We start from the raw sequence: 72,089 nt of genomic DNA on the forward strand, positions 1-72,089 counted from the left end.
TTGTCTGTTAGGTCAATTTTGTTTACTAGATGAATGTTAATAAAACTATATGAGCCTGAAAGAATTTTAATTGAATTTAGTCTTTTCTTTCATCTGGATTGAGTTAATTTCACAAGTGCAAAAATAGTTCAGTCTACAGTAGTTCTAGGAAATGAAGAATTTGCCTTAATAAAATTTTCACTCAACTGAAACTCTGAGTAGTCAAAATTTCCAGACTGTAAACTTCTCAAGAGAAGGGCCTCATCTTCTCCATGTCATGTAAACTTTCCAAGGTGCTTGGCAGCACTCTGTACCCTGTGGAGTACTCAGTACCTTTTTGTTTGATGTTACTGATGTTGAAGTTGCTCCCTTAAAATCTACTATTAAAATGTAGCAAAACTGATACATTGTTCTTTCTGTTTTTTCATAGACTATAAAACATGTATATCAAAGTGATAATTAAAAAAAAACAAACCTTTTTTTTGTTTGTAGATGGACACAGTACCTTTATATTTATATGTGGTGCTGAGGATCAAACCCAGTACCTCACATGCAACCCCAGCCCCTCAAAGTGATAATTTATATGAAGAAATATTTAGCATCCTTCACATAAGAATGCTTATTTTTTTAACCTCTATTTATTTATGTGATGCTTAGGATTAAACCCAGGGCCTTGCCTGTGCTAGGCAAGTACTCTACCACTGAGCCACAACCCCGGCTGCCACAAAAGAATGGGGTTATATAAAAAAAGAGGATGCTTTGTATGAATATCTTTCATCAGCATTAAACAAACTTAAATTGATCATTGTCATTATCTTAGCTTTAATTCAGACCTGAATGAACAAACCTCCCCCGCCAAAAAAGGTGGTTTTATCTTGAAGCAATTAACACAAAACAATCTGTATCTCACAAATTAGTTGTTTAAATTTACTTTCTAGTGTGGGAGGGGATGAGTCACTGGACAATAATTACAACTATAGCAGTAATACTTTCAGGTTGAAACACTACTGCTTCACAAATGAAATGATTTTAGTAACTAAACTCAAACACAATTTGCTGGAGAGGATTTCTAAAACTTTTGAGATACAAAAGTATAATTGAATCAAGGGACAGTATTCTCTCACAACCCGTATATGGGCAACTACCTTGGGCTTTGCTACAGAAGTGGTACAATCAGATGGATGTAAGGAGAGGCAACTATGGGTGGGTTCAGAACTGATCAGATAAACTACGTAGAACACATTATAGCTTACTACTATAATAAATACAAAAAAGGCTTTAGAGGGAAAACTACTGTTGCTTTGAATAAAAAAAAAATCTGCCTTTCCTTGAAAATCTATCTTCCTAGCTGACATCACCTTTATTTAAATGCTATTTTAAAATTAGAAGTTATAGTAACTTCAGCATTGCCTTGTGTCCTGTAGAGGTTGAAAGATACATTCAAAATTGGTGTTTGTGACTTAAATTTTATTTTACATGGTTAAAATGGCATAAGGTATTATATGGTTTTCCTCTTACACACAGCTGCTGCTTCTGATATTAAATGGAGGCTATGTAGATTGAATTCTTCCTAACGGACTCAAATCCATTTTGATTCTGAGTCATCTTCAGTAGTTTAGAGATTTTGTTTCACAGAGATTTTGTTTCACACTGAAGCTTTTGCCCCTATATTGAGAATACTTAGGGGACATAAAAAGAACAATGATATGTTCTAGGTTTCAACAATCTTATTACTTTCTAGAACTTTAAAGAATGGAAGAATATGGTCTAGCAGTAAACAAAAGTACCAGGCTTTTATAATTTTATTTAAATCTTAAACCTCTTAAAATGTACTGTTAAAATTGCTGTGATTAAAATTACAGCTCTGGAGAGCTAGCTCTTAGAAACATTGTTTTAAAGACAGTAGTTACAGATTCAGGACTTGCTTTAATTGATTTTTAAATAAAATATATTTGAGTATCTGTAAAAAAAAAGAATTTAATTCAGCCCATAGTTGCTGATTAAAGACATTATAAGCCTTAGAGTTTCATTCATTCTTTCTCAGAGGATTATACTTTTCTAATTTTTTTATCATATTCCTTGAAAATCAGTGGCAAGGTATGGGAAAGAGAAGAGTGTGTGTGTACATTTTTTTTAAAAGAAATTTCCTTATTTTTTATAGACACAACATACCACCCTATATTTTACTGTTATAATACAATAATGGCAAAAGCAGTAGAACTTCAGGTCAAACAACTCTTGCTACTAATGTAAACTCGTTCTCAGAAAACCATTCTCAAATGGACAGTGATTAGAAAAAAGTACATGAATGTGCTACAAAAATAGAGCCACAAGACTTTTCACAAGTAAAAGAAATTCCTCTGTATAAGTCCACAGTTGACCAAGGTCTGCCTCCTTAACAGTGAGCAACAGGAAATATGCTGCCAAGTCACCATCTTCAGTTCTGAGAGTGAGTTTACATGCTTCCCCAATGGCACAAAGTCTCATGACGATCCAATGAATCAACAGACACTCGGGAAATATTAATAAACAATTTTTACAAACTATTACAACAAAGAATTTCAGCAAGAAGGAAAATAAAGTTTATGATCTTTGCGTAAACATTTTTAGCGTAACAGTCTCTGCGACCAGATATTTAAAGAGAAAAATCAAGCTTATAAAACACCATTTCTCTGTTATGAACTGGAATACACTAAAAATAGGATAATGGAAATACATGTTCTTAAAGCATTTCCACAGGACATGTCCATAATTATGACATTCTAAATCATTTAGCAGTTGTATATGCTACATTAAGTAAAACAAAGGTTTTCCTTATTGCACATTTTAAAGTTGGAAGGATACTCTAGTTTAAGTGGGGGATATTTAGGGGGAAAATATTTTGGCTCCAAATGTATACTGCGCCAAGGCAGCTTCATTCTAAAAACATAAACCATTTAAAATAAACTTATATTTTGAAGCCAATAATCCTTCAACACAATGAATAGTTCATAGTCCACTTTCTGACTAAGTGTCAGAGGTTAATTTTATGGGCCCTGTTTTAAGGCCTGTAAACAGCCCTCACTACTCTGAGAATCGGGTGTAGGTGGAGGTTCATCTTTAAAGCCTGAAGACATTAAGTCTTTTGCAGCAGGTGGTGGCCCATAGTCTTGGGGACCATGAGTTTGAGGTGGTAATGGGGCACCAGGAATGAAGTACTCTCTTGGGCCAAATGAGCCTAAAGGTCTAAATGGTGCAGGTCCTGGAAAAAAATCATGATTGTCAAAAGGCAAATCCCGTTGTCCAGGTGGAACACCTGGTGCATATTCTCTGAAGCCTATTGGTGGATGCATACCAGGACCTGGAAAATAAAAAGGAAGTTATGTAAATACCCAGAAATTTCTGAACTTGGGTGATTTCAAGTATGTTAATATAGTCTTTAATTTCTCCCAAGCCTAGAACATCAACTGGTGAACATCCTGACTTGCCAGATGAGGCAAACTGAAATGGAACAAGTTTAGGTTATAGCCTGGCCAACCAGCCATGAAGCAACATATTAAGGATTTAAACATGGCTCTACCTAGCTCCAGGCTTATCTTTTTTCTTTCCCTACTATATAATTGCAGAATTATTTCTATCTCACAAGAGCTCCATTTATATTTGGAAGTACTATATTACCATGGCAAGATGATAGATTATGAAATAAGAACTTTACTACATCAAAGAAATTTTGATAAAAGGAAATCCCACTATTTATTACTGTATCCATTAAAAATTCATGAAGTATTTCAGCATGGACTTTACACATGCCATCAGAATCAAGGTGCATGCCCTCCTGGAAAAGGCGTTCCACAGCCACCTAATTAAATCAGCAACATTTATTTTATTAGGTCACTGTTAAATCCTCCTCTTTAACACTTCCCTCTGACTTTTCTCAAGGTAAGGAGGGTTTGACTTTTCCTTTTCTATATTCTATAACCTACTGCTTATGCTTCCATTATGGGTGATTACAAACTTTATGTTATAGGATTTTCATATCTGTGACAAAATTTTAAGTTATGGCATGTGTCTCATCCACCTTTCCATCTATTGCAGTGCATATCAACATACTTTCAACAAACATCTGCAGAAGTAATATTTCTGGCTTTTCTCTATATAGCCCCTTATCCATGTCAATGAGATAGCTATTGCCTATCTCAGTATAAAATTATGTAGTGTCCCATATATCCCAGAAAACTGGAGGAAAAATTAAAATGTACTCAGCTGTATCCTTTCATTGTTAAGACCTGATATAGCAACCAACTGTTTTAGCAAGCAATAGAAATGAAAGATGAATGTGATTTATAAGTCAATCACTACTGTTCAGATCATCATACCAAATGGTGGAGGAATTGGCCGAGGCCCAAAAGGCCCAACGAGCTGAAATCGCGGTCCATACCAAAAGGGAGGTGGTGGAGGCCGTCCCATCGGGGGTTCCATAGGGGGGCCCATGAAGGGTACCCCTGAGAAAGGAGGGGGCACTTTCATAGCCATATTAACCTGAAATTTAAGATTTGAAAGCAGTTAAAAGTTTTAAAATTCCTATGTATCAAGACAAAGTACCAACACCGATAAAAGCTAAAACCCAAAACAGGCACCTGTCCAGAGAACACCATCAGTGCAACAAAACTCTACCCACCCCTCCTGTGTATTCTCACTGACAGCTTACAGAAGTTAGAAGGATTCCACAAGAGGGAGCAGTTTGTTACTGATTATATCTGCACAGGAAAGGGAAAGTCAAAAAGATTGGCAGATGTTATTAACAGAGGTGATTTCTGACCAGTATGTCATGCTGTATTCACTACAACCTATTTCAAAGGGAGTCCCCCCCCTCCCCATCACTTCCCTTTCACCACAATAGCTCATTAATTCCATATTAAGAATGAACAGAATAAAATGAAAAATCCATTCTCTACCCATGTAATAATAGCTACTATTCAGAGTGTCTTCAGTAAGTCTTTCATATATTATTCAACCTCTGAGATCTTTAAGTAGACTGTCTTCTTTTAAATAAGAGGGAACAAAAGCAAATGGATTATCATAATTTGTTGAAGGCCACACTGCATATTAAAGGATCTCAATCTCAGGTTTGCCTCCAAGCAATGCTTTTCCCACCTCTACTCCTCTCTAACAATGGGTCTTTGCTCTCTTTTAAATCTTCTACTACAAAGGGGTTTGGGGGTCGTATCTAAGCTGCCCTTAGATTGCTCCAGAGATGTATATTCCTGGAATATGTATACACTGGAACTTGAGAAGTATTTTCCAACACAATGCTATATACACAAATTAGGAAGATAAGGCTTTAATATTTACTTTCATTTACTATACACCATTTGAGATATTGATTTATCATTTCCTATGAGTAGTGGGTTTGAAACTAAACAATTAAAATGTTATTTTATTATAGAGCTTCAGAAGACCTACCAGATATAATAGCAACACAGTTACAAGGGAATGCACTTATGTGAACAAATGAGACCATTGCTTGGGACTGGCTCAAGAGGTCATTTCAGATTATCATTGTTGCACTGAAACAGTATTTCATTTTCAGAAAACCTGATACCAATCTAATTCAAATCACTCAAAATAGGGCTTGCACAAATGGAGGAATTCTTAAATAGCATTCTTCCAAACAAAAATAAAAATGATGAATTATATAATTTTTAATGAATTTACTTTGCCTTAGAACATTCAACACAAAACACCATATAAAGTTAGAGTGATAACTTTTCACATTCTGTAGTTCATTATAGTTGTACACACTTAAGCCACATTTCCAAGTTAAGGAGAAAAGTAAGCTCAATATTGCATGCAGTTTAAAGCAAACAAGATCAGTGTCATGCTCTGAATATCCTTCCCAGAAATGCACAGAATAAAACCCAATTCAGTTCTCTACCTCTAAGTACTTACTCCAACTGGATGCTCAGTCAAAGAAGTAATGGTAGAAACTGTGGGGGTCTCAGGTTCTTGGGGAACAGTTTGCTTTTTAAAAAACAAATGGGATAGTACAACTAGAACACAAAGAAGGATAAAGCAAAGAGCAAGTACTGTAGGAAAACAACATGTTCCTGCATGACCACGTGATTCACAGTAACTACAGAACTTTACCTTGCCCTCATCCGTGACCTTAGCTGGAGAAGAACTTCTGGAGCTGCTGTTCATGTGAGCTGCACCACATCCTGGGTCTGTTAGAGATCAAAGAATGGATTCAGACTTATTCTAACATGAAAAAAATAAAAATCCTGCATCCACAATTACAGATTCTTTGAAATTACTTGGTCTCTTTACCAGAGGCAACAGATTTCCCAGATGCCTCAGAAGACCATTGAGTACGAGGTAAAGGTCCATCCATTGACCTTTGGGAAAGAAAGATCAGAGCCCTTGTATGTATTTTTCAGAAGAAATAAATCACTCGTGGACAGGTCAGGGTTCAACAATAACTAGAAAGCAACATTAAAAATGGGTTGCCCAGGGGTTGGGGTCGTAGCTCAGTTGTAGAGTGTTTGCCTAGCATGTGTGAGGCACTGGGTTTGATTCTCAGCACCACACCATCTACAATTAAAAATATTTTTAAAAAAATGGGTTGCCCAATACGTAAATCACAATTTATGAAGAGACTTAAGTAAAATAAAGAACTGCCTTGGGTTGATAGAACAGCAAATTAATACGTACTGGTCCTAAACTTTAAGCTATAGACTTGAAGTATGTGTAGGTTGGCTTTTCTTTAGTCTGTATAATCTGACTTCCAATCTTACCAAGACTACAGTCCTATTTAGAATTGGAAATAAGACTCAGTATTTCATATTGGAAATATGTATGCTACATAAAGTTTAAGGCTACCTTTATAATATTTGGGAAAGGAACACCATAGAGATTTAATTTAAAGATAAAAGTTTACACTTCACAGTGTAAAATTTAAAAGAAAAAAACAATACAGGGACCTCCAGGAAAAAAAAAATGTTTTCTATTCTAGAACAGATTTTACAGAAAACATTCACTAAGATAAAGTAAGAAATTATCTTCTATATATTGTACAGGCCCAAATTCTATGTTTTCATTAGAATATTCAAAAGGGAAAAAAACCAAAACCTTGAAGCAGTTTACTATAAAGCAACATGTGAATGCTCACCAAATCCATTTCTAGGCATATCTCTTTGATTAAGAGTAGCAGAAGGAGGTCTCCCAGCTGGCTCTGCTGTCAGTGGAGGGGAACAATCTCCACCACTCACGGGGGATGGACCAAAAGAGCCATTATGGCTCAGTGGACCTAAAGATAACAATGCCGTGTTACTACTTTAAGGCAGCCTTCTCCCTGACACCAACCCCCACACCTCCCGCTTTAGCAAATCATTCAGATTATTTCATAACCATTACACACAGAAATAAAAAGTAATTTACATACATTCTGCACCAAGAAATAAAATAGCTCCTTTTACAAAGTGCCCCCTACCTCTCCGAGGAGGATTTTGTAAATTTGGTCTCCCCGGCATTGGTTTTACAATCACAGGTTCATCTTGCCGCATTGCCATCTTTTGGGTTATTTCCAGTAGTCTTGAATATTGAGAAAGAATGGGCTGAATTATGAAACAGCAATCATAGATAATATCTACCATAATCTTAAAACACTATAAAACATACAGTAAGATACCAAAAATCACATACTTCTGTCTCAAATTAGCAGCTTCCCTTTTCTCTTTCTGCAGAACGAGCTTTGAGCTATTAAAGAGAAAATATTCAAATTCAGTTGCGGTAGGCTATGCAAAAAATAAAGAAAAGGGGGAAAAAATCTTACCCAATTATCATGAGCTTTCTTCTCATGCATAGCAATCTGAAAAAGACAACACATAAAAAAATGTTTTTAGGGACTCATTATAATAGTCTATAATTGTCTGTATTAGATATCAAAGAATTCTGCAACTACAGGACAGTATTAATTACTACCTGGTTTTTAAATGAGCGCTCAGTTTTCTGTAATTCTTCTTCCATCTCTTCAATTCTCCACCTAAGAATTACAACAATTGAATAAAATTTAAACATTCTGACCATTTTCCCTTTATTCCATCAGCTATACTTTTAAAGACTTTTATCATACATAAAAAAAACATTTCTATAGTTATATGGATCCAGTGTGATCAAAACTAATACTACAGGCCAGGTGCAATGCCACATGCAAGTAATCCCAATGATTGGGAAGCTGAGGCAGGAGGATCACAAGTTCGAGGTCAGTCTCAGCAATTAAGTGGGAACCTATGCAACTGAGACCCTGTCTCAAAGTAAAAAAAAAAAAAAAAAGGTCTAAGGATGTAGCTTAGTAGCAAAGCACCAAAAATAAATAAATAAATAAATAAATAAATAAATAAATAAATAAATAAAATAAAATAAAAACCTAATACTAATAACTTCTTCATCATTTAATTGCTAGAGATTCTGAATTGATAAATTATAATTTCCTTAACTGCTCATCAGTGTGTTCTCAAGTAATTCTGCTAGAAATATCTTCCTCCTTAAACCTTTTTTTCTTTTTTTTCAAATTATATTCATAGAAGATTTCCAAGGTCTATCAAATGCCACACTTTTGTGGGTCTTGATATAACACACAGCAAACTGATTTCTTAAAGAATTACTACAACATACAAAACCCCCAGAACTGTTTGCATTGACCAAATTCCCTATGGTCTTGCCCATTGGGTACAAGTAAATTTTTGTTAACATTTTTTATTTGTTAAGTTGAAATTTATTTTTTCTCCTGTGTGAATTGAATGTGTTCATATCCTCTCGTTATTTATACTTCCATGCTATTTTCTTCTATCTACATAATGTAAAAAAAAAAGATTAAAAAGAAAGCTAACACTAATTCATTAGACATTGACACCCTCCTTTAGAAACTGAACTCACTGGTAATTTTTAACTTCCTGTACAGCCGAAACCACCTTTTCATCTGCAGCTGACAGCTGCTGCTCTTTTTCTAGTCTCTCACATTCTTCTTGACTCAGTTTCCTAAAATAAAGCCAGTTATCAAATCAAAATTTTCTCTTTGTGAATATCACTTCCCACAATTCTATAAAATGCTTAGGCACATAAAACAGGAATTCAAACCTGCAATTTCATAAATCAAACTCTGGCAAATCACTTACATTTTCTAACTTCTCCTCTTAATTCTCTACTTACCAGTAAATAAAATAAATGTGAAAACAACATGTGCCCCAAGGGCAAGTCTCCTGTGTGTAAGATAATAAAAACTCACTTTACTTCAATGTGGAAGATCAGGACTGATCAACCTAACATAATTAAACATATTAGGATAAAGCAGGGGATAATTCTTTTCTCGTTTCTGCCATGGGTAGGACACTAAGTATATCTTTGTCATGGAGGAACTCTTTTCTCAATCCAAAACTGGTACCATAATAAAGATATAGTCAGTCAAAGAAAAAATCTTCTAGAATATGTCTTTTAGCTATGCAATTAACCCCAGAACATTTTTCACACTTTAGATATCTATTTCAAAAGAATTGTAAATTAAGCAAAAAGACAAATCTGAGTTTTGATAATGTCTATCAACCAGAAAAAGAAGCCAAACTGACCCACTATCAGAGTATTATCTACTGACAAGTTTTAACTCTGATCATGAAACTCAAGATGTTCATCTACTGACACAAAGGTAGCCACATTTAATGATTTAAAAAATACTATTTTCTGCTATCCTTGTACTACTTTAGCCATAGTTCCAATTCAAAAGATAATAACTTGAAACTTAATTTTCCATAAATCAGAAGAACTACAGTAAAAAAGGATTACTGATACCAAATAGAAAAAGGGGATTATATATTCTTATATAGCTTCTCATTTAATTCTTCAGCAAGTATTTTATGAGTGGCTATAATATACTAGTTACCTTGTAAGATGCTAAAGAATAAAAGAGCTCACTGTTTCAGGTATAAATGATGCCTAAAGGAATATAATAATTTTCCCCACTGGCTTAAGAAGGAATATGGAGAAAACTGAATCTTGAAGGACAGAGAGAATTTTGTTTCCAAGGAAAATGCTCGTAAGATGCAAGAACTGCCTTCTGATAGGTAAATATAAAATATACAATGTGATGCCATGTATTTTCTCACTCAGTGGTGAAAAATATGTGTTGATGACATCCAATGCTGACAAGAGATGTGGGAAAATAAACACTTGAAATTGCTAGTAGAAAGTGAAAAAGGAATAACAGAAGGTCTGCCTTGGGTTCCCATGTGGAATCGGGTTAGTGAGGATAAAATTGGCAGTAAGGATTTACATTGTAAATATCTTGTTAGAAAGAATTATGGTATTTTATGTTCAAATATAAAACATACAAACTTTTGACCCTCAAATCTTATTTTCTGGTACCTCTTAGATAATGTAAATGTAAAATATATTAAAATATAAGCATACACAAAAAAAATTATCAAAGAGTTAGTCTGAGAGCACTAAGAACAATCAAAATATCTTTATAAGAATATAAAATTATGTTTGAAGGGATCCAAGCTAAAAAGTCAGTGAAGATATATGTATGTGGCCAAAATCCATTAGAAAAAGGAATCTCAGAATTACAAGTAAGGCTGGCACTTTAAGGTACTTTTCTCCTATTAAAGATAACACAAAGATATGAGTCTGAACCAAGCCTTCATTAAATTCCTGGGCTTAGAGGAAAAAAGAGGCTACCAATAAAGGGACCCTTAATAAAAGCCCTAGTCTTTGAGTTTAGATTAGAAAGTACTGCACACTTAAGTGATGAACAGGCAAAAAATCCAAAAGGAACAATACTGAAACATTGAAAAGACAAGTCATTTTTGAATTATCTTAATTGCTGACTAAGTTTAAAGTGACAATCTTACTCAAGTAACCTCAACACTTTTCTATAAGAAGATAACTTCGTCTTAGTCCTCAAATTTCATCTATAATTATCACAACAATGTTGGCCAATCAAAACTGACCAGGCACTCCATAAGACAAAATTCTGTGAGAAAAAATCCCACAGAAAAGGAAACCACCGAATGGGGTTATCTGCACATGTTTTAAAATCACTGTGCTTTATATAGTCAAAAAAGTAAAGTCAAGATTATGAATCAGGGCTGGGAATATATTTTAGTTGGTAGAGTGCTGCCTTGCATGCACAAGGCTCTGGGTTCAAACCCCAGCACCACAAAAGAGGAAAAAAAAAGATTATGAATTTTGTCAAAGGATTAGGAACTATAAAACCAAGAAATAGTTGGGTGTGGTGACCTACCTAGAGTCGAAGATACTCAGGAGGCAGAGGCAGAATTATGAGATTAAAGATATCTTGGAAAGCAGTAAGACCCTAGTCCCTTATGAGAAAGAGCAAGGAGTCTGGGGAGGTAGCTCAATAGTAGAGCACATGGCTCAAGGTCCTGGGTTTGAGCTGTAGTACTAAAATAGGACTGGGGTTGTGGCTCAGTGGTGAAGCACGGGCCCCACATGTGTGGGGCACTGGGATCAGTCCTCAACACCACATAAAATAAATAAAATATTGTGTCGGGCTGGGGATGTGGCTCAAGCGGTAGCGTGCTCACCTGGTATGCGTGCGGCCTGGGTTCAATCCTCAGCACCCCATGCAAACAAAGATGTTGTGTCTGCCAAAAACTAAAAAATAAATATTAAAATTCTCTTTTTCTCTCTCTTAAAAAAATCCTATAAAAAATAAAATATTGTGTCCATCTACAACTAAAATAATATTTTAAACCCTGAATTTTTTAAAATCCTAAATTCAATGAATGATTTTAGCAGCAGATTTGGGAAGTAAAATAAATCCTAGCGCTTTTAAGACAGATCAGAAGAAAATATCCAGAAGAAGTAAATCCAGAATGTAGGAGGCAGGGGAAATCAAATTCTAATATGCATTATTATAATCAGAAGAGAGAATGAGGTAAAATCAACATTTAAAAAAAGACTCGAAAATTCAAGAAGTGTTTAATGGTCCCAAGCAACATAACTGCAAGAGGAAAAGTGGGTGGGGTGGGGAAAACTACACCTAGGCACTTCCCAATACAACTGTTAAAAAAACAGAGAAAGGACTACAGAAACTAGGGAAGGGATAAGACCAAACAACAATGATAATGGACTCCTTAAAGAAAAAATTTAAAACAGATGGTAATTAATTGGATATTTTTAAATTGCTAAAACTAAGTAACAGTCAAAATTCAGTAGCCAAAAGAAAGATCCTTTAAAAATGGAAACCGGTTTTAACTCTAATCATGAAGTTCATGTCAACCTAATACAGATTATAAAGGTAGCAATATTTAGTGGATAAAATACTATTCTCTGTTTATCCTTGTACTACCTTTGATAGACTAATCAAATCTATCATTAAAGGAGAATGTTCAAATAGAATGAAAATAATTTCAAATAAGAAACCAAAAGTGTAGAATGCAGAACTATAGAAACTTTAAATATGTGTATAAATTGAATGAATGTCTTGTGGAGTTCACAGTATATGAAGTACTAACATAATGCCACAACAGTTATCTGATTCAGGAGCTACTTTAAGCCCATAAAAAAATAAACCTATTAATCTATGTCAGGTTTTTATTAAATCCAGAATATATACCATGGCCTTTAAATTATGAGAAGATGAGTAAAATTATAATTATATAATTATAATTCCATTATAATTTATGATTACATCAAGCTTATACAGGGGATGAGGAAAATAATTAAAAATATTTAAACTATTAAAAAGATACAAAGAAGAAAAAAAGAACAGGTCATCAAATAGAAAGCAAATTCTTCATAAACCACAGGCACATATTGACATGGACAGACTTATATTTTAGAAAGTCCACTCAAGCGGCTATAGAGAAAACTACTAAGAATTTGAAATAAGTTATATACAAATATAAAAAATGGAGAATGAAGACAGATGATCTAGGTTAGAAACAGAAAAGATGACACTAACATAGTACCTGGGGATGAGTAAAAAGAGTACAAACCACAGATGATGACTGATTGAATTTTGGAGGAGTTGAGAAAAATAGTGCTACAATTTAATTGCATTACAAAGAAAATTAATAGCCATTTATGTCATTCAGATTACTAGTAGGGACAGAGAAAACAAGTGTTCTTTTTATAAAAAGTGATAAAATGAGAAATGTTTCTTTGAAACAGGCCAGGAATTTAGAACTGGCCTGAACAAAAATTTGAGATTCTAAAAAGGTCACTTGGAGATCACAGAATTTTAGAAAAGTTAATGGAAAGGTTTCAATATTTAATGCATTAATTAGGCAACAGAAGTCAAAATACCTAAAAACAGTTAGGTCTGTAAGAAGGTCTGTCTTTGCTTTACAAGATATATATATGCCGAAGAGTAAAATCAGCTGCAAACAAATAAAATCTGACACAACCTATTTTTTAGAGAATTCAAGTATTTTTGTGGATTAAAAACTTCAGGGGCTGGGGATGTGGCTCAAGTGGTAGCGCACTCGCCTGGCATGCGTGCGGCCCGGGTTCGATTCTCAGCACCACGTACAAACAAAGATGTTGTGTCCACCGAGAACTAAAAAATAAATATTAAAAAATTCTCTCTCTCTCTCTCTCTCTCCTCTCTCACTCTCTCTTAAAAAAAAAAAAAACTTCAAATGAACTTTCAAAAAATAACTAGCTCCACACTAAGAAGATTAATATATGAATATATACTACAAACAAGTACTTCTGTAATCATAACTCCTAAGGTCCTTGCCACAGTTCAATTTTGTGTGAACATCTGAGATATTCAAGTCCAAAACTTGTACCATCAATAAGTAAATATTATTCCTTTTTGAAGTTTTTATTCTACTAAAACATGTCATTCCAAATCACTCAGTATTTTTAAAGGTCCAGAGTTAGAGATACAAGTTCAAAACATTAGAATTACATAACTGATCACAATGAAAGGTAATTAAATAAAATAGGGGGATCATAGAAAGGGTCTAGAACTTTGAGAGGTATTTCCACATCAGTGACTGTTAATACCATTTTACCACTTCCTGACTTCATATGAATTTGACAATTGATTATGATGTCCTCACAGCCTTAGTTTATGGTTCCAAATACCTCAGGACTCTTAAGACTGACAATGGAAAGAAAAATGCAACTTATAGGAAACAAAACACAAAGGAAAAAAGACAAATCTCTACTTATTACAACTAGAAGAAATTGTAAATAATCTTAAGAAAAGATAAAATTATCTATTAGTTCACACAGTGATAACAATAACAAACAATGAAAATCTTACTTTTGTAGTGCCATCTCATTTTTCTGGTAGAGTTCATTTAAAATCTCCACTTTCTGCCTTAGAGTTTTGCGTTCCTCTTCCAGTCCAACTTTAGAAGACTGTAGTGAATTGCAGTCACCTTCTAATTTCTTTATTTGGTCTGTAAAGGATAAAACAGCTTATCTCTATATGTGTACAAGGACTTAAGAACTTGTTTGATTGAGTGGTGCCAAGAAAAGTAAGAAGCATGAAAGAAAGAAGCCATTCTTTATCTTTCCAATAAAATTTTAAGTCTTTCCAACATAGCAATTTCTTCTCAAGAAGAACCCACCTCCTAGATTACATTTTGTGGACATCGAGTCTCTTAGCTTAAGTTGTAAAAGTTTTAGATCCTCTTCAACTACTGATATTGTAGTTTGTGTCTAAAAATTGCAGAAAAGAGAGGTATTCTTAAAAGTGAGGCACAGGAAGGATTCACAGGCACTATGGGACTCTTACAAAGAACTATACCCGAGAGACATCCATTATCTGCTTAATTTGATCTTTGATCTTCTCATTCAAATCACCTAAAAATCAAAAGACTTTAGCTTTTTCTTTCCTTACTTTTAACTCTATATTCTCCTAACTTCCCCAAACTAAATAATGATTGTGTTCAAACACCAGAAGAAAAAAAAATCAATTAAATAACTAAACTGATTAGACTAATGACTTTTAAGAAAATTGCAAGCTTAGATTTAAAAAAAAGAGAGAGAGAGGTGAATTTCAGGCTGGGGTTGTGGCTCAGTGGTAGAGTGCTCACCTAGCATGTGTGAGGCACTGAGTTTGATCCTCAGCATAAAAATAAATAAAAGTACTGTGTCTGTCTTAAAAACAAAACAAAAAAAAGGTGAATTTCTAGTTTGCACAACTAAAATGTTATCTATATTCTTGTAAGATAAAAGCTTTTCTTCTCTCTCAGATCTATCTTCACCTGGGCAAGTAAATGTCTTATTTAGAAAGATTCAATCCTCTGTTTTCTCCCTGAATCTACTACCAGGTGTGGTTTGAAATACTTGCTATGTAAGCAATATCCAACTTGGGAGAAAACATCTGGAAATATTTTCCTCATCAGTAAACACTGTTACACTCCCTCTCTCTAGCTTTCTGATAGTCTCTAGCCTCTGTTTTCACAGCCTTAGTTTATGGTTCCAACTACCTCCGGACTCTTAAGACTGACTGTGGACCTTGAAACCACAGAGCCATAGAGATGATGAGTATCAAAATCAACTATCATCTGCATAAGTTAAGAAATAAATTTCTCTTACTGTACAATGTTCAATACTCTAAGTATTGTATAGGATGTGACTATTGTAGCTGCAGTGTACTTACTAGTTTTCAATGGGATAGAAAAAGTCATTGTTCTTCACATGCCTATTGCTACATTATACCCCAGCAACCCACCTCTGCCAATGCAACAGACATATCTATAGATCCAGTGATATGTGTCTACAGCTCTGAAGCTTAAGAAGAAAATCAGCCAGCTGAAAAGTGGCATCTGTATAAATACTTAATTAAAGACAGGAAAGCAAAAAAAGGATTCAACCTCCCTGAGACTGATCTTACCTGCTACCTCTCTGTTGGTTAATTCATCTGACTCATCATCTCTATTTTGATCCTCAGATTCAGATTCACATTGTAACCAATTCAACTGTGTGATATAATTAGTCAAAGCCTAGAAAAGAAGCAAAAGGTTGGAAGACTCTCGATGTTAATTCAGAAGATTTCAGGAGAATTCATGAGATGAAACATGTATTTGGAGTATAATAGTATCATCCTTGTGATTAAGAGCAACAAGTAAATCTTTCTGAGACTTCTCAAATGATTTTATTTGTTCACTGAGCTCAGCGTGTGATGTACTCCCGTCTTTGACTTCCTGCTGCAACTGAAAAGTCAAAACACATGAATTCCTGTGAGTTAGGGAGGGGTTTCTGCACTGGATACATCAGGACTACAAGACTTAGACAAAGAAATAGAGAACCATACTCCTCGGTGGCCTGCCTCAATCGAGGGGGTTGAGACCTTGGTTAAGGAAGAGGGCAGAGTGGCCCCCAACTCTCACAGCTGCAGTAAGAACATCAGAGCTCTCAGGAAGTTGACCCTGTTTATTACATTCCCCAGAAAATTGCTGCCAATTCAAATAATTTACCTTTAGCAGGAATGGTTGGGCACATATGACTGTCTCCTAAATTTAGACTCCTTATCATGCAATCTTCCCTTGGCCAGTGAATCAGTTAACTACTCAAAAGAGGATCATAAAATACTTAATTTTCTGGTTTAAAAAGTTTCTTTGAGGCTATGCAAGTTAATAACTGATTGACATTTGATAAGAAAAGCAATAATCCAAAAATCCAAAACAGATGGAGACCATATATATGCACTCAATTTAGGGAGCATGTTTAAAATTTGCATATCTAGAAAAGGTCCTACATGAATATTCCTTACCTCAGAAACAGATCCAAGAAAGATACAAGATAATGATATTCACTTCTCTAGTTTACATTATGTATGACATCAAATTTTCTTTAACTGCTCTTTCATCTTCTTAAGCATGGTATTTTCTTTCTGAAGCTGACAGCATTCCAACTTCATCTTCTCTTCACGAAGCTTAGCTTCATTAAGGACAATTTGAAGCTAATGAAAAACACTACAGTTAGTGAATTAATTCCAAAGAAAAAACAAAGTTATACTTTCCCAAACCAGACATCATATAGTTCTCATTTTTAATACATTTTAGCACACTTCAAATTTTTGGTCCGCAACAAAACTAAGATGTAGTATTAATATCCTGTTAGCAAGAGTTGCAGCTTTAACTCTGAAAGTTCAGAAGTATTCACTGAAATGACATCTTCAAGCTTCTCTATAGATTTCTTATTTTCCATTATCTGCCAGGTGAAAACAGAACACAAAATATGCATTAGGATTTCAGTAGAAATACTGATGTGTGTGTGTGTGTGTGTGTGTGTGTGTGTGTGTATGTGTGTGTGTGTACATACATATATATATACTAAAAAAGATAAACACAACAAAATATTTGTCAAGCCATCCCATTACATTTCAGGTAAATGCAGGGGATCCAGCTTTGGACTAAGCAAAAAATCAAGAACTGAAAGAGATGAGGGAAAATGAAGTCATAATTATTTCATGGCATCCACAACCTTACTGTTTAAGAGATAACCAGAAAAAAGTTCAAAGTATAGAAAATCATAATGTAATAATAAAATGTTTTAAAGCATAGAAAATTAATTAATTACTATTTCAAATAAACCAGTTCAAATTAGTAATTTTTTTTCTAGTGATAGAGAAAAAAATTTCCCAAGATCATTTTTAAATTTTTCTTATCTGAAGTAAAAAATGATAAAATTTAAGGGAGAATAGACTAATCTCACATACAGAAGAATTCCCCAAAATTTATAAAGATATTCGCTCCTTAAGGAAGTGGACATAACTCTGCAATCTTTGTTTGCAATGCCTGCGATTGAATCCTGGGCCTCATGCATGCTGGGCAAGTGCTCTATCATGAGCTGCATCCTGAGCTCGTAACTCTTCATACTTTAACTGTGGGCTGTGCATGGTAACTTCCAAAGAATATAATATGAAAAGGATTGGAAAGAATTTTTACAGTGGAGAAATCTGATAAATACTACCTCAGCTAGGTGATCAAGCTTACTTTGGGGTAGGATATTTCAGAACAGACTCTCTACTATCTTTTGCAACTTTTATGTAATTACAGAAACTTATAGAAATTGAAAATGAAATATGTAAGTAAATTTTTTTAAGTACAGAAAATTGATTAATTTATTACTCTTTCAAGTAAAAAGTAAAAAAATACTGTTCAATTGGACAATAGTTTTTTAGTTGATCTGCATGTTTCCAAGGGCAGAGCAAAGCAATATGAAAATTATCCAAGGTTGAGAATAAAAATATTTCCTAGGCCCATAAAAATAATTTGTTGTATCAGTACTTAAAAGTTCCACAAAATGGGCACAGAAGTGGGTTCAACTTCCTTGACTCCCAATCTTACTTTAGTTAACAGCTGGACTAAGTTCAACTTAACCAATTTTACAAAATATTTCAAAAGCCAAATTACAGCAACACTTAGCAGGAAAACTCTTACCCAGTCGTGATTCTTAGCTTTCTGTTCTCTTTCAGATTCTAACATAACATGAAAACTTTTAGCTCTCTCATCCAGAAATTCTTTAGCTTTTTCAAGAAGCTTTATTTTATCCTGGGAAAAAAGGTGTCAAGATTACTCACTCATTACATTTACTTTTGAGTTTAGAATGTAATTCCCCCCCAAAGAAGGGATTTTTTACCTTATATTTAGTTGTTTCATCAGAAAGAATCATATTTTGTTTCATGGTTTCTTGGACCTGTTTCTTTGATTCCTTCATCTATGTAAATAAAGCATTCAGAATTAAGATACACAAATTATAGTGCTACTATACAAGTTACTTCCAGACAAGTGACCCTTTCCAGATGAAAGCAGTACTTAATACATATGACTGCTTCGAATTTGGATGATTTGTAGGAAATAATGAAACAAAAATTCTAAAATACGATTTTTAAATTAAAACAGGTAGAAATGATTCAAGCTAGAACCAAGAGAGAAAGAAACAAAAAAAACAATTATACCTTCTCTTCATACTTTGAAAATTTGTGTATCAGTTCTTCATTTTCTTTCATGAAATTGATTATCTTTTGGGAAATTTGCTGTTCAGTGACTAAAAGGGGGAAATACACAAGATTATTACAATCACTAAATGAAATTCAATTACTCAATCTACTAAAAGCAAAGACATGTTATATGGTACTATGAGGAAATACTTCTTAGCATAACTATTATGCTTTTAAAAAGCAATCTATGCTTATTAGCAATAAGAGTATAAAATTATTAAAATTTAAGAAAAATATAAGAACAATGATATTTTGCTGGGCACGGTGGTGCACACCTGTAATCCCAGTGGCTCAGGAGGCTGAGCTAGAAGGATCCCAAGTTCAAAGCCAGCCTCAGCAAGAGTGAGACATTAAGCTACTAAGTGAGACTTGGTCTCTAAATATAGGGGGTTGGGGATGTGGCTCAGTAGAGTGCCCCAGAGTTCAATCCCAGGTACCCCTCCCATCCAAAATGATATTTCAATTTAAGCTTATTTCACAGATGGGAAATACAGTAAAGTGTTGTAGCTTGATATTCCTCCCTTCTCAAAACACTTTCTTTTCAGAAAATGGAATCATTTAATTCTTTGCAAAGAAAAACAGAAATGAAAGCATACTGATTCACATTACCATTCTTTAAATTATCTACTCAATTACTTAATCCATGATTAAATCATTATCATAGAAATACTCTTCAAATGTAATACATCTGCATTACATCAATATTCAAAGTTAGTCTGCCCCAAATTAAAACTTATCATCTCCCTATCCATAATTTGTTCCTCCTCTTTATCTCCTATCTCAGAGTTGGAACCATCATCATCTACTCTATTATCCATGTAAGCAACCTAGGAATAATAAAATTTTCAGGAGGTAAAAAAGTAATAGACATTAAAAGTCACTGTATCTACTTCTAACATACATAAAACACACATCAAACACCAATACAATACAAGTTTAAGAAACCTAAAAATTTACCTTGATATACTCTATCTTTTACCTAGAAGAGAGGCGGTATTTATACATTTTACACAGCTTATCTAATTAGCATAAAATAGATACAACAGTCAACCAATAAGGATTCTCCACACTTAATGGCTCGCTTTTGTTTCTTCACAAACCACTCCCTCTGGCATTTTGCCAGGCGCCATCCAGATTTGTTTACAGACTCTAACATTTCTCTGGCAAAATAACAGGTGCCAATCTGACTTGTTTACAGACCTTAACATTTCCCCCTTTTGTTAATTTAAATAACGACCATACTGTTTTTTACAGAAACACCATAAATAACCTGCTAGAAACAGAAAGGGAGGATACAAAATGTTACAATACCAAGCCAATTGATGGCTCCATGTAAGAAGCCCTTGGAAAAATTATACCAGTAATGACACCATTAGCAAAGATACCGAGTTACAACTTATTGTAGATTACAGTTTGTTGTCTCAGTCCAGATAAAGCAGTGTCTCAATACATTAACTCACAGTCCAGGTAAATCACAGTCTAGGTAAGTTCTGCAGGCAGTTAGCTTAAGTAGTAGCAGCAGAAACAGCAACAGCTCCGAAGTCTCCTTGGGTTCTCAGCAGAAGTTTCCTCCGGTTCTCAGCAACACTGTAAATTCTTTTACTTTTGTTTTCACCGGCACTGGGACAAAGGCAGGAACTCCGGATGGCTAAAGAAAATCCTGTAGCATTTCACTAAGAAAACAACCTTCTGAACAATTTAGTACATTATTTCAAGGTTTTTTTACATTTGAAATAAGCCTTAATAGTGCTCATTACTCATCAGCCTCCAGGTGTGGGAGACCCACTGTAGTCACTGGCCCTGGAAATGATCAAACTTCAGGGACACCAGTAGCATCTTTTGCCAGCTGTAGTATCCTGGGCAGCCCCAGATGGCCCTGGGGAGAGTCCTAGACTCAAACTGCTTCGGAGCACAGGGAGCAAGAGCCTGCGAGACTGTGTCTCCAGGTCAGGTCTAGATTTGGGCTCGCAGTGGCATTCCGCTCCCCCGGGGCAGGGGGGCGGGGAAGAGCCGGCAACTGCCGCTTGGAAAATTCTTGCTGCGCCATGATTGGCTTGGTCAGGTGGCAGCCGCCTTGTCCATTTATGTACCCTCCGGTAACGAAAAGTATTCAGTAATAGCCTTTTGCTGCAACTTTTTTCCTGATAATCCTTCTTCTGAACTTTCTTTTTCTTTCTGACTAGAGTTTCTGGGCTTTTATTAACACATGCCCTAACTATTCTTGGTTCCACTGGGGTGCCTTTTTCCCTTATCAATTTACTTTTCACCCCTTCCATATTTTTATCACAAAGACAATACAACATTTCAAGACAAAACAAGACACAAACATACTGTATCAATCTTCTCCATTTTCTCGAAATGGCCATTTTTCCTCTCGCCCTATCTGCCTAGCGACGAGCAGATTGTTCCCGTCCTATCTATGGATGAGCAGCTTTTTTTTGTCACTTACCCCCGAGTGTCCCGGGGCTCCCCGTAAATGGCCACCATCTGCTGCAGTCGGCTGCAGCAAAATAGCCGGGGGGTGACGAACAACTTGTGTACCTTGATACAGCAGGAGTGGAAGCCCTTTATTGTAGAATAAGAGCGGTATTTATACATTTTACACAGCTTATCTAATCAGCATAAAATAGATACAGCAGTCAACCAATAAGGATTCTCCACACTTAATGGCTCACTTTTGTTACTTCACAAACCACTCCCTCTGGCATTTTGCCAGGCGCCATCCAGATTTGTTTACAGACTCTAACATTTCTCTGGCAAAATAACAGGTGCCAATCTGACTTGTTTACAGACCTTAACACTTCTTGGCAATGAGAGCTACGGCACCATTATGCAGCAAGCAGCTCTGCTTGCCTGCTACCTTAAAATAATAATGTTTCATGGTGACAAATGGATATAGTTAACAATGAAAGTAAAATGCTTAGCAGGCAGGGGTGCGACCGTGTCAGATTTCTCTGCCTGGCAAAAAACAGAGAGCGGCCTGAGAATCTCTAAAGAAAGGAATATGCATGTGGGTAGCTGGCAATGTTTGCCAGGTGGACACTGCCACTCTTTTATTCTTAATTTAGCTTCTGGGGATCTTAGGCTAAGTTCTCAGAGGTAAACAATGGTCATTCTTAATTTACTAAGGCTTTGTCCTTGCCCTAGGAAACTTAAAAAGTAATGGCAGGTTTTAAAATCTGGCTTTTCCATTAGCTATTTTCTTTTGATAAAAATTTAAAAACAAACATAAAACCATTTGAATTAATTGAAAGAATAGAATCCTTTTCAGAGCCCTAGTGGCTGAAGCTTCTATATTGTGTTGGAAAAGGACCAATTGAAATTAAAAAGAAAATGAAAGAAAGAATGAAGGGAAAGGAAGAAAGAAAATGGGACTTTTAGCCTTCCTTTCCCTCCTCACTACTAAGAAGGAAAAGAAATCAGCACTGAAGAAATCTAACCGAATGCCGTCTGCGTGCACATGTGTGCATGTCTGTGTTTTGCACACTGCTGGTGTGCCCTCCTCCTGGGTGCAGATGGCTACTCCAGGGGCAGCACATGTGGGCTTCGGATGTCTGAAAGTCGGCTAGCTTGTGCACATGGAAAGAGGAAAACAAGCGAGTGAGGTAGAGACCGCACAAGCCTAAATCAAAAGCAACTGTTCCACCATGAGGAAAGCAGGCAGGCCTTGCTCTGTGGACACTCCACTCTTTCTTTGCCGCCCAGACTGATCTTTGAAATAAAATAAAGAAGCGTGGCAGATTAACTAAAACATAGGTAGAAATAATATATTTGGGTTTCAGAAAGAAAGAAAAACCTGGCATGGCTTAAAAGACACTCATTTCATAACAACACATGTGCAAAGAATTACAATAATTGCAGTGCACACATCGCTAACATCAGAGTGAACAATGAATATTAAAAACACATTCCTAGAGTGGCCCCGTGGCTTGGCAGCAGTGCACAGTCTGGAGACCTGTGAGGGAGTCAAAGGCTGCTTCTCTGCTTACAGAGCTGTCAGGGTTTGGCAGGAGGAGGTGGGGCCCCTTGGAGTAGGAACAGAGAGGAGGGAGGCAGGTGGTAGTGACTGTCACTGTGACTTCTCTCTTTTTCCCTGGCAGAGCTTAAGTGGCTTCAGGAGGGTTCACAGAGGAAGTCAGCCTCAGCCCTTTGGGGCTCCAGCTCATAGCTGAATCAGAGCCAGGCTGTGAAGGAGGAGGGATGGGGATAGAAAAAAAAATACCAGAGAACAAACATGCAGAAGGTAATGCTGGGAACACCCAGCCAGAGTCCTGGATGAAAATCCCAAATCCTCTCTCAAGGCTGGCCTCCAGCATGACCTAGCATGAGGACTTCACTGCTGCAGAAATATAAACTGGGAAAGTGTTAATGTTCCGTGGGTGAAACACATTGATCTGCCTTTTCCATTTCAATCTTTGTTATGCAGTTGGGGGATGAATTCTCCCAGTGGTGTGTTCCAGAACCTTCAAAGGCATATTAACCAAACATTACAGATACATAATGATCTTTTCACAGTGAATCTCTTTCATTGTCAGCAAAGACAAAGGCCCTTCTCTAAGTACAGCTTTGGCTCTGAATGTTCAGCTTTTGCCTCTTGTCATTGGCAAGAAATTGACTCTTCAAATCTTGCAACTTTGGCAATGAGAATGGACAGAGGGTGGGAATCTCTAACCAAAGAGAGTGTTTCACACACTGGGAATTGAGGTGTGAGGATTCTTAAGCTGCAGGCCATGAACATTCAAGGGTTGGTAAGGTAGAATTCAGGGAGCTCTATAAACTGAAATGGAAAAAAATGACCTCTTTAATTTTGCTCATGTCTGAAATTTAGCATTCCCTTAACTGAAAGTGTAGGAAACAAACCATATCATGCTAGTAATTCTTTTGACTTTGTCACCAGTATAAGTCATGGGTATTTTGATGTCACTTCACTGCTGTTTCAGATATTTCTGATGATTATACTCAACACTACTTTGAAGTTATAATAATTATTAGGCCTGATACAAGATCTTGTTATTTTGTGCATAACAAGAAGTATCATCAAAATAAAACACTTTGATGACTGTTTCAATACAATGGATTCCCTTTGACATCTTAGATACTGTATTTTATTCTAAAAAAAAAAAAGATTATTTTGAAGGAGGAGTGTGCAGACCACATGGCCATATTGCTGGTGGATTTAAGGCACATATGGCATTCTCCAGACCAGGGGGAAATCCAGACTCTAGAGCAGTCATGAGATGCTGAGTCCTACACAGAGAATTCCACAGTGGTCTGGCCCCATGTGTCTCTACACATGGGTGAGAGAACGCAAAGCAAACATGTGCCTCCAGACACAACTCCAAGGCCTTAATAAGCAACTTCTTACTACTCTACTCCTTAGATATATCCAGTAAATGTTAGCATTCACTAAAATGAACTTTGAATTTTCTCAGTCATTTGCAGCAGAACTTCAAAATGGTTTTATTTAAAAAAAAATAACAAGAAGAAGAACCCCTGCAACAACCAGTTTCTCCAGATGGCCAAGAATGTGTGCCACTAAATCACAGATGATAAGAATGGCTAAGGGCTGATGAATGGATTTGACAGTTGCTGCATCCAGTAGAAAGAAAAACATCTGTAAGAGGGATGATGAGAGAATCAAAATTATGGGGTGACATCTCTTAAATCAAGGAGTCAGTTATGAGAACTGACACCCATATCTCCACTTGCCCTAAGGATAAATGAGAGGAGTGGTTAAGATTTGGAAGCAATGATTTATTATATTAGCCAGAACCTGAAATTCTGCAGAAAATATAAAAAATATTAGCAATCTTCACGGGCAACCTCAAAATAAAAAGTTTGGAAAGAAACATTGAGTATTTTACTAGAGTTTCTAATATAGCTATGTAGGAAAGTCAGGAGAGAGGGAGAGGGAGAGGGAGAGAGGGAGAAAGAAATGTTTGGTAAGATCCAGATCAGTAATATAACAGATAGTACATTAGTTTTTTGTACATTTATTTATGTCATGTAATACTTTCAACATTTCTATAATGTATTATTAACCCAAATCTTTCAGATGGGGGCACCGAAGCTCAGAGAATGAAACAAGTTGACTAAGGTCACAGGATAGTCAGTGGGATTTAAACTCAAGTTTTTTGACCCCCTGGGTCACTATCCCATGATTTTAATCATAAAAAAATTATTAAAATCTCTGAATCATTAAAATTCAAGAAGTAGTTACAGGACTGAAGGATCAAATTTTAAGTTAAGAACATAAATAGCAGTGTGGTAACAGGTTACTACATATTGTTAAAAGTGATATTATGATTTCAAATAAAATTGTTTCTCATATGTATGTAGAAAGCAAATGAAGTTGTCCCTCATTTAATCATTAAACAAATATAAAAGCAGCACTTGGAGTCAAATAGCTCCTTGACAATCTACCCATTTGTCAACACAGTCCTCCCTATGCCTGTTGTCTAACATAGAACTTTCATTTCCATTCCCTGATTATAGGAAATAGGAGAATCCACCTGTACACAAGAATGACCAAATTTCACTGTGTTCAAATTGTGTTTCTGCATCAATGCTATCTCTTACCTACTGCATCTATAGGGAACCTAGGGTTAGGGTAGCTACTATCAAAAATTGTGAAGAAAGAAACAAAAGCAAATCTCATGTTCATGCCAATCTGCTCTTCACCATCCATGTGCCTCCTCTCATTTCAAGCAAAACCATAATGAGCCAGGGAACATATTTTAGGTCCTTCTCGAAAGCATTTCTCTCCCCCATATCACAAGATATTGTGGCCTGCAAGCTACAGACATCAGATGATACTTTGGGGTCATCTCGAAGGCCTTGTCCGGTCCTAACTTTCCATGATTCCAGAAGGTTTAACAACTGTAAAGACAGAAAAGCCTCCGAGGGTGTCTTTCATAATGTGCTGTAGCCATCAGAATGCAAAGGGTTCTTGATTTAAGTTTGGTTATGTGAGACTACCCCTGAGCATTTCATGCTGCAGGAGTTATTCATTCAGTATGAATAACTTGGGCAAGTTCTAGGATTTCAAAGACTAAGTAAATAACCTACGATCAGAAAATTCAATTTGTTCGTGAGGTGAAGAAAGGCATCCTGCCATTAAGCAGTCAGATGGAAAACATGCAAACCACAGTTTGTAGAACAGAAAAAGAACATTGAAAGCCCTTGCCCAGAAACACAGGCAGTGCAGGAAACATACTCAGCAGAGCCAGCATGTCTATTGTAAATGTAGGAAGCAGGAATCTCAATCCCAATAAAATTGCAAGCCAAATAACCAAGCACATCACTCCCAGACCACCCTCTCCAGTGGGGAGCACAGGGGAGCCTATGGGATTCACTCATGCAGAGAAGGGATTGGAAAAGATTCTGGTGGAGCCAAATGCTCTCGGGGTCAGCACAGCTATTGTGGCAAATAGCAGTGATAGGCAAATATGGTGTGTGATTTGATAAGGCCACTTCTTCATTCGGAGGAAAAAAGAAATAAATTTCTCTGAAAATAGAAGGAAAAGCTCATGATAAGCACAAATTAATTATTGTAAAGGATCTTGGAGAATTGCTGTGAATGGGGTGACAAAAATTACCTATATTTCCAAAATTGGATTATTAGTAGTACAAAATCTGACTCTCTTTTTGTTCAGGGGTGCCCTCTTTTCCACATCAAAGAAATTGTGATGTATAAAATCAGACCCCACAGTGCTTATATTGTCTTGGGATCTACTGCACTGTTGGAGTAGTATAACCAGGGTTATTGCTATCTAGCATATATGCCACTTTTGTGCAATTTTCAAAAAGATCTTCCCCTTTTTCTAGTGGATGCAGTCCACACCAGAACATGCATTTTGGTAAGCAGAACATGGGCTGGATTTCAGCCCCACTCTTGCCCTCAGCTGGGAAGACCTGGTGCAGTTCTGGGTGCAATATTCTCACTGTCACTAGGGGGTGGGTTTTGCTGGGTATTCAGATCCATCATACATCAAGGAGTATAACAGATGCTTCTAGTGCCTGGCTATATCCCCTCAGTCACTCCAGAGGTCACCTGAAGCTTCACCTTTATGTGTAAGCCAAGACTTCTCACCGCAAGCTTCTTTCCTCTCTGCTTGAGGACTTTTTTATCACTTCAGGAGAATACTGATGGACTCAGAGATTAATGCCCAGGAATAGTCTTCAACCAAAGAAGAGTAAGTAATCTCCAGTCTCTTTGCCTCTGGATGGGTCCATCTTAGTTGATATTAGTTGTCTGCCTAGTGTCCCATAGGGTCCTCAGCAGGATGGAGCCTCAGTTGCCCAGAGTGGCCAACTGCTCATTAACACACCCTCTGTTGATTTTCTTTTCTTCCCTTCCTTTGACTGAATTCACAACCCCAAACATGATGGTGTTAGGAGTGAGACTTTTGCAAGATGATAAGGTTCTGGAATGGGATTAGCACCTTTATCAAAATGACTAAAGAAAGCTCTCTTCCCCTCTTTTTCCCCATATAAGGACAAAGCAAGATATCAGCAGACTATAACTCAGAAGAGTCAAACTTGACCACGATGACATCTTAAGCCCAGAGATGAGACTCCAAAGCTGAGAGAAGTAAATTCCTGTTGTTCGTAAGCAACTTGGTCTATGGTATTTTGTTACAGCAGTCTGAACAGACTAAAATCCTTCCTTACTCCTTCTTCATATGTACTATGAAATCCTTACATACAAATTCTTGTCTCAGTGTCTGATTTTGAGGAAACAAAATGAAGACACTGGGCTTCCTTGCTGCTAGAATTCTAATACTTGGCTTGATGTACCCCACCCTCAGCATTTGGAGTTTTAAATCTAATTTGGTCAGGATGTGAATTTCTTCATGAGTCGAAGTGCTATTTCACAAGACAGATAACATCAAGAAAGGAGCAAATCACACCATACAAGGAGAAGTGGAGTGTTCACTCAGAGAACTTACAATGGGAAAAGAAAATTTCTATGACTGTATTAAAGAGAATGTACTTAAAGAAAAAGCAAACTGTAGTTCTGCAGTTAGCAGAGGGGAAGGGGAGGGATAAAACTGTGTCTGTGCTTGTTAACATCTATGCAGTATGTTCAGGTTTAGTGTGACCATCTTGGTTGTGAGGTAGGAGGATTGAATGAGGGATGGGAAAGAGATTATTTCTTTGACCCTCACTGCAGGAGCTTGCTGGATGCTGCCTAGAAAGAGAAGTAAATATTTATGAGCATAAACACAGCATGGCATAGTTGCTGTTCATCTGTCCATTGAGTTTCAAAGTTAGCCTCCAAATCTGGAAACCCAGTTCAGGCATCTATGGAGCTCTACATTGACATATGCTCTACATATGACATAACTCTGTGGGAACCAACAGAACACAAGCCCTGTTCTTAAGGAAATTGCAATCTGATAGAGGACACAAGACATGCCAAGACAGTTGGCACAAGTCAAACCTGCCTCCAAATTCAAGACTCTAAGCATTTTCAGAAGAGGATTGCATTTTTAACACATGTGTATGGCCTACAAGAAGTGCCATGAACACAGCTGGAGCTCATAGGTGGTGTTTGAATTACCCAAGGAAGAATTTTATTCTGTAACATAAAGTTCCTTGGAAAAAGAGAGAAGATACGAACTCATTGTGAATAGGGTAATAAGGAAAGGCTATATGGAAGAGGTGACTTTGAAGCTGATTGACAGTTTCACAGTAAAACATACCCAAGTAAAATGGGTTCTATGAAGTTCCCCTTTGCTTGTCAGTAGAGATCTGGGCTCCAGTGTGGAGAAATGTCCTTTCCCCCACTGGTGGTACTATCCCAGGGATGCATATTCAGTTCTGACTTATTAATATATTTTTTAATGGTTTACCCTTGAAATAAAGTCTCAGCCTTTCCTTCTCTTGACATCAATGGAGAGGTTTTATTTCACAGCTTTCTCTGCAGCGAAGGGACAAATGTTAGTTTATACTTTTTTGTTTTTCAGAGACATGCTCATAAACACAGCACATATTTGAAGACAGGAAAGAAAAAGATGAGAAAATGAATGCTATTTGGGAGAACCGAGCCTCCCAAAGAGAAAACAAGAGGCTGCCAAGTAGATTTGTGTTTTAACTTGTAATCCTTCTTGCTCCCAGCTTGTAGCCACCTCACTCCTTTACACCCTATCTTGATTTTTCTCTGTCAGGGATCATAACAATGCCCTCAGGGATGCCCATATATGTCAGGGGAACAGCAAGAGTTTATGTGGAAGACCTTTACTTAGGGAAACCCTTTGACAGGCAGGGTTCCCCCAGTGATCAGAAGGTACAGAAATTAGCTTTTCATTAACTGGTGAACCCTATGAAATTGCCATTTTTGTGGGTCAGCAAATGGTTGATTAGCAGCAATTTTACATGGTTCAAGCCAATAATTTAGTAGGACAACTGACCTGTCCCCTAGGAACATAAAATAAATCTTGAAGGTTTTCATTTATTTCCCCTTTCCTCTTCCCTGATTTTAATTGCAGCATGGAAAGCTGTCTCCATAGTAGATGTGCTGCATGCAAACTCTTAGTTATCTGCAGAGGTCACCACAGAAAGAGTAGACTGAATCTCAGTCCATGAGATGGATCATAGACCATGCATATTCTTGGATATGTCTCAGGGTCATACCTCTCTGAACCCTTCCCCATGGTGCTGCCAGAGAGTTCCAATTTCTGCTCCTCTGGGATCAGTCATCTTCTCCCTCTCTGGCCCTTTCCTCTAGATCAGGAAGATCCTTTGATTATGGTCTTTTCCTAAGCTTTTCCAAAACAACTCTGCGTCCGCCTATAAACTTCCCTTTCCTTTATTTCTCCAGCAAATTTACTGTGTTCTAAAACTTTGTGTCTTTGGAAAGCAAAAGCCAGATGTTCTTGGAGGTTTTCTACTTTCTGATTATAATAAAAACTTTCCCTGGGGCAAGGTAAAGCAGAGCCTACTTAAATGGGACAAGCACAGTGGGAGGGAAAAGTGGAGGAAAGACATAATTACCATCACAAAATATTTAGCCACAAGGAAAATATATGGTAAAGTGGTAGAGTTAGAAATGTGCAAGGACATCATATTCTTAATAATTTTGTCCAGGCTGGACTTTAATTCTTCTGATGTTGTAGAGTATTTAAGACCCAAAGAAGAATTCATGGCATCATTTTGCTCCAGACCTTCCTCCTCAGGGGAAGCAAATTAGCACAGCCCCCCTCCCTCGAAGGATACAGGGTTGATGTATGTTTGTGAGGTGGATTTGGGTTGATTCCTACCCTGTCTGAACTGGTTTAGTAAAATAATCCTAATAAAAGCACAGGAATCATTTCCAGACACTCAGGATGAGAGCAGGACAGGCCAAAGGAACTTCCTCTCTCAGCCCTAAGCTTATAGCTCCTCCTTGCATTTTTTTTCCTCCTGAAGCCATTCAAAATTTTTGTTTCAAGCCAGCTTCAGGCTCTTTGCCACCCATTCACATGTGGGTGGCACTGGTTTTTGTTTAAAAGAAAACTTTTTTTTTGCTTGATTTTCTGTTTGCTTAGTTACCCAGGTGATCCATTCGGCTATTTTGAAAGCTACTTTTCAGAAGCCTTACCTTTTCTATGCAACACTGACAGCAAATATTTTACGCCTGAGTCAGAGAGCCGCGGTCTTTGTGGAGGTCGCCATGTGCTGCCTTGACTCCATGGTGTCCTCAAGATGCTGCCAAGGAGGGCGTGCACCTGGCGAGCTGGAGGACATGTCACACTTTAGAAGAACACATCCGTTCAAGAGTGGCAGTGCCAGCTGGGACCTTAAGACACGCTGCACAAAGGCAGACTTGGAGATAATCTAGAGATGACAGTGAGAAACAAACACTAAAGGCCTGGCTGACACACACTGCCCCAGAGTTTTCTATTAAACCCTGTTGTTTTCTGACAACTTTGAAAAAGAGATGCAAGGGCCACCCAGGAGGAATATATCTCAATGAGAAAAAACATTGTGCCAGATAAGAAATGAAAATGAGATATAATACTAAAGATGGACTGAAGTATCCTGTGGTGTCAGCAAGTAATAAAATGTTTATGGATGAATTCTTATTTGGGGACAAGAGTCTGAATGCCAAGTGGAGGGAAACAAAACTGTTGTTTACTGAGTCAAGACCCATTCTCTCATTAGTTCCTCAGTGTGTAAAAGGAGATTCCTGACTTCTCGTGTGGAAAAAAATGGGGGAAGGCCTAGGCTTGTTGAGGGGGCTGAGATGTGAGCAGATGAAACCCAAACCAACAGTGGCAAGGATGAAAGGCTCCTAAATGGCCTCAGAAAGACGTGGGATGTGGCCCCATGTACTCTCTCTCACCATATAATCCAGCATGAATTTTCTTCTGCTCTGGGCAAAAAGTAGTACAGGTTGAAAGACAGCAGTGAATGACCACTTTGCTTCATGACTGTGGCCATGAAAGGTGCTGAAGAACCAAAGGAAAATCTTTTATTGATATTGATTCAGTTCCACAATTATATAATTGTCAAATTTGAGACCTTACAGTTAGCAAGTTTTTCCACTTATAGGAAAAAAAATGTTACTTGAAAGGAATTCAACTTTTTTTTTCCTCAAGAGCTATTTTTAAAATTATTATTATTATTATTATTATTATTATTATTATTATTATTATTATTGATACTGGGGATTGAATGCAAGGGCACTTAACCACTGAGCCACATCCCCAGCCCTTTTTATTTTTTATTTAGAGACAGGGTCTCACTAGGTTGCTTATAGCCTCATGCTAAGTTGCTGAGGTTGGCTTTAAACCTGTGATCTTCCTGCCTCAGCCTCCTGAGACACTGGAATTACACAGCACCAGGCTTCCAAGAGCTTTTAAGGAAATATTTTTTCATGACCTCAGATATTCTGGGCCCAGTGAATAGAGCTTACTTACTGTCCAAAGATGATGGAATGGTTTTCCAATCACACTATCCCAGGTAGGGCATAATTATTAACACTGCCTCACAGCACATAAACTGATCAGAAGGGTAGGAGGAACTTGTCTCTAGGCCTGGGAAAGGACAAGAAGGCTAGATGCCCACAACCAAGCACAGAGCACAGATCTGTGCTTCAGTCCTTCCCCGCCTCTTCTCACCTTGACATACCATTGGAATTTTGAACAAAGACTGACAGGTACTGAAACTGTCTTGGGGAAGATTAGCCTCAGACATTGATAAGGCATCGTAGGAATGAAGCTGCTTACTATGGAAAGAGCATGACCCTGCAAAGAAAGAAAATGAATAATTGTGAAAAGGATATTTTTATACACAAAATGAAACTAGAGACTTTTTCCTAAGTTCATTTCTTTCTTTCTTTTTTTGTGCAAAAATGACAGCTAGACATATGCATCAAAGTTCTGGCTGGACTAGAAGTATATACCTGCAAAATGGCCACTGACAGGTCAGCCTCCTCTCATGGCTTGTCCCCTTCCCACACAGATCAGTTCCCAACCCAGTGCTTTGGTAGCACAATGGAAGAGTGGAAAGAGTCCCGAGTTTGCAAGCTGTGCTTATAACCACAGTATGTTCTCTATCACTAAGGGACTTTGTGGCCTTGGAGAAATCGTTCAACCTTTTTTGCACCTTGGTGATCTTCTCAGTGAAAGGGGGTGCTCCTACTTTCCCAATGCCAATGGTTTGTTGTGAGGGTCAACAAGAATAGACAAAGGGAAGAATGTCCAGGGAGAATTGAAAAGTACTGTGCACACCTGTGAGTTCTGTAAAACCAAGCTGTAAGGTGGGTGTTCTTTAGAACATGGCTTCCCTGCACAAAGGATCCCACTAACCACAAATATAAAGCCACAAGTGATGACACGTTTAAGAACTACTGAAGAGTGCATGCATTTCTACTCTCTGAGGGGCCTCCTGGTGAACATTTGATTCCTTTCAGCTTTCTCGAGGAGGGACCACATTTTCCTGAATTCTGCAATTTTTTCTCATAAAAAGTCCCCTCCCCCTTTTTATGCAACACGTGGTGATATGAAGGACAGTGAGGGTTTGACTTTGCGGTCCCTCTGGATATATTCCCCAAATTAAGATTTTATAATTACTTTCATCAAAGGTATGTTGTCAGAGGAAAGCAAGACAAAGTACTGGATTTCCATCAAGAACTGGCAAAATTTCATAAATCCCAAGCCCTGAATTCTTCAGATTTCAGAGTCTCTAGATCAATTTCAGTAAAACAAAGAGGCTGAAGGAGGGGGAAAAACTGTATCACCTTGAAACTATTTTGTATTATGCTGAACTAATCCAGAGAACTTCCCCCTGTCCCACCACTTAAGACTTAACATTCTTTGCCCTTGTGCCAAATTTAGGGTTTGGGGCCAGGGGGTGTGGGTGGCAGGGAAATGTATATTTTATTTTATATTCACTCAAATCTCTACTTCAATTTTTATTACAGGCCCCTGAACTCCCTAGGCAGGAAGAAATTTTGAATGAACTCTGCTTTTAGTGACCAGGAGTAGAGACATAAAAAAAGCTTTTCAGCCTCTCTGGTTACAGAGATAAGTACAAAGGGTAACTGGCATTAAGTCTGTAGTAATAGCTGCTATAAGTACTGACCATGATTTGAATCTCTCAACTGATTCTGGGGAGGCTGGAATATTCATCAAGCCATTAGGAGAAGCTGTTTCTTGCTGACAAGATGCCTACAACTGATGAGGTCCACCTGAAGACAGGGACCAGGCTGGGCTGGATTTACAGCGATTTGCAGAGAGAGCAAAAAAAAAAGTGTTTTCCTTAAGTACAGCATGAGAGATTCATCAGCAAAATTATGCAATCTGTCGCCTGGGGCAAGCCTATGGAATCCTAATGAAGCAGAGTTGGAGGGCACCTTCACATAGAAGGTGATTGGATACCACACTCTGACTTGTCCACCAAGTCACAATTTCACTGATTTGGAGGCTGAGTGAGTAGGGAGGAGATAGGATGAATGAGATGGAAAAGCTATTAATCTGTGGATCTCACCTTTCAGAAAAATCTCACACTGAATAATAAGGTGACAGATGTGTGATTATCCTGGGCTTAAAGAACAACAACAAAAACAACGAAATCACCCATTTTATACAAACCGAGGGCCTTAGTTTGGGTTATTACTATAGCAGAAGAAGCTGTCATGCAGAAAACATTAAAGTTAAAGACAAACTGTAATAAAGCAGTTCTTACATTTTAGTTTCCCTCTTTGTGAAGTTTATATGTGGGTGTAACCTTGGTACGAGCTTTTATACTTCAGGGTTTTTTTTTTTTCTTTTTCTTTTTCCATTTACTTTTCTCTTTCTATATTTTGCTTTAAAAAAAATTAACTATCTCATACTTAAAATTATGCATTTAGTTGGCTTTAAAAATTGGAATTTGTTTTTCTAGATCGATTCTATTTTTAAAAATAAAACCTGGGCTGAGAGGAGGCTATGCTGACATACCTGCTGGGTGAACTCTCCTGCAAGCCTCTAGGCCATCGCCCTAAATGTTTTTAAAGAAACAATATCATTTTTACCTTCTCAGTTAGTTTTCAAAAGCATACAGGTTTGCTTTTAATGAGGTAGATAACTTTCCCCTCTTTCTAGGCTCAGACTGTTCATTGCCCAATATTTGCCTACAGTCTACTCATGAGACGTAAGTTTATGGAGGATTGCCTGGAAGATATGCAGTTAGTTTATTTGACTGAATATGCTAGATTTTTATCTCTGGATAAAACCAAGCCATCAGGGAAATGGTTATTTGCATCTTACTGGCTTTTGTTCCTCTCGAAGAAAAATCGTTTTTACTGAGTTTTTCAATTCACGTCTGGTGCTTGCAGTGTTTGGCTTTCGGTCGGCTCTGAAGACTTCCTTAGTAAATAGCTCTATGTAATTTGCTGCTGTCAGACTGGCAGTGGAAGGTGTCATCTCTTGCCTCTCCTCCCTGTTCCATGAAACCTCTGTTTTAGAAGGAGATGAACTCAGTTCTTCCCAGCTGGGTAAAGTGTGTGTGGTGTGTGTATATGTGTGGGTGTGCATGTGTGTGTGTGTGTGTGTGTGTGCGGGGTGGTGGTGGTTCCCTGCTTCCCTTTGGTTTCATCCACAAAGACCCATAGCCCCTCTGGTGGCACCTTGAGCCTGTGTGGTGACTAGTGCTTTCTCTCTCTGTTTTCATCTTCTTGGCCACACAGTAATAGCATGGTTATTAACAACACAGACTCTGGAGCCAGACATCTTGGGTCTAATGTTAGTATAGCAAACCATTGATCAAGTAAGTGAATGAATTTCTTAAGGATGGGCCACCTCTTGAGGCTGTACTGTTTGGGGCAAGTTTCTTAACCTCTCTATGCTTCAATTTTATAATCTCTCAAATAGAGATAATATTAATATCTGTGTCCTAGAATCAGGATGAGGAGTTTAAAAATGTAAAGTGCTTAGGAAAACACTTGGTACAGAATAAATTCTATATAAATGTTAGTTATTATTCTTATTAGCAGATTGGTTTCTTCAAAAAAAAATCTTTTATTACATGGATTGGAATCAGCCACCTCAAATTATTTTGGGAAAGGAAAGGAGAAAATAATTCTAGAATGTGAAAATTAAAATGTAGGATCAAAGGGACTTCAATTAAACTCAAATAATATGCTAACTTCTACTTTAATTATCTGAATGTTTTGGGTAAAACTGCTGCTTTATCCAGATTGTTCTGGATGACTATGGCCATCTCTCTACCTCTTGTATTTCTCTCTTAAACACTGAGCTCAGAGGTAAAGCAACTGAAGCCAAGTATGGCTTAAGTGAATGTTAGGACTAATTTTAAGAATAATTTAATCCTCAGTTGCCACTCCTAAAGCATTTTCCTTTCCATTTTATTTTAAATGTATGTAACCCAAGTGCTTTTGGCATCTTCAAAATGTCAGTGAGATCCACAACAAAACCATATTCTGATTTAAACTCCAGTTCTTGCTGTTCTGCCACTCTCCTGGTTGCCTACGAATAAAGGACCATTGGCAATGTACCAGGATCCCAGCTCTGAGCAGCAGCCTGGGAGGCCCTTCTCCTGTACCCCATCCAGGTGGCTGTGCCCCAGCAGAGAGCCCTGGCTCCCAGAGGGCTGGGCTTTGCTTCAGAAGCAGCAGAAGCCAAAGAGAAAATTGGTTCTGTTCCAATGTGCCTTGTCCCTGCACGGTTCAGTGCATTCCTCCAGCACAGAAATTTCAGGCACTAGATTCTCAGTGTGGGGCTTGCTTTAGAGCCTAGACCTTATGCTGGGGCTAAGCAGATAAAATATTAATCACCAGTGCACTCCTAGAATCATTAGCACTGGATTCACAGGTAATGAATTTGACCTGAGGCTATCTGGGGCCTGTTGCTTTTATTTCCCTCCCACAGCATACACCTATCAGTAATGAACTCTCACTGCACAAGTTGGGGGTACACATGCTGTGTCCTCAGAAGGCTTGGAAAGTCTCTTCTACCACACACTGCAGCCCTGGGGGCTCCAAACCCTCTTCCAGGAGCTGAGAGGAAGAAAAGACAATCACATTCCTGTCTTGTTTCACTGATGAGAAAACTCTACTTCTTAAGCCAAACTACTAATTTGAAACAATCTGGAGGTTTTTAAAAAATCTATGAAAATGGATTAAAGTTAAGTGGTACACCTTTCCCCTTTTCCATAATTATTTTAAATTGCTTCATTAATTGACCAACATCATCTTCTTCCATTGATCCTGGGAGGCTGGTAGCTTTGGTCTCTTCATCTCTGAGCACCCAATAGAGCAGTCAAGTCTTAGAGAGGAGAGAATCAAATCTCAAGCAAATAGAGACAGGTTTTGAAAGTGGTCTCAGATGCTGGGCCTGGTGTTGAAGCTTCCAAGTTTTTCTTGTTGTCTGAACTTGGTCTAAACTGATAAAGTGGGGAATGGCAATCCCCAGAATCCCTCCCCAGAAAGAAATGAAGTGGGGAGTGACAAATTTACTTTGCATAGGGGCTACCCAAATATTTTTTAAAAAAGGGAGAAGCACATTTCCAGTCTAGAGAAACTATCAGCTAGTTTGATAAGTTTTGTAGCCCAAAGTAGATTGTGGAGCTGCAAGACTTTGGAATGGAGCAAATTACATTCATTAAACTGTCAAAGAAACTTTGTTTCATGTATATTTGTGATCACAGGCCTGGAGGGGGGGCGGTTGTAATATCAGACTTTTGCTCATTGCATTTTGGAATATAAAAATTACACAGTTTAAATATAAGGTATTATTTGAAACTTGTTTTTCTGTACTGGACTCCTGAAGTCAGCTACGAGTTATTTCCTACCTGGCATTTATGAAGGCTCTTTTGGTCTTTTAATACAATGCTCTGAATCATAGTGAGGGATTGTAGAGATTGTGTTCAGGAAATTATCTTCAAATATGCAAAAGAGTAAGTTAGTGTGGGATAAGCTTGAGTATCTGATCTTTAAATCCAGAAGAACACTGCAAGAAAATAGAATAAGAGGTTAGTATGGGGAGAGAAAATAATTCTAATCTAATGTACTGCAATGATAAATCTATTCAAGGATGAATATGTTATGGCTAAATGCTGAGCTGTGGCTAATGTAGTATTGCAAATCATTGAACAAGTTAGTGAATGAATTTGTCTTCAGTGATTATTAGGCATAGGGACTGTTTCTATTGTATGGAAAACCCAACCCAAACTGATTCAAGAGGAAACTTATTTGCTGATGTAACTAAACATTCCAGGCATATCTGGTTTCAGGCAAAGCTTTACTTAGTAGGGATATCAGGACAAGCCTAGGTACTTGTTGACATGGCTCTGCTCTCTGTTATGTGTTGGATTAATCCTTAGGCTCCTCACAGGGTTTATAGGTGGTTAAAGCTGCTATTTACTTTTGTTATGTTCAAAGTAAGGTCCAAAAGTTTCATTAAGAGTTTCATGACATCACACTAGTTCTGATCCCTTTCCCTGAACCAATTGCAGTGGCCAGCAGATCCTTAAGTTCTGATTGGCTGGCTTTAGGTCATAGATCATGAATGGAGTTAAGGTTGGGGTCAGTTCTGCCATTATTACTATGGATGGAGAGTGTAGCTAAGTGGACACTCAAAGCAGAATGGGGAAATGATAAAGGAGGTATAGTGAATGGATTCTAGATAGCCAAAACCCCAGTATTTACTGTACCTAGCAAAGTCATTAATGGTAGCAATAAATAAAAATAATACATTAATACAAAACAATTTTTTTTTCTAATTTTATTTTTTGTGATGCTGGAATTCAAACCTAGAGGCAAGGGAATGCTAGGCAAGTGCTGTACCACTGAGCTGCATTCCTCAGCCCCTCAAAAAAATTTAAGGTAGAATTAAAAATGCAACAGTATTCCAATGAATGATGATTAGTCTTCTGTGTTAGAGATATTCATGCATATTTCTCTATCATGTACATATTTCAGAGAATGTATATTAGTTAAAGACCATCATGACATTAAGCTGTGATGAAAGACCTACCATGTTTCCAGAAGTTGTTACCAGCTGGTATAGAGACCATTACACATGCTTCTGCTTGGGTTCTTACCTTTCCTGTGTTGCACTGAGATAATTGAAGTGAAAAAAAAAATCCCAGGAGCTAAATTAGGAGAGTTTTTCAGTAGTGCATAGGCTGGAAGATGATCACCCTCCTCAGCTTTCAAAGGCAATTAGGAGAATTATGCAAGTAAGAACAAGGGAAAAGTAGGAAGAACAGCACAAACATATCTGAACTTTGAACACTGAGGCAGAGTTGAGCATTTTCAAACCAAGGGAAAAATGACAGTCAGGATTAGATTGCCATTTTTCTGGATTAGTTTTATGGTGACCAGAAAGTAGCTAACATGGACCAACAGCGGATTTCTGCAGTCTTGGTACATTTGCTTTTCCTCTGCCTGGAAAACACATCCCCAGCTTTCCCCACCCATGGCATACGTTCATCCTCAGAAAAAGATTTCACATTTCCTCTCTTAGTTCCTTTTTCTTAACGTTGGGTTTGTTTCTCTTACAGTACTTCTTGTAACTTGAAATTACTCTGATTATTTATTTTTTTTGCTTGTATCTCCCCACTAGACTTATGCTCATATATCACTTACTTCTTAATCTCTGGCATCTAGGACAGTGCCTGGCACACACAGAGGGTCAGCAAATGCTTGTTAGATAAATGGGACACAGAAAGAACAAAGTGTGTTGGAAATAAAATAGACAACTTTGCCAAATAAGAACAATTAAGAATCATCACCACATCTGGCAGGTGTTTCAAAAGTTTTTGTGTGACTGAATGTCTTGGAAGTTTGGGAATGATTATAGACCCCTTCTAAAAATATTTTTAAAATGCATCAAAATATTTATTATTAATTTTTCAATTAAAATCAATTATGTCAGAATGCAGTTATCAAAATATTTTAAAATTTGTGATATAATCTCATATGTGCTTCTTTTTAAATGTAGAAAATGAGATCTAGTGATGAATCTAATAATTAACATGATTTTAAAGTAATGATGAGGGTATATATAATGAACATTATATATATGTATATGTATATATATAATAACCATTAGGAAGTTGTATGTAGATCATCTATAGAGGTTGTTTAGTTCTTTTTTAAATAAAATGTTGTTGTCTTTATAGAAAATGGAGCTAAAGAGCTTCTTAAGTATTGCTAAGGAAAAAGAATCTGACCTGGTGACTCCACACATATGTAGTTACTATTCTACTTCTGTGATTGGATGGGTGAGGAACAAAAAATTATAGAACAGATGTTGTGTACCAGGATAAACTGTCTAGCTCAGGTGGATCAAAACCTTAACATATGTGAAGAAGTTGGACATCAAACAATTCTCTTTCACAACATGCTTATGTTTCATATCTTCCTTTTTCAGTTTATCTGAGTGAAAGGAAAATTGGTAGAGTAGAAGAAGGAGACTAGAGAGAGGGAGGAGGGGAGCAAATGGAGGAACATGAATGGGAACTGAAATGGGGTAAATCAAATTCTATGCATGTAAGATTTTGTCAAAATGAATTTAAATACTATGTATAACCATAATTCTCTAATTAAAAAATGGAAAAAATAATCAGTTTATTATGAGTTTTCTCTTTTCCAGAAAATAATAAAATATAAATAAATTCCAGTGACCGTGATGTGATGCATTTAACCTAACTGACATGACATTATCCTTTATGATAATTTATTTTTTTCTTTGTAATGTGTATTGAACTTTATGTGGAAAGAGATTCACTCAGTCACTGTTAGTTTAGAAAAATGTAAAGGGGGCAGGAATTGCAGATTTCATTTTTTCTCTCATTTTTAATCAGAAAAGACATGGTCTATGAGGAAAGGTCCAAAAGAGAAACAAAAACTCTTGGTCGACTGTCACTCTACAGCTCACCAGAATTGTATTTGTGCACCTCAGAAAACCATCCATGATGCTCCTCAAACTCAAAGATGAGGCTTTTCAATAAGGGTGAGTGAATGCATTTCAATAAGGGTTTCAAAGAGATGTTTAAGAATTTACTTTTCATTATGATCCCAGGACAAACTGTGATCCTCATACAAACTTTTTTTTTTTATTCTTCTGAGGTATCATTAAGAATTTAGAAACATGACTATCACTTTAAAATTTTTCAAACATTGTGAGGTACAGTTATTTTAAATGTGAAGTCCACTTTTTTGGGGTATTTTAAAAATATCTGTACTAGCAAGGGCAAAGTTTTCTCAAATTAAGTTTGACATGTGTATCAGTGAGTATTGAATAGGTTTTGTCTTGGAAACAAACAACCCCTAAATATATTTATTCCAAGAAAAGTTTATCTCATACATGTTTTCTTGTTGTCCAACATAGGGACTGCTATTGATTATAATCACCTGGGGACCAAGGCTGAGGGATACACTATCTTGACACATGCTTGCATCAACTTTATACAGATGGAAGGGAATATGGAAATCACAAACTGTCTCATAGTTCCACACATTCTTTCTTCTCACATTTTACTGTCTAAGTAGCATAACCTCCCCAAATTTTGAAGGGTGCAGAAGTACAAGTTGACTATGTGCCTGGGAGGAGGAGAGCTGGGAAAATCTGTGAAAGTACTTATGCCTCTCCACCCTCTGGTTATAATATACAATTGGCCCTCTAGGACTACAGGTTGCACATCCAAAAGTTCAACCAACCATACACTGAAAATATTTGAAAAAAATTGTGTCTGTATTGAACATGTAAATAAACATGTAAATAAAATGAACATGTAATAGAATGTAAAAACATGTAATAAAATGTAAACTTATAATAAAATGTAAATAAGTGAACATGTAAATAAAAGCAGACTTTCATTTTTTTTATTCACTATTCCCTAAACAATAAAGCATAATAACTAGCTACATTATATTAAGTATTGTAATCTAAAGATGACTTAAAGCACATGGGAGGATCTCAATAGGCAATATGAAAATACTAGACCATTTTATGTATGGGACCTGTTTGTCCATGACATGTGTGTCATTGTAGATCCTGGAGCCAATCTCCCACGAATGCCAATCGAAGACTGTATTTTGTTCACTACCTGTGCCCAAGAGAAATAACACCAGGATTCTACCCACTGATAGCATCAAGCTCAGAAGTCAGGATTTCTGAGGGATGTTTAATGGTCTTTAATTCAGGTCTAGATATAGCTCTTCTTAAGCCAGAGATTTGTGAATTAAAGATGTGATATATTCCCTCTATATGCCTAATATGTAAGGGTGGAATGCAAACTTAGAAACCTCAATTAATATTAACATTTAAAAAAAGAGAAGAATGAAATATACATAGGAATTTTGCCATCTCTCCGGGCAGGAGTAGAAAGGATTGAAATATTCCTCAATTTACCCGATTCTGCTCTTTGTTCCTCTGAGAGGCTTTCCTTTCCCTATCATGTCACTGGTCATGTGGGGAAAGAGCATTGGTGATTGTGCCCTCCATTGGCACTGCAGCTTGCTTACTCAGCTGGTGGAGGTAGCCCAAGGGTAATTTTAAGCCACAATCACAATCTGTTTAAATCAGGCTGGTGGGTCTATTGACAGCACAACCCACTCCCAAACTTGGTTAACTTCTTTTGTATTTGATTCTAAGCAGCCTCATATGCCAAGATCTCACTCACCATCTTTTTCCTGACATGGTTCCTAGATGTACTGCAATTCTTTGCTTTCTATCCTTCATGTTCCCTCCTTCTTCTCTACTTGATTGTGCGTTCCTTGGATTTATCAAGCATCAAAGGGAGAGTCACATTCTTAATCTCCTTCCTTTGAATGTTTTTGTCTAATTGAAAAGATTTATTGGGCCTCTTCTCATTGGAAACTGAGACATCTCAATTTGTTCAGAGGTTTTGCTTTGTTGTTGTTGTTTCAAATTTTGTGTGATTTACAGGTATTATTGTCTGTTATTATAACCATCTTGGTGTGTAGTTACATCTCATAGTTTTGATTTGTATTTTTCTGAGTAAGAACATTAACATCATTTCATGTCATTATTGATCATCTGCATATCTTTTTGGTGATATATCCATACAAATACTTTTTCCACTCTTTCATTGACTTTTCACCTTTTTTGTTTTTGTTGTTGTTGGGTTGTAGGAGTTCTATATATTCTAGATATGTCTCTTTTCAGATATATGATTTGTGCATATTTTTCCCCATTCTGTATGTTGTCTTTCACTTTCTTGTAGGTGTTCTTTAAAGCAAAAAGTGTTTAAATTTTGATGATTTCCAATTTATCCTTTTTTTCTCTGGTTTGTTTCCAATTTATCCAATGTGTTGTATATAAGAAACAGATATTATAAAGATTACAAAACCCAAAGCTATGAAGATTTATTCCTATATTTTCTTCTAAGAAGTTGTTTTTTTTTTAATTTTTAGCTCTTACATCCTTGTCTGTCTATAATCTACTTTGAATTAGTTTTTGTTTATGTGTGTGGTAGGGACCCAAATCCACTCTTTTGCATGTGGCTGTCCAGTTGTTCTAGAATAATTTTTTGAAAAGACTGTTCTTCCCATCATTGAATTGTCTCATCATCTTTGATGAAAGCTTCCTCCTTTATCTGCCCTTCTCTCTTCTTTTCCTCTCCTTTCTCTTCCTCTTTGTTGTTGTTAGTCATCCTCAGTTGTTGTTAGTCATCCATTAATCCTATTTTTCTGCACACCTGTTCTTTTGGTCTCTACAGATCTTTCTCTTATGTAAGTCTCTCTCTTTTTATTTGTTGGTTATTTTGGACTCAGTTCCCATTGCCTTAAGTAAAGGAATTCCTTAAGCAGGGGAAGATGGCATTGCTTCTCTAACTGACAGAGTAGTGAAGAAAAAAGCAGGCCGAACATCCCCTAATGATCTACCTGGAGTAAGGTCCAAGCTCTCTTTTTACACTCTTAGCTCAGGCTTAGAAAAGCAATGACCTGGAAGAGATTTCTGCACTTCCATGTTTATTGTGGCACTCTTCACACTAGCCAGGAAATGGAAATAACCCAAGTGTTCAACAACTGATGGATGGATAAAGAAAATGTGGTACATAGACACAATGGAATACTATTCACCAAAAGAGGATGAAATCCAGTCACTTGCAGCAACATGAATGGAGCTAGAGGTCATATGTTAAGTAAATTAAGACAAGTTCTGTGTGATCTCACTCACATGTTGACTCTCAAAACGTTACTCTCATAGACGTTGAGAGTAGAATGGTGGTTACCAGAGGCTAGGAAGAGTCAGGAGGAGAAAGGAACAGTGCAAGATTGATCAGTGGGTACTTAGTTATAGTTAGATGAGAGGAATAAATTTGATTCCATTGCATAGTAGATTAATTATAGATAATGATGATGTTATGTGGATTTCAAAACAATTCCAGAAGAAAATATTTTGACTATTTTTTGCCATAAAAATGCTTAAAAATTGAAGTGATACATGTTTACTTTGATCTGAGCATTACACAATGTACACATGTATTGAAACATCACATGGTATCCCATAAATATGTGTGGGTTTATGTGTTAATTAAAAATACAAACAAATAAAAATGCAGAAAAGAAAAGACACAGTTTATCTATTCAGCTCCCTTGGGTCTCTTAAATAAATGAAGAACCATACATTTATAGGAAACCACAGTTCGACTTCCTCTCTAGGGTCCTAATATGATTCTAAGTTCTTCCCAGAATCTACTACTTTGTGGTAAGCAGAAGAGTGTCTGCTTATCTTTACTTGCTCATGCTGCCCACAGCAAAAATTCTTTCTCCAACATTATCTCCACAAATATGGAGAGCTCTGTTGTCTGTGGTCTTCAGTAGCCTATTTCCTTAGCAGAAGAAATAAAGAAATGAAGTTGGTTATGAATTTTTATCAATATCTGAATAAATTTTAAAAAGCAATCTGAAAAGGCAGAATATAATTTCAATGATGGTTGTGTTTGTGGTGGTGAAAAATTGACAAGTTTCATGACTACCAAAACAATGTCGCCTTTAAAAAAATTCATATGAAACTGTGTTTTGGTATTGTTTTAGTCAGGGTTCTCAACAGAGACAGAATCAATGTGAGATATATAGATTAGATGGAGATATCTGAGGGGGGATTTATTTATTAGAGGAACTGGCTCATGTGATTATAGAGGCTGAGAAGTTCTAAGTCCAAAACCTGGAGAATCAGAGACCAGCAGCATGGCTCAGTCCAAATCTGAAGGCATCTGAAGGAGGGAGGCCAATGGTGTAACTCTCAGTGTGAGGCCAAAGGTCTGAAAATGTGAGGGACTGGTGGGGTAAGTTCCTGGACACAAATGCTAAAGAATATGAAGTTCTGATGACCAAGGGTAAGAGGAAAAAGCTGCTTGAGGTGGGGGAAGAAATCCAGTCTTCTTCCATCTTTTTGTTCCACATGGGCTGTGTCCACCATTGATGATGTCCATTCACATTGAGGGTGATCTTCCCCACCAGCTTTAGTCTACCAATTCATATATCTATCTGCCCTGAAAACATCCTCCCAGACTGCTGTGGTTTGAATGTTCCTCCCAAACTCATAGTGTAATTTAATCACCATTTTAACAGTATTGAGAGGTTGGATCCTTAGGAGGTAATTAGGTCATGAGGGCTCTGGCCTCATAAGAGGATTAATGCTGTTGGCATGGCAGTGAGTTAGTTACCATGAGAGATGGTTTCTCATAAAAAAATGGGTTTGCCTTGATTTCCTCTCTCTGTCTTACACATACTCACTTACCTTTCTGCATTGTTCTAATGTAGCACAGAAGCCCTTTGCCAGATGCTGGTGCCATGCTCTTGGACTTCCTAGCCTCCAGAACCATAAGCCAAATAAACATCTATTGTTTATAACTAACCCTGTCTATAGCATTATATTATAGAATAAGTAAATGGACTAAGACACAGACATATTCAGAAAAAAATGCTTGTTATCCTTCTAACCAGTCAAGCTGACACTTAAATTTAACTATCACAGGTGTTATCTTGTTCTGAAACTATGTACACAGATATTTTTTTTTTCAAATCTCAAATTAGGCAATAACATTAATTCTTGGCTTGGTAAGATTTCTTAATGGTATTTACTAATTATGAAAAGAGAATTCAGGTTGTTGCTAAAATATAGAAACTAGGTGGCAAGTGTTAGTTTTACTATGATTGAGTAATCAGAATGAAGCCTTTACACTCACATTATTTATAGTTATTATAGTTTTTTGAAATGCTTTTAGCTATTCTGAGTTAATGGTCATTGAACACAGATATCAATAAAATATCTTTCAATTTTAAAATTCATTGAGTAGTTGAAAACAGTGGAGAATTTCTCAATACACTTTAGTTTATGTATACTTATGGAATGGCATATCACTATACGCCAACAACTTTAAAACTTACCATGGAAAATAAAATTATAGCATACATTTATAAATTCAGATAAGTAGGAGTGGGTATAAGAAGAAAAGAAGCAATGGAATTTATCAAGTAATTTGAACTTCAAATTATTTTGAAATAATTTTTAAATATATAGTATCTTTGAGTGGAGGGAAACTTGGTATCTTGCTTTTTAATTTTTTTCAATTTTAATTTGTAAATAGTAGCATATATTTGTTAAGTAACAGGTTTAAATCCTTATTTTTTTAAAAAATATAACATTCTTTAAGAATCTTGGTTATCTCATGAACTTAATTTATTTTTATTTAAATCATAGATTACTTTTACACATATATACCTGCTCAAATTGAAACGGGAAGATACAGAAAACCTAAACAGGCCAAAATCAAGTAATGAAATTGACAGCAATTAAAAGTCTTCTAACAAAGAAAAGCCCAAGACCAGATAGATTCTCAGCTGAGTTCTATTGGTCTTTCTTTATAAAACAACACCAGTTTTTCTCAAATTATTCTAGAGGGAACACTCCTAAATACATTCTATGAAGTCAGTAAAACCCTGATACCAAAACCAGACAAAGACACATCAAGGAAAGAAAACTGCAGACTAATATCCCGAATGAACATAGATGCAAAAATCTTTAATAAAATATTATCAAACTTCACTCAAAAATACATGAAGAATATACTACATTATGATTAAGTGGGTTTCATCCGAGGGAGGCAAGATTGATCCAATATACACAAACTAATAAATATGTTTCACTTCTTCAGTAGAATTAAGAACAATAATCATATGATCATGTCATTAGATGCAGAAAAGACCTTTGATAAAAGGTAGCACCCATTCATGTAAAAAATGCTGGAGAAGCTAGGGATAGAAGGAACTTAGCTCAACATTATAAAGTCTCTATATGATAAATCCAAAGCTCACATTATATGAACAAAGAAAAACTGAAAACATTTTTCTCTAAAATCATGAACCAGACAAGGATGTCCCCTTTCACCACTTGTATTCAATATGATTCTCGAAACTTTGCTGATGACGTGATTCTATATTTAGAAGAAAAGATCAAAACAAAACATACACACACACACAAAACCCCCCAAAATAAAACAAACAACTCCACCAGAAGACTTCTAGAGCTGATTAAGAAAATCATCCCATTCACGATAACCTCAAAAACATAACCAACCAACCAACTGAACAATAAACCAAACAAAAAACCTTGGGAATTAGTCTAACCAAGCAGGTGAAAGATCTCTATAGTGAAAATTATAGAATACTGAAAAAAAGAAATTGAAGAAGACCTTAGAAGATGAAAAGACCTCCCACATTCTTGAATAGACAGAACTAATATTGTCAAAATGGCCACACTACCAAAAGCAACATATAGATTCAATGCAATCCCCATCAAAATACCAATGACACTCTTCACAAAATTAGAACAAAACAAAAAGAACAAACAGTCCTTAAATTCATCTGGAAGAAAAAGAGACCCAGAATAGCCAATCCCAAGCAAGAAGAGTGATGCTGGAGGCATCAAAATACCCGATTTCTAATTATACTACATAACTATAGTAACAAAAACAGCATGGTACTGGCATTAAAATAGGCCAGAAGACCAATGGAATAGAACACAAGACGTAGAGACAAACCTACATTTTCCAGCCATCTGACACTTGAAAAAGGTGGTAAAAATATACGTTAGAGAAAAGATAGCCTTTTAAACAAAGGATGCTTGGAAATTTGGATATTCATATGTAGAAGAATGAAACTAGATTCCTATCTCTTACCCTGCTTGACAGTCAAATAAAAGTGGATCAAAGACTTTGGGATTAGACTAGAAACTTCACAATTGCGAGTAAGGAAACATAGGGTCAACTTCATTGTATTGGTTCAGGCACTGACTTCTTTAACAAGATCCCTAAAGCTCAAGACATAAAACCAAAAATCAATGAAGGGGACATCATCAAATGAAAAAGCTTCTGCCCAGCAAAGGAAATGATTAATCCTCACCAGCTACTCTTCTGACAGGGAATTAACATCCAGAATATAAAAAGAACTCCAAAATCAAATAAGTGGACAAAAGAACCAAACAGTTCTATAAAGACACACACACACACACACACACACACACACACACACACACACACACAAGAAATACATAAAAAAAATGTTCAACAACTCCTGTAATCACTAGATTTCATCTCACTCCAGTCAGAATTATAATGTCAAGAAATACAAGTAATAATGATTGCTGTCAAGGATGTGGGGAAAAAATGTTCACCCATATATTGCTGGTGGGACTGCAAATTAGAATAACCATTTTGGAAAGCAACATAGAGATTCATCAAAAAATTAGGAATGGAACTACCATATGACCCAGCTATCCTACTCCTTGTTATTTATACAAAAGAACTAAAATCAGCATACTATAGTGATAACAGCCACATCAATGTAGAAGCACAATTCATAATAGCCAAAGTATGAAACCAGCACAGATGCCTGTCAATGGAGGAATGAATTAAGAAAATGTGATATGTATTCACGATGTAATTTTACTCAGTGATGAAGAAGAATGAAATTATGGCATTTGCTGGTGAATGTATGGAAATGGAGAACATCATGCTAAGTGAAGCCAGGCTAAAAAAATATCAAGGAATAAATGTTTTCTGCCATAGGCAGAAGCTAGAGCAAAAGAAGGGAAAGAAACCAGGGGTATCATATATCATAAAGATAAAGGGAAGATCAGTATAGTAGAAGGAGAAGATATGGAGGGAAGGAGGAGGGATCAGAAAGGGGAGAAAATATGGAAATATAACAAAATATGGAAATATAACAAAATCATGCTATGTGCATATGTAAATATACTACAGGGAATTTCACTTTTGTAGAAAGCACCAATAAAAATAGATAAATAAATAAAAGAGAGAAAAGAAGATCAGTAGAGGAAGGAGAATAGTGGGGAGGAGCAGAGGAGAGGAGGGAGCAGAAATGAATTGGAGTAAATCAAATTCCATGCCTATAGGGTTTTGTCAAAATGAACCCAACTTCCATTTATAACTATAATGCTCTAATAAACAAATTCATAGAATGTTACTGAGCTGACTCCAAGACAGCTTGTAAGTTTTGTACAACTCAACTCTATCTTATAATCACTAAAGAATATCTCTAAAGGAATTGGAAAGGGCCCTGATTCATGGATCTTTTGCAGAGCTCTTCAGAAATATAAAATATTTCTTGGCCACCTGTCCCCTTAGTTAACCTAATGTTTGAATGTCCAAGGGGAATCCTTGTGTGAAATTCCAATGTCATATTTATGGAAACAGAGTCAAGGTAATCAGTTTCTCAGACCAGAAAAACCACTTCATATTGTCTCTGTTGCAAGTTATCATAAATGCATAACAAAACCTGGACATACATGTATGAAATATTTAAAGTCATGCTGATTTGCTAGCTTTCTGTACACGGAGCATCTCTGTGTTTTCTTGTAGCCCATGTGAGTCTGATTGAATGACGTGACAATGCAGCTCTTGACTCTCTGTGGCTTAGTTTTGAGGACGCACAAGCCTAGAATGCAGAAGACTGAGTAAACAGGCTTGCTTCCTTCCCCCCTTCATGACTCTAGCAAGAACAGAAAGGATGAGGGTGACTGCAGCCAACCCTCTCTGAGCACCTTTTGTGTCCTTGGCCTTGCACTCTGAAGGAGCTTGCAGTCTAGTGAAGGGGATCAATACAGAAATCTTGGGAACTAGAAAGAAGGCCTATTCATTCGTGTTTTAGATGAATTCTAGAGTTGAATGTGGCTCCTGCTGAAGTTTAAGGATCACAACTTTAGAATGAACTTGAGCACTTCACAATAAAATTTCTTCACCAATAAAATTTCTGGGACAGGCCGCTGGTTTCAAGAGGATTTATTTTCTAGATGCTTGAGCTCCTTCATTCCCTTCCATTGAGCTAAATAAACACTTTAAGTTTTGAAGTGACTTGATACAATCTTTCCCACTTATAAGCACTTACTTCCTCAGGGTATAAAGTGGACTCACTGGGATTTTCACCAAGACAAAATGCTTAGAGCACTGGTTCCCATTGGTTTTATTTGGTCAGTTCTCAAGAAACAAAAGAGAGGTTGAATGGGCAGTTGGACCAGTTTGTTCATTCTTACAACCTGAGTTTTCATTATTATTTCAAAATCCTAAAGAATACACACAGCCCCAACAACTTGGGCAAAGTGCTCTGACAAAAATTATTACAGATAGTTCCTCTTGACTGAATTATCCACGTATGACAAAGAGTGTGCTGTGACTTGAATGCTTTTGTGCCCTCCATAATCCTTGCTGGAATTGAATCCCAGTGCAACAGTATTGGGAGTTGTGGCCTTTGGCAGGTGATGGAGTCACATGAGTAGAGCTCGTTATAGCTGTACCTGGGGCTGGAACTTGACTCCACTGTGCCTCCAACCATGTCCTAGGCCTTTTGAAAGATAACACATAAGAGGGATGAACCAGAAATTTTGGTGGAAGAAGTCTGTAAGTGTGGAGTCTTGAGCTGGCTGCATATCTTCTCTGTTTATTGTAAAAAAAAAACTGTTTATTGTAAAATAAGAGAGGAGAGAAATGGTATAGTGACTGGATATATAATTCAAGGGGAAGCACAATTTAGATTGGAAAAATTCTCAGCCTGGCTTTGAAAAGATAAAATATCATGATAATGGATTGGGAATATAGCTCAGTGGTAGAGTGAGTTACATTCCTCTCTCTTTCCCTCCATCTCCCTCCCTTTCCCTCTCTCTCCCCCTCTCCCCCCACTTCCTTTCTGATCATCATGTGAGCTGCTTCCTTCTGCCACATTCTTCTGTCATGATGTTCTGCCTCACCTGGAGCCCTTGTAAATGGAGCCAGCTGTCTGTGGACTGAGACCTCTGAAACCATGAGACTTTAAGTAAACATTTCTTCCTCTACAGTTGTGCTGGCTGGGTCCTTTAGCCACAGCAGTGAAAAAGCTGACTAAAACAGTCACGTACATGTGTGCTAACTCTACATGCATACAGAGTGTCAGAGCTCTAAGGCCATGACTGTCTCCACCTAGTTTTCAGAGTATATCATGGACCATCTCAGAGACCAGGAAAAGACTTGTTGTAGAGTCAAGGCCACTGTAAAGTGTCCCACTAAGACAATGCTCAGTGAAACTGTGGGCTTGTGGTCACCACAGAGAACCCCCACTAGGGAAATGCTTCGTGGCATCATGGGATCAAGGCCTCCTCCAAAATCCCAGATCTGTAGAGAGAGCCACATGCAATAGCGTCTTGGGAGAGCCACAGGTACCCAACCTAACTGTGAGAGCTGCCATGTGGGTCACAACCAGCAAAGTCATGGAGGTGGGATCACCCAGAGTTTTAGAGGCCTTCTCCACTACTCCAGTGTGTACAGAATATGGGACATAAATTTAAAGAAGATTTTTCTACAACCTTAATAATTAATGCTATTCACTCTGGTTGGGTTTAGTATTTACTTGAAATCCCCCCTCCCTTTTTTTCTTTCTCACTTCTCCATTTTTGGTGAGAGTATCTACCAATATTCCTCTCTCACCATTGCATTTTGTAAGCACATAAGATGTTTGATTTCACAGCCTCAAAGATTGAGGGAAATCTGTGTTGGGATGAATTGTACCTCAAATCTCATTCATATGCTATTTAGATGAGACTAGATGTAGACATGAAAATTGATGCTGGAATAAGATTAAAACTTTTTGGAACTATCAGGATGAGAAAATAGTTTTAAAGAACAACCATTTGAGGGACAAGGAATGGAAAATATAGGTGAAATATTTTATCCCCTATAAAATTCATGTAGAAACAATTATCAGTGCAACAGAATTGGGAAGTTTGTCCTTTGGGAGGGGAATGGGACTAGGTACCTCCCAGTCGAATCTTTTTGACTGGGAGGAGTTTACACCTTCTGCCCTCTGAGAGCACAGCATTCTTCCCCTCCAGAAGATGAATCATTCATCAAGGCACCATCTTGCAATCATTCATTCAAGGGACTATCTTGCAAGCAGAGACTTAACACTTACCAAACCATAAATCAGCTGGTCACTGGGTTGTGGTATTTTCAGAGCTGTGAGAAATAAATTTCTGTTCTTTATAAAATTACCCAGTCTTAGGTATTCTGTTATAGCAGCACAAAGAGACTTAGTCCAAACTTTATTTTTCACTCACAGACATATATGGGCACTATTGTATATGCTGAGGATTTCAGAACTAACTTAATTTAGCATCTAGAGCCTAGATCAGTAGTTCTTAGCCATGGCTTCATTCAAAAGCCATGGATCTGTGGTTTGGATCCATCCAAGACCAATTAAATCAACATCTGGGGCAGATGGAGGGGTAAGGTATCAGGATTTGAATCTCAAGTGTATCCTGGTTACAATCACAACCCTGGACTACCTGAACTTGATACTGTTTTGTGAGTGACATGAAATATAATCAGTCTGGAATCAGGTGAGGCTATAGAATTACTTTGGTGTTTTTTATGATAGCTTTTCAATGGCTTATTCTCACCTGGTGCTTCTTTTGCAGAATATTGACTTTTTTTTGTCTTTTTGAATTTGTATTGGGAAGAAAGATGATCTCCCTCTCTTAATCTGTTTTCTATTTTGATAACAGAATACCTGAATTTGAGTAATTTATGGAGGAAAAAATCTATGTCATGGTTCTGGAGGCAGAAAAGTCCAAGAGCAGACCTTGAATTATACGATAGAGGAAAGAGGAAAGGCCAGTGGGTGTGTGTGGAAGATAGAAAACACAAGAGGTGGTCTCATTTTATAGCAGCCCACTCTTATGATAAATGACCCCTTCCCATAACTAACTCTTTATCTTGAGAATGACAGTAATTCTATCATGAAGGTTGAGCCACAAGACCCAAATAACTTTTTTTTTCTGGTACTGGGGATGGAACCAAGGGTCTCCTACTTGATAGATCAAGCGCTCTATCATTAAGCTATATCCCTAACCCTTTCATTTTATTTTGAGATATGGTCTTACTGTTTCCCAGGCTGGCCTTGAACTTGTGATCCTTCTGCCTTATCCTCCCAAGTAGCTGGGATTGCAGGTGTGTGCTACTGTACTCAGCTATTTTTTTTCTTTTATGGTGCTGGAGATTGAACCTAGGGCCTTGTGAATGCTATATAAGAGCTTTATTACTGAGTTAGACCCTTAGCCATCTGCAAAATTTTTAATAGTTAACAACGGGCACAACACACATTATCATATTACCAGCCCTTAGAAAGTAGCATTTGAGATTTGACTTTGAAGAATGAATGGGAGTTCAATAGACAGAGAAATTTAGGGTCAAGGAGCAGGGAAGAGGAGTTTGGAGGAATAGAATTCTAGACCCAGAAAACAACAGAACCCAATGGTACAGGCAATGATACACAATATATTCCAAAACAGAATAGTAAAATTGGTTTGGAGTATACATGTAAGTGTAAACAGACTAAGGTAAGGGGATCATTTTTCTTCCTAATACAAATTCAAAAATACAAGAGTGCAAAAACCATGAAGTTAGATTATTTTCACATTGGTAATGGTCCTGCATACCCGTCCGAAGATTCTGTACTTAAATTGATTCTTCACAGGCCACAGGGAGATGATGGTTTATGAGTAGGGGTGGAAATATCAGATATGTGTTTGGAGAGGCTCCCTGAAAGTGCATTGTGGGATGGATTAGCTTAGGGAAGGACAGTTTAATTATGTAGAGAATCAGATGTGACTGTGTTACTATTACTGTCCTTGATGGAGTCTGCCTGCAATCGGGATATTCTGTTGAGGTAACAGGGGACATGCCTGCTCGCAAACGAGAGGCTCCTTCAAGGTTTAGATAAGGTAACAGCGGACATGCTTGAAAACGAGGTGTTTGCTGTCCTTGGGAGGACTTGCCTGCAAACGGGATGTTCTGCCAAGTGGACTAGGAGGGCGCTGAGAAAAATTTTATTATCTGTTCTTAACAAAGAGCAGAGCTCAACATACTCCGGGCCAAAAGTAGATTAGCCATGAGAAGCGGGTCACTTCTGATTAGAAAGTAAAACTTCTGTATGCTATGTTTAATTAGCTGAAAGACCTGATTTATTGATGTTGGAAGGCTGCCTTCTTTGTTCACAATACTATAAAAACATTGCTTGTACACAATAAAGGACTTTTTTTTCTGCTGCTGCTTCACTTGCTATTCTTCTTCTTCTCTCTTTTCCCATGCTGACCTGCAAGTGAATTACTGCTACAAATTAAGAGGTGATTGCAATAGTCTAGGCAAATGATGGTGGTGGTATGTGTGGAAAAGATAGTGGGCATGGGATAGACAGGTAGGTTGGCTTAAGGAGTATTTTCACAAAGGAAGAGAGAGATTCAGGAATTCAGGCATGAGGCAGGTTGATGTGGAAGTGTTTGGGGGCAAGTGGGACTTTCTTTCTGTTACCTCACACCTCTATGTATATGGGCATAAGAATGGCCAGAAGATGATCTGCAGTTAGAGATAGAATCTGAACCCAGTTTCCAAGAGGGAAAACTCAGACTGGTACAGATAACCTGGGGCATTGAGGGTGTGTGGCAAGGGATGTGGGGCTATGTGACACCAATGAACTATTCATGTTTAACACATTTTAGCACATTTGTAGCATGGGACATGTAGGTATAGTAACAAGAGCATCTAGAATCTTTCTGTTCTACCTAAAGGCACTTGTTACATTGACCAACTACATTATCTGGTCAAGAGTCACTTGACATATGCCATAAATAGACCCTGAGTTATTTCCCTTCTACGCAGAAGAGTCATTTGTTAATTTTCATACTTCAATCATCTTTTTATAACCTTCTCCTCCAGTCAAAATAAACCCCCAGCAAATTGAGGCTTTTGCTCATGACTTTTTGGTACTTCCAAGCTCCCATTGGAAGTACCAAAAAGTCATGGGTCTCCTGGATGACAGCGTTTTCCTCATAGGTGGTGCATGACAGCTGCCTAATCCGCTCAGGAAGCTCAGCACCCACAGGTAAGTTTTATATGACTGTGCCAACTGCCTGGATTATAGTGTTCAACATAAGTTCACTCTTTGGAAATTCTTTGTGAATCTGGACAAGTCTGGAGCTACAGAAACAGCGTAATCTTGCTTTCCAGGCTGAGGCTCCCTGGCTCCCTCCTCCAGGCCTCAGACATCCCACACTGTGCTGCTGTAGTCCTGTCCTGAGGACATTGTAGCTCTTTGCCTTTTGATAAGCAAGTCCAAGTGTATGAAGCTCTGTGTTAGGGCATTCTGGGGGCTACCAGCTGCTGTTCTGTGTATTTACCTTCACTGTGGGGAGGGCTGCAGTTCCCCTCAGGTGATCTGTCAGGCAATCTGGAATCCTAGTTGCTTAGAGAACTGAGTTGTGCACCAGATCAGTAGCTTCCTAACAGATCTCTAAGAACAGGACCTTAACCTGTTCCCACTGCCACTTTCATAGCCTAAAACATGCATAGCTGAAGCCTTTTAAAATAAAAGCTCTTTGCATGTAGGATTAAATGTTTAATGACCATTAAGCAGATTATGTCCATTGTTTCTACGTTATGGAAGGAGAAGCAGAAAGAACTAGTTTAGAAAGGGGAGAGGGAGGAAAAAAAGAGAGAGGTATAGACAGAGAGAGAGAGAGAGAGGAGGGGAGGAGAGAGAGAGAAATGGAAAGAATTTCAGGGGAATGAGACATGCAGAGGAAAACAGCAGATGGAGAGAGAGTCCTTCTGGTTTCTCTGGTTTGGGTTTCAATTCTTTGTGAAACTATTTCATCTCTGCCTTTGTATTCTAAGATATTCCTTTATATTCTCATTTAAAAAGTCCCCCTTTTCTGTTTCAGCTAACTCAGTTTCCGTTGTTTACAGTTTAAGGGTCTTAACAATTGTGTTTCTTATAATGAACCAGGCTAATTTTTCTTTAAAATACAATTATAGTAGTCTTTTTCCAACTCTCAGAAAAATGTTAAGTTAATGAATAATCTCTTTGATTTTATGATTTTTCTCCCATAAATTATTCTCAAACCATTGGAAATTGTAACCACTTGCCTGGTTGTGAATGCTAGCAGATGACAAAATGAACAAGCCGAGAAATGTTAATAGAAAAACCGAGAAGCAGCCCCTTGTATTTAGCTCACAACGAATTTTGATAGACATGTGGCAATAATTTTGTATTGTGTATACGTATTTTTACATATGTATGTTTACATGTACACATAGACATGCAGCTCTATGTGATAGCTGTGTTTTCTGCTAATCAAACTGTTTCTCATTTATCTTAGATAAACAGACTAATGGGAACCTGAAAAAGCTTGGGAACCAGTATTTTAGACTTAAATCTGTTCTGTTTTCTTCATTCTCACCTTTCCCAGGCACTGAAGAGCCACATGGGTTCCATCTATCTCTCCCACCACAATTTTGTCTCCTGCCAGCCCAATTTCTAGCCTTTCACCATGGGAGAGTCCTCATAACCCACACTGGTACTGTGGGGATGAAGGGTACCTGCTGTGTGCAGAGCAGAGGGCCCCAATGGGGAGAGCAGCCATCCTCACAAGAACCCTGGGGCTTGAGAGTCTGTGGGGATTTCTGAGAAGTTTGCTCAGCTCTGGGTCTGTCCCCAGGAAGAACACTCACTCATTATATTGTTTCTTTGGCTTAGATATTCCAGTATTTTAACAGTTGGGTCCGTGGATAGGATTGGGATGTTTTATTAAGTATAAAATCTGCATTACTTACACCTTGAGCTCACTTGTTACATGCTTTTCATAAATTGTTCATTGAACTTCCCATGAATGGTGTTCTGTTAACTAAAGGTAATTTTTATGTTTGTAGAACTCAAGGCTGAGTTGATGGTTTTCTTGCTATTGGTATGTTTTAATGAAGAGGTAAGCGCTAATTATTGACTCTCTCCTTTCATAAAAATCTCTGTTCTTTGTGTAGATAACTGGCAAGTTCATTATTAATAAAGCATAGTTTTCCATAAATATGGGAAAATAGCAATTTATAAATCAATTTGCTGAAGTTTCAAGAGAGCCAGTTTTCCCTTGGGAATGTCATTTATTTATTTATTCATTCTAATTTGGCATTTAAAAAGCTGTTGTTTATTGGATCTTCCTCATAGTTCTTGTGGTTTAGAAAAATCACACAGCTCCAAATGGAGTTCCTCTCTTTTATTTGGTATTTTCAGACAGAAAAGTCTTTGTACTTAAAGCTGTCTTTGCCCAAGTTCTCTCTACATTGAAGTGTTTGAGAAGCATGCTTTTCTAGAGCTAATATATAAGACGAACAGGAAACATTTTCATAAAGTCTTGTTTTTAAATGTTATTTTCTAGACATAAATGTACAGTAGATGTTATTTTGCTTTGTAGGACTTTTTCCTCCTATGACTCCTCATCCTTTTAATTCTGTTCTTCTGAGACCCCCTCATGTCTACTACAGCTTCTCAGTGGTGATGGGATGATGAGAGGTAAGGATGGAGTTTATGAAACCACTCATGAAGTCATTTCCAAATAGCGATTAAGTTGGTCTGGGGTGTGATCCAACATGTATATTTTTAGATTTATTTATTTATTGGTAAAATGATCCCTTTTTTTGTAAGACATGTGCCATCCTGGCCTGAATTTGCACTGTAAGCTCTTGGTTGAGATAAGGTCAATAAGTACAGCTGCAGACCCTCTGCATAATCCACAATTCAAACACAAATGCAGAGCTGGGTAGGCAGAGAGCAACCAAGGCAGACACCAAACATGCATTTTTGAAAAGCTTCTCAGGTGATTCCAAAATGCTTCCCTGGTATGGAATCACTGCTATAGTGGCTGCCTTTGTCCTTAACATGTCTACCCTATATATATTTTTTATTACTCCAATTTCATTTAGAACTCATAGAACTATGCAAACACAAACCTTATGTCATTTGCAGGCAATATCTCCTAATTCCAATCCACATTATACACTGCTTTCATGCCAATATTCTTTTTTAAAAAACTTGATTTTATTATAATTGCTAGAAGTATTATCTGTCATAAAATTTTCAATACTTAGAAATATAAATATGATACATTAAAGTGGTTATGACCATATCCCAGATATAACCAGATCCCATCAGGGAAATGGAAACCACTGTGACTATTTGAAACTTAAGAAGCTTAATAGAGGTGCTTCATTGTAGAAACAATGCAAGAGGATGAGGAGTTTATCAGGGTTTGGCAAGATTGCTGCAGTCTCTGGCTGGGCACAAATCACGAGCCACTCACAACATGTAGATTCAAACAGCAATTCTTTATTCCCGAACACATACCGGCCTTCTACAAACACGTTCTGGGGAAATCCACATCTCTGCCCAAATCCACACCTCCACTGGGCTTCTGTCTCCCAAATATACTGTCTGACCCTAAGAACTCAAGAGGAACTCAGGCAGCAGGATACGCCCTATTCTAAAGGGGGAACACCCTAATCTCCTATTATGCTAAACTGCCCTATTCTAAAGGGGGAACACCCTAATCTCCTATTATGCTAAACTGGGGACACCCTAAACACGGATCTGCCCTGGTCCTTGAGCAAGGTCACCTTTCAGGAGTCCTTCCACTAGACAGCATGGGAGTAGCTGCAAGGAAATTGTCATACCTACTTGGCTGATGGCTCCCAGCATCTCCCCCCTTCTGATTAATTAAACAATAAGTAATGTGGCTTAAGGACCGTGCCTGGTAGGTTGTCCAGTTCAACATATGGTTCTTACCCGTCATTGGAAAATTGATCTTTAGGCGTCAGCCTCCTGTCTTAGGTTGATACCACTGCAACTGGATCATACCGGTCACTGACTACCGGTCCAGCATACAGCCATACTTGTGGATAGGTCTATGCACCAGTGGGGGGGTGAGGTTCTTTGCCTCACCTCTGTTGGCCCCCAAATCTTGGTGCCAGTGGGGGAGTGAGGTTCCTTAACAGCTGTTTACCTGATTTAAATTAGTAAACAAACAGATCTGTTAACCACCTTTAAAAACAATCCTTAACAGCTGTTTACCTAATTTAAATTAAGCCATTTAAATCACGTGAATAAAAAAAATAATTCAGATCCATTTTCTCATGAGCGCTCCTCATATATGAAATATGGACATATGTACACACAGACATACAACACAAAACACAAAAGTACAACACATAAGACAATAATAAAGGCCTTGTAGCTTTACCTAGGTGAAATCTCCATTGCAATGTTTAAAAACTCCACAGTCAACAAATAAAACTGATCAGAAAAACATTAACCTAGGTGTGTATGAGCTCAAAAAATAAAATAGAACCTTATGATGTGGAAAAATGCAATAAAAAAATAGATATTGAAAAAAGCACCCTGGTTATTCACTGTCACAGATGTAAGAATGGCCAAGCTGGAGTTCTGGATATCAGCTGTTATGGATTTGAGTCAAATCATCTTCTTTTCGATCTGTAGAAATCGTTTTAGTTAGTCTTTCTGGAATCCAAATCGGTTGCTGTTCTCCCTGTGGAAACACACAAACAGAGCCCCGACTCCAGACAATCACTGGGTCAGGACCTTTCCATTGTCCTGTTAGAATATCTTTCCAAAGTACTTTAGGCTTATGTACATTTTTTGGATACATATGCCTTTCTGCAGCACTAAGTCCTGATGAATCCAAATTTAAAAAGTTTAGAGTATAAAGTGTTATTTTAAGTTTATCTTTGGGGGATATATACCTCTTTCCAATTCCCTCTTTTTGCTTTAATAAGTACGTTTTAATAGTTTGATGAGCTCTTTCAACTATGCCTTGTCCCTGTGGATTGTATGGGATTCCTGTTATATGAGTAACATTTTAAAACGCTTTTGTAAAGTATTAGCATTAACATGGAATTTTTTATGAAAACTCGTAGCTTCTCCTAGTGTAGAGAAAATATGTATGTCATGTGTAGTTTTATCTGCTAAATCATTGCCCAAACTAAGGGCTCCAGGCAATCCTGTATGTGCCCTAATATGTCCTATAAAGAATGGATCTTTTCTGTCCCAGATCAGACTTTGTATAGTGGAAAACAAAGAGAAAACAGTAGAGGAAGGGGAAATCCTACCAGCATCTTCAAGAGATACTATAGAATTAACTACATACTGACTATCAGAAAATAAATTAAATAAAGAATATTTAAACATCAAAAAGGCTTGTAAAACTGCATTTTGAGCTGATTGTTTGGGTACTAAAAATGTAAAAGTTTGATCAGGGGTAACTACTGCTGCTGTACCATTATTTGACCCATCAGTGAATATATTTGGAGCATTTATGATGGGGGTTTTTCTTGTCATTTTTGGAAAAACTACAGGATGCTTAGACCAAAAAGACAACAAAGGATTAGATGGTAAGTGATTATCAAATGAAACATTAGATTTACACATGATTATTGCCCAAGTATTTAATTCATTAGCTAACTCATCAATTTGATCCATAGTATATGTAGTAATAATTTTATTGGGAGAAATTCCAAACACTTCCTTCGCTGCTTTTATTCCTTTGAGTATTAATTGTCCTACAGCTTCAGGATACCTAGTAAGAATAGTGTTAGGAGAATAAGATAAATGTATCCACAATAATGGACCCTCTTGCCAAAATACTCCTGTAGGAATATTTTTTGTTGCTATTACAATAAATAATAAAGGCAAACTTATATCAATTCTATCCAAATGTATATTTTCCATATATGTTTCAATAATTTTTAATGCCTTTCTTGCTTTAGGAGTTAACATGCGAGGTGAGTTTGGATCTGATGGACCTTTTAGAATATCAAATAAAGGTCCCAACTCTCCTGTTGGTATGCCTAGGTAAGGCCTTATCCAATTTATGTCTCCCAATAACTTTTAAAAGTCGTTAAGTGACTTGAGTTGATCTATTCTTATTTGAATTTTTGGTGGACGGACCATGGTTGAGGATAATAGAACTCCTAAATAATTAATTGGAAAATTTAATTGTACTTTATCTATTGCTATCTCTAGATTATAATTTTTAATAAGTTTGTAAGTGTGGCATAATATTCCAGCAATATGTTTTTATCTTTATGTGCCAATAATACATCATCCATATAGTGAAATATTTGTAGTTCAGGAATTTGATTTCTAAGTGGCTGGGTTGCTTTGTTAACATATATTTGACACATAGTTGGACTGTTAGCCATCCCTTGAGGGAGTACTTTCCATTCATATCTCTGATCAGGACCTTCATGATTTAATGCAGGGATAGTAAATGCAAAACGTGGACTATCCTCGGGATGAATTGGAATTGAAAAAAAAACAATCTTTAATATCTATGGCTAAAACATGCCAGGTTTTTGGCAAAGCAGACAATTGAGGAATCCCTGATTGAGCAGGTACCATAATAACCATCTCATTATTAATGGCTCTTAAATCTTGCAATAATCTCCATTTACCAGATTTCTTTTTAATGACAAAAATGGGAGTATTATGGGGAGATATGGAAGGTTGTATATGTCCTTCCACTAATTGTTGTTTGACCAGATCATGGGCTACTTGTATCTTTTCTTTAGTCAGGGGCCACTGAGGAACCCACACTGGTCTTTCTGATTTCCAAGTAATTTTTATTGTCTCAGTGGCCCTTTCTGAAAATCCAACCCATGTCTGTATGTTCCTTGATCTATTTGAATTGGTGCTGCTATACCTTGTCCTTGTTTTCCTAATCTTTTTTCTTTCCTAAAACCTTGTCTAGCCCTAGTAATGGGCGCATTAGGATTGATGTTATTTGTTAACGTCAAACCTAATTGATCTAGGACATCTCATCCCCATAAATTTATAGGAAGATGATCCAATACATATGGCTGTATAGTTCCCTCACATCCTTCAGGATCCTTCCAATCTAATACCATTGCACTTCTATGGGGATTAGTAGCCACTCCTAGGCCTCGAAGCATTTGAGTGGCTTGTTGCAATGGCCAATGTTTTGGCCATTCCTGACTAGATATGATGCTAAGGTCAGCACCTGTGTCCAGTAGCCCATTAAAGTCGTGTCCTTGAATATTTAGTTTTAACATTGGGCGAGAATCTAAATTTAAAGACAGCATAGCCCAATCTACACCTGTGGAGCCTAATCCCCTGGAAGCTCTTTCTACACTATGACTAGGAAATTTATTATGTAGGCTGGGGATTATTAACATCTGTGCTATTCTATCTCCAGGTGAAATTACTGATATACCTCTTGGAGAACTAGCTATAATTTTTATTTCACCTACATAATCAGGATCAATTACCCCAGGACTTATCATAAGTCCTTTTAATGTAGATGAACTACGTCCCAATAATAAGCCTACTGTCCCTTGGGGAAGAGGTCCTTTTATTCCTGTGGGAATGATTTGAACTCCCATCTCTGGAGTTAGTACTGCTCTGGCAGAGGCGCAGATGTCCAACCCTGTGCTCCCTCGGGTTTGTCTTATAAGGGATTTAATGGACAATGTGTCCTGGGCACTACCTTGATGGTGTTGCTGGGTTCCTCCACTGCCCCGTATATTTGTGGTTGTGGGCCCCGGAGCATTGGGCCCCCTTTTCCATTTTTTGGCAATGGAGCCTGATGCCTTTCTCCACGGTATCGTGGGTAAATACCTGGTCCTTGTCCATTTTTTGATAAGGGAGTACCCTCTATGGTAGTTTGAGAACGGAATTCATTAGCCCAATGTCTCCCTCTACGGCATTGTGGGCAAATACCCGGTATTCTATTTCTTTGATACCTAGTTTTTTTAAACCCTCCTCCTATGGGGCAACTCCTTTTAAAATGTCCTGTTTGTTCACAATCATAGCATGTTTTTGGCCTGGCATCTAAAGCCTGTTGTACTGCAGCTGCCAAGACTTGCCCTTGTTCATTAATATCTCTAAATAATTTAATATATGTGTTTAAGTCTTCATGTCTCCATGGTCTAATAACCTCTCTGCAGCAACGATTTGCTTGGTCATAAGCCAGTTGTTTTATTAATGGTATTGCTTGTTCTGTATCCCCCAAAATTTTGGCAGCCATTTGAATTAGCCTATCTACAAAGTCAGCGTAAGGTTCATTAGCTCTCTGTATTACCTTAGATAGCTGACCTTGTAAATCTCCATGTCCTTGTAAAGTCTTCCATGCCCTAACTGCGTCTGCAGCAATTTGTGCATATATAGCAGGATCATATTCAATTTGTTGCCGCTGACCCTCATAAGGTCCTTTCCTTAACAACATTTCTAGATTTCTTTGAGGGTAACCGGCTGCTGCATTTTGCCTAGCTGTCTCTGCGCAAAATTCCTCATTGGCAACCTTCCATAACAAATATTGTCCTCCATTTAGCACAGATTTACACATGCTAGCCCAATCTGCTGGCGTCATGTTCATTTTAGTAATGGACTCGACCATGCTTACTGTGAAGGGAGCTTGGGGACCATAGGTTGTTACAGCCTCCTTTAACTGCTTCACTGTTTTAAAATCTAAAGCACGGTGAATTCACTGCCCTCCTACCTGTTCAAGTACAGGGCATGCTAATCTTTGAGGTCCTGTCTCAGGATCCCAATTATCAACTATGGGGTTTGAGGGCCACTCAGCTGTCTCTATCGGTGGGGCTGTTGGTTGAATTACGCCCTCTTGTGATAAAACGGAGTTAGTAACAGCCTCCTGTTGTGGCCTTTTTCCTAACAACCCCTTTTCCTTTAAATTTTCTTCCTCAGTCTGACTAGCTTGAGAGACCTTCTCTTTTGCTTGATCTAAAATGTCTTTCTCCATGTTCTGAACCTCTAACAATTTACTTAACATCTTTTCAGTTTGTTTTAATCTACTATAAAGATAATGCAACCCAATAAGATAACACAAAACAAAACCAAAACTGAATGAAACAAAAACGGAATAAAAAATTGTTGTATCAATTTTCTCTTCCTCAGGGCCGACAAACTTCAAACCTTTAGTCAACCATTTTTTCCAGTTTGACTGAGAAATTTCTAGGGATAGGCATCTTGAAAGAAAAACAAAATAAATCAAAAGAAGAACACATTGTTTTTTGCATTGGTCACCCATTCTCTCGCCTTCCCTCAGGGGTGAGCAATGTCACTTACCCCCAAGCTTCAGGCGTTCCGCGTACGAACCACCAGATGCCGCAGTCTCTGGATGGGCACAAATCACGAGCCACTCACAACTTGTAGATTCAAACAGCAATTCTTTATTCCTGATCACACACCGGCCTTCTACAAACACGTTCTGGGGAAATCCACATTCTCTGCCCAAATCCACACCTCCACTGGGCTTCTGTCTCCCAAATATACTGTCTGACCCTAAGAACTCAAGAGGAACTCAGGCAGCAGGATACGCCCTATTCTAAAGGGGGAACACCCTAATCTCCTATTATGCTAAACCGGGGACACCCTAAACACAGATCCACCCTGGTCCTTGAGCAAGGTCACCTTTCAGGAGACAGCATGGGAGTAGCTGGCAAGGAAATTGTCATACCTACTTGGCTGATTGCTCCCAGCACAAGATAACCCAATGATTAGTGATACCAGGAAGCTGCTAAACTGGGGAGAGGAAGGGAAAGACAGTGTTACCAGAACTCAGGGACAGGTCATTTCGGGGGAGCTAGGAAGGATGCCAACGGAGTGACATAGCGGATGCTGGAGAAAGTCGAAGCAAGCAAGGATGAGGAGAATACTGTGGGTTTTCCTTTCATTCTCTCTTCAACCTTACTGGTCAGATAGGCTAACTACAGCAGGGTTAGCCTTACTATGATACAGAACAGGGGAAGGGGCAGGGAAAGAGTCTGAGAGTAAATAGGCATTTTCACTCTCCACAGATTGCTGAAGATTGATGTTTTCACAGTATGACTCTGATTACTTGTCTACCATGTTAATTATTTACTTGTTTTTGACTCTATTAATTAATGGTCATGCAAAGTCAAATTCCTAGACCCTCCAAAATATGACATCTCCCAATCTTCTCCTCTTCTCAAATACATACCATGTTTTGTTCATGGCATCTCCTCTTTCAAAAAGGCTCCTCTGACCCTGCCTCATTTAACTTAGGTTTTCTTATAAAGTCACTTTAAGTCTCATCCCCCACATGATCTTCTCTAAACACCAGTGCTTTTCTGTGGCTAGTTTTTTCACAGAGATACACTTATTGCTGACCTCATTTATTTGTCATATTTTAAAAACTACCTGACTACATTAATTAAATTTCTACATGTCTGTCCTTTATCCCCAGATAGATTTTAAGACCCAGAAGGGCAGAAAATGTCCATGTCCCAAGCATATAGTGTAGTACCTGTAACATAGTGGGTAGTCAATATTTTCTTATTGGGGTGATAGTTATATGGACGTCTATGTTTGTTAGAACTCATTGACTGTATGCTTAAGACCTATGCATTTTATTGTATGTAAGTTATATCTTAGCAAAGAAAAATAATTAAGAAAAACTCTTCCCTGGAGGTTTTGATATACTCTCAGGTTACAATAATTCTACGGAGATTTCCATTTTAATTACAAATGATGAAACAGTGGATTTCAATTTAACACATATTTATTATGTGCCTTCATATACTAGACTCTACAGTTCACAGGTGCAAAGCAGAGGAAGGGACTTGTTCAAAGTCACATTACTAACCAATTAATTACTAGATGGGAAGCATATTTCTAGCTTCCCAGTTTAGATTATTCAATATTAAAGGAAAAGACAGTTTGGGACACCAAGGCCCGTAGAAAGGGGCTGAGAATGTGGAGATTGCTGTCTCCCAGGACATAATTCTAAACCTTCATTTGGGTTGTGAGGAGCAATTTAGGAGCAGGAGGATTTTCTGTGGTGCTGGAAAGGGCCTGTGCTGACCGTGCAGAGGCAGAGAATGTGAACTCAGCAGGAAGTGTCTCCAGTCCCCAGCTCTACTGGCAGTCCTGTAACTTTACCCAAGTATTTCCCCCTGACATTCAAGTCTCCCTTCCAGGGCTGGACTTTTCAAGTTTAACCTCTGAGGCACCACATCTGCCATGAGCATTTTCCTTTCTAAGGCATTTCCAGGGGGCTGTTTCATGATACTTTGAATTCTCTGGGGGCCAGAGTCCAGACTCAAACATCTAACATACTAGCGGGGGCTGAATGTTTGTGGAGTAACTCTAGGTATTTAGCACCAAAGAAGAAACCATCCTCATTTCCATCTGAGACAGCTTGCAGTGTTATGCAAGCACTTTGACGCAGCCTCATGAATTGCAGAACTAAATCTGTAACCACAAAAGAAAGAAGCTGATTTCTCATGGCCCTTTTGCAATTTCAGAAAGGTTTTGGGAAGTCTCTAAATTAAATTTAACTGTTGAGCACAGGCTGAACTTAAAACTCTCATCTGTTTTAAGTAACCCCCTTCCTCCCATAGACTGTATACTCATGCGGGGTCTGAATCCTAAGTGTTCTGGCTGTGGACAAATGCTCTCTGTGAAAGGCCAAGGAACCCGAGGGGCTGAGATTACTGCCTGCATCACCACATTGAATTTGCTCAGCTGAAAACCACTGAGTGGCTGCAGAAGCCCTGAGTAGAGTCCCACCAGGCCACAAAGGTGGATGGAAAGAACACTGTCCCACAAGGAATGTCTGTGTCACTATTTGGTAAGGAAAAAGACGATGGGGAGAAAAACTGATATTTTCAACCATAATACTCCTCAAATTTCCTACTTCAAAAGGTGCACTTTGCACCTACCAGATCCCATGGTAATTTATCTTTTTGTGTCCTGGTCCTCCTGTACCAGTTATCCATTGGATCCTCAGCAAACCTCCCTGAACACAAAGGAAGCACATTTGTTAACCAGAATAGGTGTTTTAACAAGTCACTGATATTTGGGGAGATGTTTGAGACAAGAAAAATAAATTTCTGGCTGATGTCACAGCTGGTGAGGGTATGGAGGGAAGGGGTGAGGTGTGCATGTCCTTTTCTACACAGTCATTTGGAGCTTCAGGACCCTTCCTCAGCCTGACTCTGCCATTTATACAGTATTTGTCCTTCATTGTATAAATTAGGCAGTAAATGGGGACAGAGAGCCTATGGAGGACCACACAGGGAGTTTAGGGGCTAGACTAGAAGTGCCTTAGCTTCACTTTTGCCCATATTCCACTGGCCAGAGCTCAGTTGTATGGCTTCAACCAACTTCAGGGGTGGCTGGAAAATGTGGTCCAGTTTTATGCCTAGAAGAAAATAGAAAAAAGGTTTTATAAGCACATAGCACTGTCTCTGGCACAGTATGTAACCGTAGATGGCAATAACATAAATCCTATATTTATTAAGATACTTAAATATCTACTGACAAGTGGGAAAGGGGTATGTTCCATGCTAATTTTCCAAAGTGGTGTGGGTATGGCTTCTGAGTCTGTGAACTGTAGACAGTGGCTCATTCATTCTTATGCCATCTTCATGATCAATGCTGATTCCTTAACCTGCAATTTGACAACTGGCACTCCTTATATAAATATTTCCCCAGACTTTCTCTGTGGTACTAAAATCAGACATATTTTGAGGGCTGTCCCAAGTCTTCAACTGATCAAGAGGGAGGACTCAGAATGCCACAGTAGGACTTCTAAATTGTTTTCTTCTTCACTCTCTTATAACACCAAGCATATTTTTAGTCAGTACATTCCATTGTCAATGAACTTGGAGATAGCAAAGATCAGTCATAAAATAATGCCCCCAAATTTCTGTCTCCTTAGGCAGATAGTCACAGTTCCAAAGCCAAGTCAGAAGCACCTGTCAAAACAAGGTCCTCGACAAGTAGATGTGATGGGAGCAGAGAGAAGTAGGTCAGGATCTGGAATTCTGGGGAGGGAGCCTTGAGCAGTAGGGAGGAGCTTCAGAGTGCTGGGGGCCTTGGAAAAGTTGAAAATAGAAGAGTTTCAGAAGCAGATTCTTAGGAGCTAGTGTGGATGTCTTGGTTCAGGCAGCCCAGGCATTTCCAATTGGATTTATTTCCATTGGTTCCAGTGCAAATGTCCAGGTTAAGGACTAGTAGATTCTCCTACCCAGGCTCCAACTGGCTTCTTCTGGCCCATCAGGCATCTAGAATCTATAGGCACTGAGGCTGTGCCTTAATCAAACTATCTAGAAATTTACTTGGAGTTTCTTTATCAAAAACCTGACACAAAACTGGAGAATTAAAGAGTAGTTACCCCTGGTGATAACTAGAAATCCAGGCTGCCATCTCTCCCTGACACAGCTGTCATTCCCTAGAAAGCCACGATTTCATTTCCTAATGAGATATAGCTCTGTTCCAAGGGCATTTTCGCTTCTCGGTGCTTTGTATATTGTACTATGTCTCTGACTGAATAACACTGAGGAGTCCTGGCCTGCACATTCCCATGTGGTTAATTGCAACAGCATGTGGCCGAAGTCCTTACTGAATATGTAATCTGATGCCACTACTGTGATGGTGTCAAGTGCATAAAATGTTTGAATTAGTTGTTGTTTTTCATATGGAATAAATTACTTCATTGAGAGTTTGGAAACTTGCCAAATATTGAGAGCAGGGAAAAGTTCTCTTTTTTCCATAAAAGTCCTTAGGACTTCTTGCAAATATAAGCCCTTTTACTACAGGCCTGTATGAGAAAGTGCTTCTCTGCACCTGTGTTTTATGCTTTGGCTTTGTGTAGGTAGGAGAGAAGGATGGAAGGAGAGGTCCCTAGAAATCTCAGACATGGGGGTGGGGGTGATGATAGAGGTTAGATTGGGAGAAGAGACCAAGGGGAAGATAATAGATTCCAAGGGAGGAGAGAGTAGCATAGGAAGAGTCTTTGAGAATAAAGGACTCAGTATGTTTCAGTATCTTGAAATTAATTCAAGAAATGCAGAATAGCTAGGCATGCATCTGTAGTCTTAACTCCTTGGAAGGCTAAGGCAGGAAGATAGCTTGAACTCAAAACTTTGGGGGCAGTTTCAGCATTTAGTGAGACCAGCCTCAAAAAAAAATGCAGCAATCACCCCACAAATATACGTGCCTCAAATCAGAAGAATGATTTCTTATCAGATGCCCTAGGGTAGCCCCCTAAATAAATATCATTACCAGTGGACAAGTCACATAATCTCTTTCAGTTTTTTTCCTCACATGCAAAATGGTGACACTAATAGTAGGTACTTCATAGAATTATTGTGAGGTTTACAAGAGATGGTACCTAGACAGCAGTTAGCACAACACCTATCAGAGTGAGAAATCAATATAGTTTAGGGATGATAATGAGGATGCTGGTGAAGATGATGAAAGACACCAAAGAGGATGCCACAAGAATCAAGCCAATAAATGCATTTAAATGGAGCAATAATTATTCAGATTTAAAAATTATCAGGACATTTTCAGACTCATGGAAGAACCAGAACATGGGTGCAGTTTATTTTCATATTTACCACTTCCCTTTGGTTCCTACAATCTTCAGACATAGGAACAACAACAACAACAACAACAACAAAGGAGGTAAAAACTAGGGGACATGCCAGCACCTGAATTTTTGGGATATATTGGTACAGCGTTAGAGGGGATATTAAGAAACCATCTTTTATGGAGAATTGTATTAAAACCTATGAAACAGGTGAGTGTTTATTCTGTTCTTAAGGGTTCAGAGAGTGTAATTATCTGGATGTTTAACTTAAACACCATTTCAATATGGTTCTGATCTCCCTGGCAATGCACAACAGCTGTAGTTGTAGAAAATAACCCCTGACCCATAGAGTTGGAAGATAGGAATAACATCCATGCTACAACCTAGCAGTGCTAAACCAGGCTTAGCACCATTTCCTAAAGGTGAGCTTAAGGTCGTGTGTCATCTGCCTTCAATCATGAATGTTTGTGGGGAAAATGAGAAGCATGTCATGCCACAATGTGGTCCAGCTGTCTGAAGAACCTCCAGGGAAGAGAATCAAGAGGCAATAATGCAAAGCAGGGGGAGTTCAAGGTGACTCCTGTGGCTTCTCTGGAATTGACCTATTCTGACATCAAAATAGCCATAAAAGAGTGGACCTTTCCACAGTGGACATTCAGTCTGGAAAGTCTCTTTTGGACTCATTGGGGTTAGATCCATGGTAAAGTCAAATGCAAATCCATATATAATGGGGCTGGTGAGGCTACTGCTGCTTCCGTCCACTCCTTCCAAGCCCTCTTTCCCTAATCTTCACCACCTCTGTGACTCTCCACTGGACTGTCCCTGCATCCACACCTCTGAAGTCAAGGAGAACTAATCTATGTCCCAGGCTATAATTACAGTCTGACTCATGATGCAGTCAGCCCAGGGATCTCTCTCCAGGTGTTATGTGCCAGTGTTTTTCTGATAATCCATTCTCCATCTCCCATAAATAAATAAACAAATAAAACAAAAGTACATCTTTTCTGACTTGTGCATCACGTGTCGCAACATGTGCATGTTTTCCATTTAATTGGTCCTGAATCCCTTATTCTTCACCTTTTAGTTGTACAGTTTGTTTTGGGCCCTTAAGTATGTAACTTGCACCTGGGAAATGGAGATCACAACTGTTATTTCTCTTCTTCCTTAAATACTGCTAATATCATAGGCAAATGACAAATGCTTTGTGAGCAAATGAATAAATAAAGCACAAAAAAAGTAGAGAAAGAAAAGCAACCATCTTTTTGCTTACACTGATTTTTATTTCAGATCCTAAATCAGGGGCTTTAATGCACCAATCTGCTTATACACAGCTGGATGCAATACCCTTGGTTTACCTGGTACCATCTGCAGGCTAAGTCATCCCCTGAAGGCCAAAACAGAACAAAAGAAGCATTGGGGAGAGAGGGAAGGAGGTGTAGAAAGTGGACAGGAAGAGGTGTTTAAGGGAAATGGTGTACATTAGCAGATGTCACAGAGATTTATTTCTTTTTCTATGGGGATTTACTCTAGTGACCGAACTCTGCTTTCAGGATTTTTCCAAAAAGCACTTTGAGCATTCATCATTTGTTATGGGGGCTGCTTTGTGGGCAAAACTTTCCTTCTTTTCAGATTTTGGATTTAGGCTTTAGACTAGAGATATTAAAAGGAGTAATACTTTGAAGCTTTGGGAGGGGGTGGAGAGAGAGAGAGAGAGAAAGAGAGAGAGAGAGAGAGAGAGAGAGAGAGAGAGAGAGAGAGAGAGATCAGGAGTGAGCAAAGCCTAGGGTGGAGGAGGGATTTGTCAAAATTAATTATCTAGGTACCTTTCTCAAAAGCATTCTTTCCCCCTTCCCCTTACTCCTGAGTAACCATATCAAAGAAATGTACAGAGCAGAGACCTCAGGCCCTCGATGTGGTGGGGAAATGCAAGAGATCTGAGCTCTTAGCCTTGTGTTTTAGACTACATTTTGGAACTAGTGGCCAGACAACAGGTCCTGTGTGTTCCTGAGGGAGCGTTCTCAGGGTTAAGGCTTTGAGGGTTGCCAACTAGCAGGGAAAACCATGTATAAGCCATATACTTAGGAAACTCAATAAATCCTCACTGATTAATTCCAGACCACCACTCCCTTCCCAGTCAGAGATGTAAAATTTACTAAAAAATATTTTTGAAGATGGGGAATGATGGGAAGGTTTAAATGACAGAAGTCTTTTTAATTTTAATTTTTGTTTTATCTCACAATGCCATCAAGAGGCTATTGTGATAGTTTTGAGTGTCACAAAAATAAATACAGGATAGAAATTGTCATTAATTTTAAACTGGTTGAAAAGTAAGGGACAGAAAGAGGTCATTGGGAAAGAAACATTTTTATTTAGCACGATTATAATCCATGAATTAGCAAACAAGTGTTATGAAGATTTGTTAGGAAATAATAGAATTCTCAACTCTGGTCTCCAAGAAAGAGTACGTGCAATTTTATTAGGGCATGCTGGTTGCTGTAACAGATGAACCCCACAATTTCAGTGGCTTTCATAAGAAACATATGTTTCTGTTTGTGTGATTAAAAAATCCATGGTGGCTGTTTCTGGTTAACAGAGCAGGGGTAGAAGACATGATGGCTCCACTGATACTGAGGGACCAAGGCTCAGGGACTTGCTGTCTTTAACGTGTGTCTTCCAAGGATACCCGCGAAATCAGCATATGCCATCAGATGAGAAAAAAGAGCGGGTGGAGAAGGCATGTCTTCTGTGACATGACACTTCTGCTCATATCCTCCTGATGATCACTCACATGGGGCTTCACCCAGATGGGCATGGAGCTGTGAATGTTGTCACTGTCCGGGAAGCCACCTCCTGACTCTCCACCTGAAAGTAGGAGCTTGAGCACACTGAGATAGTTAGCAACTGCACCATGAAAAGAA

The 72,089-nt window shown here is 37.9% G+C and overlaps 1 pseudogene; it reads right to left on the minus strand.

Moving 5' to 3' along the window:
- Nucleotides 1-3,005: 3,005 nt before the first annotated feature.
- LOC143387695 (transport and Golgi organization protein 1 homolog) lies at nucleotides 3,006-34,836 on the minus strand (annotated as a pseudogene).
- Nucleotides 34,837-72,089: the final 37,253 nt, after the last annotated feature.

Source organism: Callospermophilus lateralis, unplaced genomic scaffold (genome assembly GCF_048772815.1).
Source record: "Callospermophilus lateralis isolate mCalLat2 unplaced genomic scaffold, mCalLat2.hap1 Scaffold_1172, whole genome shotgun sequence".
In the NCBI taxonomy this organism is placed as follows: Eukaryota; Metazoa; Chordata; class Mammalia; order Rodentia; family Sciuridae; genus Callospermophilus; species Callospermophilus lateralis.